The sequence below is a fragment of the Urocitellus parryii genome, chromosome 1 (assembly GCF_045843805.1).
Source record: "Urocitellus parryii isolate mUroPar1 chromosome 1, mUroPar1.hap1, whole genome shotgun sequence".
In the NCBI taxonomy this organism is placed as follows: domain Eukaryota; kingdom Metazoa; phylum Chordata; class Mammalia; order Rodentia; family Sciuridae; genus Urocitellus; species Urocitellus parryii.
Window position 1 is genome coordinate 40358013 of NC_135531.1, and position 72089 is coordinate 40430101.

The following is a 72089-nucleotide window of genomic DNA, read 5'->3' on the forward strand; positions in this document are numbered from 1 at the left end:
GAGTGGGACAGCTGGGTCAAATGGTGGTTCCATTCCAAGTTTTCTAAAGAATCTCCATATTGCTTTCCAGATTAACTGCACCAATTTGCAGTCCCACGAGCAATGTACGAGTCTGCCTCCCCCCACCCCATACTTGCTAACACTTATTGTTGTTTGTTTTCTTAATAAATGCCATTCTGATGGGAGTGGGATGAAATCTTAGAGTAGTTTTGATTCACATTTCTCTAATTAGTAGAGATGTTGAACATTTTTTTTTCATATATTTGTTGATAGATGTATATCTTCTAAGAACTGTCTGTTTAGCTCCTTAGCCTATTGATTGGGCTATTTATTTATTTTTTTTTTGGTGTTAAGTGTTCTTTATATATCCTTGAAATTACTGATATATCTGACCTGCATGTGGTAAACATTTGCTCCCAATATTAGGCTCTTTGTTCACCTAGTTGATTATTTCCTTCTCTGAGAAGAAGCTTTTTAAATCCATCCCATTTATTGATTCTTGGTTTTATTTCTTTAGCTTTAGGAGTCTTGTTAAGGAAGTTAGGGCCTAATCCCACATGGTAAAGATTAGGGCCTAATTTTTCTTCTATTAGGCATAAGGTCTCTTGTCTAATTTGTGCATGGTGAGAGATAGGTGTTTAGTTTCATTTTGCTGCATATGGATTTCCAGTTCTCCTAACACCATTTGTTGAAGAGGCTATCTTTTCTACAATGTATATTTTTTGGTGCCTTTGTCTAGTATGAGATAACTCTATTTATGTGGGTTTGTCTCTGTATTTTATACCATCAGTCTACATGTCTATTTTGGTGTCAATACCATGCCATTTTTGTTACTATAGCTTTGCAGTATAGTTTAAGGCCTGTTATTGTGATGCTTCCTGCTTTGTTCTTCTTGCTAAGGGTTAATTTGTCTATTCTGTGTCTCTTTTTTTCCCAAAATAATTCCATGATCGTTTTTTTCTGTATCTATATTGAATAATATTGGGACTTTAATCGGAATTGCATTGAATCTGTGTAGTGCTTTGGGTAGTATAGCCATTTTGCAGTATTAATTCTGTCTATTCAGGAGCAAGGGAGATATTTCCATATACTAAGGTCTTCTTCAATTTTTTTCTTTTCTTTTTTTTTTTACTGTTCTGTAGTTTATTGTAGTGGTCTTTAAACTCTCTTGTTAGATTTTTGAGAAATTATGAAATTTATCATTGATATCTAATTTCATTCCATTGTGGTCAGAGAGAGTGCAGAGTAATATCTATTATTTTGTATTTGCTAATACTTACTCTGTGGCATAACATATGATCTATTTTGGAGACGGATCCATGTACTACTGAGAAAAATGTGTATTCATTTGTTAATGGATGAAATATTGTATATATGTCTGTTAAGTCTAAATTATTGATTGTTTTACTGAGTTCTATAGTTTCTGTGTGTAATTTTTGTTTGAAAAATCTAACTGTTGGTGAGAGAAATATGTTAAAGTCACACAGTATTATTGTGTTGTGGTCTATTTGATTCTTGCAGTTGAGAAGGGTTTGTTTTATACACATAGATGCTCCAGTGCTTGGGACATAGATATTTATGATTGTCATGTCTTGTTGATGTATGATTCCCTTGAGTTGTATTAAATGTCCATCTTTACCCCTTTTCACTAACTTTGATTTGAAGTCCATTTTATCTGATATGAGGATAGAAAACCCTGCTTGTTTATGCGGTCCATGTGAGTGATAAATATATTTTTTTCCTATCCTTTCACCTTCAGTCTATGGATGTCTTTTCCTGTGAAATTAGGTAGCATATTGTTGGGTCTTTTTTTTTAATCCCCTCTGCCAGTTTATGTCTTTTAATTGATGAGTTAGGACACTCACATTCAGGGTTATTATTTAAATATGTTTTGTATTCCCAGTCATTTGGTTTATTTTTGTTTTTTAACTTGACTTGGTTTCTCCTTTGATTGGCCTTTCTTTTAGTGTTGTTCCTCCTTTTGCAGATTTTTATTTCCTCCTCATGGAATGTTGTACCAATAATGTAGTGCAAACTTTCTTTTTGCTTTAAATTATTTTAACTTTTGCTTATCATGGAAGGTTTTTATTCTGTCATCAAATCTGAAGCTTAATTTTCCTAGATTTATGGGAAGGGCTATGGTGGTGGCCACAATATCCCAAAATGGAAATGTTTTGGATACAGTCACATGTTGGTGGATAAGGAACCATAGCATGGTGTTTTCCTCTCCTCACAGGTGTGTGGTGTTCCTGGCTCTTGGCAAGGCAGCCTGTGGCTCAATTTTTTTTAGGTTTCACCTGTGAAAGAAATAATTCAGCATTTGTCTTACTATGTTATCTTATCTCCTTGAGCATTATGATCTCCGTTCCATCACATGACAGGATTTTATTCTTTTTATGAATGAATAGCATCCCACCTCATAGATATACCATATTCTCTTTTCCTTTCCCCAATACTTATGTGGAGTAAGAGTGAATATAATTAACAATAGTGTATCATATAATTTAAAATTGATGAAAAGATCATGAATATTCTTATCACAGATAAATGATAAATATTTGAGATGACAGGTAACCTAATTGATAAATAAACAATGCATATTTTATCAAGATAACACACCTTTACTTCATAAAGATATTCAATTATTATCTGTCAACTTCCATGGTTAAAAATAAAATGATTTCATTAGAAAATACATGAGTAAACATGCAGTATTTATAACAGTATAAAGAAAATAGAACTAAAAATGATTTCTTCCTTAAATGTATGAAAAACATATATGTCTGAGAAACTATGAAATTATAGAGAGATACTGTCAGAAAAATAAGTAAATCTCTACCATTTAAGTTTGTAAGACGTTAGATGTGGAGAAAAATAGAAAAATACCAAAAAACTCACATAAAAAATAAATTAAATACCAGAAAAGTAACACAAAAATAAATGAAATACTGTGATGTCACAGGAGTGTTACTTTCATAGAATGGACTCCTATGTTGAAAACAGTCAAAGGATTTTTGCATCTGATTGAAAATTAGAAAGGAATTAGGCTAGTATCTCACAGATTGGGTACAAAGATGATGTGGTCTAGGAATAGCAACTTTATAGTATCATATATATATATATATATATATATATATATATATATGATACTTTCAGCATAATACACACTGACATCAATCACATTAATTTTAATTTGAAAAACATCATCTTTAACTTTCACCAGGGAACTCCACATGCCTAGAGAATGAGGAGGACTTTAAGGGTTACATGTAAAACTAAAATCTAAAATAATCATGAAAATAGGAGTGCATTTTCTATCACAGTGTTTCACCTTCAAGAGGTAAGTTCTTGAGGACAGATTCCTCCTGAATTAAAAAAAAAAAAAGCTATAACTTGACTTATCAAGTCAAAGACCAAAACAGGTGTTAATGAACTTCAAAGCAATAAGTAATTTGCATATGCATGTCAAGAATTTCTAGAGAAATTTAGAGAGATTAGTCTAAACTAATGGATATAGTAAGAAAATGCATTAACTATTTGAAAAATACATTATTTATAAAGCATGCCATATATATCACAATAGTTTCTATGTATCAGTTTTACCAAACAATGAAACTCAGAATTTTCCATTTTTTCCTTGTTCAGCCATTTTTTAAATGTTTTTTAAACTGTGGATGAACACAATACCTATTTATTTATTTTTATCACCCATCTCATCTCTAGCAGTTTATCTCTGATAGATATTGCCAAATAATGAGATAACTTCACAGGTCTGATATGTGTAATATTCTGCATTATGTACAGTTTTCTTGGCTTTTCCCATTTGTATAAGCACAAGAACAACTCCACTATCATTTCAATATCAATGGCATATTTGAAAACTTGTCCCGTCTTTAAGCTACTTCACATTTCTGTAATGGCAATGGTATATGATTAAACCTGGAATGCCAAAAGGTATGATCATTCTAGTAGTGTGTATGTGGGTGTTTAAATCATTTTTTGTTTACAGTTGAATTTTTGCTTGTGGTTCATGTGATAATTAATGTTAAACTATAAACATTTAATCATAATAAGTTTCTTTGTGAAACATCTGTATGTTTGATAAAGGCTTGTACTAGTGATACAACTTATTTGAAGAACCTCAATGAGATCCAATAGAGCCATATCCACCTTTTTAAAGAATCAGTTAATTATGTGTTTTCCTCTATATAAAAACATTCAAAATCAGTTCTGGACTTGTTATGGTTTTGAGATATACTAACAAATTTAAAACTTGTAAACATGGGAGGTAAACAAGCTTAACACAGGACTCTAAAGAAAGGGCAATATTAGTTCTTAAATGATCATTTGGAAAAAGGGTAAATAATTTTTCTGGCAAGAACTGAGTAACTTCTAATTCAAAAGGGTCACAAAATGATGGGGATTTTGTGGACAGAGCACCATTAAAGTCGTCTATGTTAGAATAATGAGTATAAGACAGAAGGGTAACTCATATGACATTTGATTCAGTTTGAAAAGTTCAAAGACTTCAAATCATTATAGTGAAGAATTGATGTATTTTTGTCCCTTAGCACTAAAAGATAATTTATATAGAATAATATCTTTGTTGTAGTAAAAATATTAAGGTCTTACTAATGGTCCAAATTATTTGAGCTTAACAAGAGCTGTAGGAGTATGTATATAAAAAAAATATTTGCTTCTGATATTTCTCCTTATTTCCAATCCACCCCAACATAACATTATGTTTTTTCTTAAAATTTCATTAAGTCATCCAAAAATGATATTTTGAGAATAAAAGCTATGTAATTTGGGGTGATTATTTTCAAAAGAATTATAAAAGCATTTTCCATGACTTTTTGGAAATGTTCTCCTTATGCACTTGGATCTTGTATCTATCAATTCTTATGATTGCCCAGCTAATTTAGTTCTAGAATAATATTTTTTGAATGCTATCCTGTGTATTTTCATTTTTACTTGCCCCTTATTTTACTCATTGATAATTTATACAAAATAATATCTTCATTTTGTCTGTATTTCTCAGAGCTCTGATTTAACAATGCATATGAATGCAAGAGGAGAAATAACTGAAGGATATCACAATGCAGTTGAGGTTGCAATAGTGATGTTGTCCTTTATTACTCTGGTGTGTGCAATGATTGGAATTCTGAGTTTCTTGCATGGCCAAGAAGGGTGAGGAAGTTTGGTGCCTCAATTGCCAGTTCTCAGGAGGATCACCATGAAGGGAGGTGAGGTTTGCTGTCTCATCTGTTGATTAAGTAGGAGTTGGATTATTGCTAATAACCTCTGGTGCCATCGGAAGCTAAGGCAAGAAAGAAGAAAGTATATGAAACTTGGGGATATGCTGACAGTACAACACAAGGTAAATGAGCTGAAGACATTTAACTACTGGACGTTGTAGAACAATGAACAGCTCAAAAGAAGTCATTTATTTTCTTTTTCATGAGGCAGGTAAGCTACATGCAGCTTTTTGAGACCTCAGGGCAAAAGTAAAAGGAGAGATAGGGAAAGAAAAAATCTTGAAGAAATTGAATTGGAGTTAAAAAGGAAAAAAAAATGTTTCGCTTTTGGAAAATACCAGTTTGTTTTTTAAATATCAGGATTTAAGTTATAGATTGTGTTTCTGTGTGCTTGTGTGTGTTTCTGCTATCAATGTCAATGAGAGGGTGGTTATCCAGGCTATCCAGCAAGGTGAGACCATAAACAGAAAGAAGAGATAAAAGCAAGATCATTTATATAGTTTTTTTAATTAAAAAATAAAATCTTGATGAGGGAAGATACAAACCCTTAATATGCCCATCTGTGGGTATTACACGTCGGATAAATATCACATTTATATCCTAATACACTTTCAATATAGGTTTTATAGTTTACTTTTCAAAACAAATGATAACCAAAGTAACTTATGATGAAAAATGTTTATAATGCTTATGATGAAAAATGTTTATAATGCTTTGGAAATTAGAGGTGAGATCCTATAACTGTGCTGCCCAATATGGTATACACTAGCTTCATGTACCTTTAAGCACCTGAAATGTGGACAGTCCAAATTAAGATGTGTTCTAAGTATAAAGATTGCATTGGACTCTAAAGCCTCAGTATAAAAAATATGAATGTAAAATATCCCCAAAAGCATTTTAATGATGATTAGATGATTAAATGACAACATTTTAAAAATATTGCAATGAAATAAATTATATTTCACAAATTGATTTAATTTCTTCTTTTATGTAAGCATTGGCATCTATTTTTAAGATGAAATCATTGGACGCTTACTATGTATCACTGGGAATGCCATGTACTAACTTTCTTGATAAGTTTAAAAGGTAATTCACTCAACTGCACAAGATATGACATATGAAATTAAGAAGAAATTTTTAGCAATTTTGTTTAGAGTCATCATTTTTTGTCATTTTGTACTGTTCATCATTTTTGAGAAATTTAATGTAGATAATTTTTCTTCCAATCTATATCCCTTCTAAAAGGAAGGTAATACAATATCATGTAATATCACAGTTATTTGATAAATATATTTGAATAATAAGCATAATTACAACTCTAAATTATGTCAGGATCATTGTGGTCTGGTTTAAAAAATGTTATGGTCCAAACCTAGAGTATTAGTTGTTGATTCAGAATAGGACCAAGGAAGGTACTTACTCTTCAGCAATATTCCAGAAGGTTAATGCAAATGTTGGAAAAGAAGGATAATACCCATCTGTCAACTAAATTAGTGATTACATTGAGTCCATTGGATAGAGATAACTGGAAGAGTGGAGGAAATTAGACAATTCCTATGTATTATAAAGGAAATAGAAGGATAATACATACGAGGAAAGGAACTACACACACACACACACACACAGGCACACACACACACACACAAACAGAGGGGAGGGGAACTGTCTAGGTAGGATGTACAGAGAAGGATGGGGTTTTAGTTGGAAACTCAAATAACATTGGTGGACAGTTTAGAAGTGCTCAAGAGACATGAAAAAGCCATATGACCAGAACATACAATTAGAAGCTAGACTTGCAAGAGGAAAATCTTGCCAAGGATGTAAAATCTAGTTTATTATGGGTTTCTAGGCCATTGATAAGGCGAACTAATTCTGTTTGTGGCAAAATTGAAAGCTGTAATATATACTTCAAGTACTTGCCCACCCAGCTTCCAAGCTTCTTTCAGGGACAGAACTTTGATATTTCTTTTAGAAAAATTTCATTGAAGACTGTCCAGGAAGACCAAAGTACTCTAATTTCTACTGGCAATCATGCAACTTTTTACAAATGTGAAAACTGAGCCAAACAATCTAAGGAGAGCAACCAGTTTGATTGAATGTCCTCTTTATTGTACTCTTTGCAGGCATCATTCATATACCCATCTATTCACAGCTGAGGAGACTGCAGTTCTTGTATTGAAATCTTAGATTTTACTGGGCCTTGCTTGTATACTATATTGCTCCCTACTGCCACTACCTTTAACATCTGATGTGACTAACCTCTTCTCTTTTTATGTACTATACCAGGTGCTATCGCTTAATTTCTTGGTATATATATATTCTCCTGTATTCAATTTCCCATATTTTGATTTGGATATCTAGTAAGTATCTTAAACCTAACATGTGTAAAACAAACTTCTGATTCCCATATCTAGACTATCTGGTCCTTCAGTAGTCTCTCCAGATTCTAGAAAAGGTGATATCAGACATCAAGATGATCTGACTAAATATTTTGAGAAATTACTTAAATTACTTGATTCTTCTCTTTCTTTGATTTTCAATAACAAAACTATCACAAATCCTGTGGTTCTACTTTTAGGTATATCCATATTCCAATTATTTTACTTTTGAGTTTTTTGTTTTGAGGATTTAACCTAGGGTCTCTTGAGCCCTGTTACCATAGAATTACATACTGAGCCCCCACCACACACACTTTAAAAAAAAAAACAGGGTCTCATTAGTTTGCTTAGGGGTTGCTAAGTTCCAGAGGCAGACCTTGAATTTTAGATCCTCCTGTCTCAACCTCGTGAGCCTCTGGAATTATGCTAGGGTTATATCATTATGCCTGGCTCTAACCACTTCTTAATGTTACCATTAATAATGCTATCCATTATTGGAGTTTTGGATTAAAATTATAAATAATACCCCTTTTGACCAATTTATTTATTTGTTTATTTATTTTTACCAGCATTTTTCAATATAACAGAAAAAAAAAAACCAGTGGCCCTAACGGTAAATTAGTTTATCTCAATTTCCAACTTAAAATTTATATGATTCCAATTGCTTGCAGAATACCCTTCACTCTTGCAAAGTTTAACAGAGATCTTTTCTTCCACCCTCTTACCTCCTCATACCTCATCTTATACACATCTTCTTCAGTGTAATCCATTTGTCTGTGTCCATACACACAAGTATACTACTTTAGTGGAGCCTTTCCCCTTTTCTTGCTCCATGTAGACTGTCTTTCCACATGATGTCACACACTTGCTTCATTCATGCCTATCGTTTAAGTTAAAAAATATAAATTTGGTGAGAAGTAATTTGTCTAGTTGTTTTTCACAGCTTTATCATACTTAGGAATTGCACTTAATGCATGTATAAATGAATAGATGAAGTAAGGAATGAATAAAAAGGTGAATGAAGAAATACTATAAGTAGGTAACTTAACAACTAAAATTGAAGCCCTTTTTCAATCTTTATGCAAAATCTTTACAAATACATCCAAAATTCATAAATTTATAAAGCATGTAGGCTCTGGATTAAGATGAGCCAAATTTTTAATGATCACAGTAAAAATAGCCTTTCTAAGAAACACATAATATAAAAATCCATAGTATAAAAGATTAATATTATTCAATACATAAAATGTTAGTAGGTATTTTTTGAGAAATTAGAGAAAGAAAATCTCATTTTTTTTATTAAGAATAAAATTGCAGAAAAGATATGTAGATCCAGTCAACAATGACATTTCATTCATTTTGACAAAAAATTAGATTAAATTCATGATATTCTTACTAAAAAAAAAAGGTTGTTCACATACTTTTATAGAAAAAGTGTAAAGTTCACCACTTTTTGAAGAAAATATTGATATAGTATTCACCAAAATTAAAAGTATCTGGTAATTTTATCTAGTAATTTTACTGTTATGAATTTAACACAAGTACATTCTCATAGTTCATTAATTTATATTCACAAGGAAGCTTGCTGCATCATAGCATATGGAATCAACAGTATAAATAATTTGGATACTGTTTAAGTATGATACATTCAGTAACCCTAATAAAACTCAGTTTAATATAAAGTGAGAGTTGTACATATGTGGACAGACAGACAAATGAGCAAAAAGCAAAAACCTAGTTCTTGTGGTGAAATGCAAGGAACTGCATACTTTATATTTCTCTTTTTGTAGTTTTTTAAAAGAAAAAAAGAGGAGCATTCATATAATTTATGTAATATAATTACATGTTTTTTCTTTTCTGTTAAGAAATACATAACAAATGTATTTTTAAAAAATATCTTTAGTTGTAGATAGACACAATACCTTTATTTAATTTATTTATATGTTGTGCTGAGGCTCGAACCCCGTGCCTCACACATGCTAGGTAAGCATTCTACCACTGAGCCACAACCCAAGCCCAACATTTATATTTATGGTGTTTGGGAGGATGGAAGATTTTCCTCTATTTAAAATAATTAATATTAACTATCCCATATAATTATTTAATTTTAAAATTTTCTTTATTCTATAAAAACTCATAAATCCTCATAATTGGACAATAAATTGAAGCTTTTCAACCCATCACTTAGTTTAACATTATCAAAATCTCACCAATCTTTCCAATGGTACAGAATAGAGATCGTAGACAATAACTCACATAATTACAGTTATCTCTTATTAAACAAATGTGCCAAAAACATTCACTGGAGAAAAGTTAGCCTCTTCAACAAATTGTGCTGAAAAACTGGAAATCCATATGCAATAAAGTGAAAACCTCTATATCACATGATGCACAAAACTCAACTCAAAGTGGAGCAAGGACCTAGGAATTAGACCAGAGACCCTGCATCTAATAGAGGAGAAAGTAGGCCCAAATCTTCATCATGTTGAATTAAGCCTTGAATTCCTTAATTAGAATCCTATAGTGAAAGAATTAAAATCAAGAATCAATAAATGGGGTGGATTCAAACTAAAAAGCATCTTCTCAGCAAAAGAAACAGTCAGTGAGGTGAATAGAGAGCCTACATCTTGGGAGGAAATTGTTACCACTGGCACATCAGATAGAGCACTAATCTCTAGGGTATATAAAGAACTTAAACAAGCTAAACACCAAAAAATTTTAAAAATTAAAAAAAAATCAATTAATACATGAGCCAAGGAACTGAACAGACACTTCTCAGAAGATGATATACAATCAATCAAAAAATGTATGAAAAAATGTTCAACATTTGTAGCAATTAGAGAAATGCAAATCAAAGCTACTCTAAGATTTCATCTCACTCTAGTCAGAATGACAGCTATTAAGAATACAAACAACAATAAGTGTTGGCAAGGATGTGGGGGGAAAGGCACACTCATACATTTCTGGTGGGACTGTAAATTGGTGCAGCTAATCTGGAAAGCAGTATGGAGATTCTTTGGAAAACTGGGAATGGAACCAACATTTGACCTGACTATCCCACTTCTTGGTCTTAAAAACAGCATACAATAGGTATTCAGCCACATCAATTTTTATAGCAGCACAATTCACAGTAGCAAAACTGTGGAACCAACCTTGATGCCCTTCAGTAGATGAATGGATAAAGAAACTGTGGTATATATACAGAATGTAATACTACTCAGCAATAAAAGAGAATAAAATCACAGCACTTGCTGGTAAATGAATGGAGTTGGGGAATATAATGCTAAGTGAATTCAGACAATCCCAAAAAACCAAATGTGGAATTTTTATTTAATATAAAGAGGCTGAATCATAGTGGGGTAGGGAGAAGGAACATGGGAGGATTAGAGGAACTCTAGATAAAGCAAAGGGGTGGGAGGAAATGGGATGGGCTATGGGGGTAAAAATGATGGTGGAATAACATGGACATAATGACCCTAAGTACATGTATGAAGACATGAATGGTGTGACTATACTTTATATACAGCCAGAGATATGAAAAAAAATGTGTTCTATATGTGTAATACGAATTTTAATGCATTCTGCTGTCATATGTAACAAGTTACAATAAAAAATAAATAAAATAATGGTTCAAGCCAATCTTTTTTGCATTGAAGTTTTTTTTTCCTCACTACATAGCTTTATTGGAGCAAGATGATACAAGTATATGTTTCAATTTTCTTCCTTTCATTGCAATGCATTTTTAAAATACAGGTGAATCTATGGAAATGTATTATATAAATGAGGGGGTAATTATGAGAGATTAATAATGAAAGCAAGTGTTCAACAAGGAAGGGGAGTGATTGTTAGTGGCTGTCATGTAATGCTACATAGTCCTATGTATTACTTCCTAAACCTTCCAATAATCTTTTGATTCTTCCATTGTTTCAACAAATGTTATCCTTACTTCACCATGTAATTAAGAAAAAAATCCCCATAAACTAAGTGCACATTTTAACTCATTTTTATTATTTCAATAGAAATGCTATTAAGATAGTTATAGAGCCAAATGTGGTGGCACACACTTGTAATCTCAAAGCCTTGGTAGGCTGAGGCAAGATGACCTCAAGTTCAAAGCCAACCTTATCAATTTAGGGAGGCCCTGAGCAACTGGGTTGTACACTGTGTCTAAATAAAGTATAAACAAGGGCTGGGAACATAAATATAGTTATTTCATACTAGCCAAAGGTGTCAAAATATACATTGGAGAAAACATAGCCTCTTAAACAAATGGTGTTGGGAAAACTGGAAATCCATATGTAGCAAAAGGAAATTCAACCTCTATTTCTCACTTAATACAAAAATCAGCTCAAAGTGGATCAAGGATTTAGGCACTAAAACAGAGACCTTGGGCCTAATAGAAGAAAAAGTAAGCCCAAATCTTCACCATGTCAGCTTAGGATCTGACTCCTTAACAAGACTCCTAAACCACAAGAAGTAAAATCAGGAATCAATAAATGGGCGGGATTCAAACTAGAAAGTTTCTTCTCAGCAAAGGAACAGTCAATAATGTAAAGAGAGCCTACAGAATGGGAGAAAATCTTTATCACATGCACCTCAAATACAGCATTCATCTCCTGGATACATAAAGAACACAAAAAATTTAACACCACAAATACAACCCAATCAATAAATGGGCAAGGAACTGAACAGGCACTTCACAAAAGAAGAAATAGAATCACTTAACAAATATATGAAAAAATGTTCAACATCTCTAGCATTTAGAGAAATGCAAATGAAATATGCACTGAGATTCCATCTCACTTCATTCAGAATAGCTATTATCAAGAATACAAGGGCTGGTGTTGTGGCTTAGTGGTAGAGCTCTTGCTTTGCATGTGCAAGGCCCAGGCTTCTATCCTCAGCACCACATTAAATAAATAAATAAATAAATAAATAAATAAGCAGACAAACAAATAAATACATAAATAAAACAAACATTAAGAAAATGAATAGAAGCAACAATAAATGTTGGCAAGGATGTGGGGAAGGAGGGAAGTTACACTTATACATTGCTGGTGGGACTGCAAATTGGTGCAACCACTATGGATAGCAGTATGGAGATTCCTCAGAAAACTTGGAATGGAACCATCATTTGACCCAACTATCTCAGTCCTTAATTTATACCCAAAGGATTCAAAATCAGCATACTACAGGAACATAGCTACATCAATGTTTATAGCAGCTCAATTCACAATAGCTAAACTATAGAACCAGTCTAGGTACCCTTAAACAGATGAATAGGTAAAGAAAATGTGCTATATACACACTACAAAATTTGTTATATTACTCAGCCTTAAAGAAGAATACAATTATGGCATTTGGAAGTAGGTAGATGTAACTGGAGAATATCATGCTAAGCAAAATAAGCCTGTCCTAAAGAACCATAACCTGAATGTTTTCTCTGGTATGCAGATGTTAATTCACCATAAGGGAGAGGGGAAGAATAGATGTACTTTGGATTAGACAGAGGAGAGTGAAGAGAGGCAAGGAGGTGTGGGCCTAGGAATGATAGTAGAATGAATCAGGCTTTGTTATTACATGATCTGTATAACTCTATATCATGTATAACCAGAAGAACCAGATGTTATACTCCATTTATGTATAATGTGTCAAAATGTCTTCTCCTGTCTTGTATAACTAATTAGAACAAATTTTAAACATTTTTTTAAAATAAGGGCTGGGATGTGACTCAGTGGTTAAAAACACCCTGGGTTCAATTCCCCACACAAAAAAAAATTAAAAAAAGAAAAAGAAAAAAAAAGAAAGTTGCAGAATTTTAAGCTTCTTTTTCTAAAGAAAATGAGAAACAAGTTATGCTTATATGATGATTACTTTTCTTTTAATTAAATCTTAGTATTTTACCAGAAAGAAAAACAAACCAACAAACAACAACAAAAAATGTCAATGCAAAATAAGCAGGACACTCTATAACATGCTTTTTATTGTCACCATCTCCTGGGAATTTGAAATATGTTCTATTGAACTATTCAAAGAATTCTGAAAACTTTTCCTGCAACGTTAAGGTTAAACTATAAATATGAACTTAAAGGCATATGTACAAAGAGAGATATAGAAACAGATTAGATAGTATATTATTTTGCTACTACTGTATAGAAAGTACCAATATCTGGGAGTTTTACAAAACAGAAACTTATTTTCTCACAATTCTGGAGGCTAGTAGTCCATGACCAAAATATGCACAGATTTGATACCTTCCTAGGAGTTTCTCTTTGACTTGAAGATGGCCACCTTCTTCTCATGTCTTCACATTATAATCTCTATGTGTTGTAAGTAGCTAAAGGTCCCTTTTTATAATGACAAGGTCAATTTGGATGAGGACGCACCCACATGAACTCATCTTACCTCAGTTGCCCCCTTAAGGCCTCATCTAAATATACAGTCACTTTCTGAGGTAGTGGGCGTTAGGACTTCAACAAATGAACTTCAAGACATATTTAGATCCCCCAGAAGATACATTAATATACTATAGATAGAAAGTGAATGAAGTCTCTTGATATTTCTGATTCAGTTTAACTAAATTTTAAGATCCATACGAACAATGACTGTGAGTACTCATGCTGTTGCCAGTGTTTATTCCTGAGCTTGTACTCAATACTTAATCAATACTAGTTGAGTAAATAAACAGCTGATAAAAATAATAGTGAATTTTTTCTGTAAAATATATTTTTTCTGTATAAGATGTAATATTTACACATATTATATTCAGCTAGTATAATAACTTACTTCAGATATCTGAGATAAATTTTTAGCTGCTACTCTTTATCTAATTTAATCAACATATTGTAGGCTTGTCATGTTTTAGCCATTCCAGTCAACAGTGGATTCCATACATTCCCCATGTAAATTCTATTTTTATCTTTTCAGTTAGAAAAGATGAAGATAATAAAGAACAGACATAAATCTATTTTTTATTAAAAATGTTGTCTTTAATGAATATTTCTGATTTGCAAAAATAAAACAGTTCTTTGGAGTCAATATTAAAAATGAACCACAATAGAACACTTGCCTACCACATGTGAGGCACTAGGTTTAATCTTTAGCACCACATAAAAGTAAATGAATAAAATAAAGGTATTGTGTCCATCTACAACTAAGAAAACTTTATTTAAAAAATAAACCACAATCTACAGTAAGCATTATATTAACATTTATTAAACATTGTACATGCAGATGTAACAAAATAAAAGTACTAAATATTGAAAATATTGTGTAGTAAATATATTCCATGTTTACATGGATGAATATTTAACTGATCTGCATTTCCTAAGTGATATTGGTCAGATATTCCAGAAGACATTTCTCCTTTTATGAAAGCCTCTGGTCAATGGGATCATGAAAGCAGCTGAACTTGACAAAATCCATGCTTTGGCTAACCAAAGAAGGGTGAGGCCAACCTGTCAAACAAACATAAGTAAAATCTCACATCAGAGTTGAATTTTCAGTTACACTTTAGTGAAGTAAGAAAAACAGAGGCAATCAGACTGATTGTGAAATAAGTCACTCTTTTTTTTATAAAAAGTAAACAATCTTTCAAATGGGATGCAAAACAATTGTTTTATATCAAACTGTAAGTTTAAGAATTGACTGTGCCAAAAGCTCGCTCAAAGTGTATGTAATGTTTCATCTTTATAGAGTTGATTAACTAAAGCAATAACACCCACATTTCACACGAATAAAATTGTATAGTGATGTTTAAGTACTTAGTTATAAGCATTTCTCTAAAATGTTTTGTATACCATAATGAAAATTTCAAAAACTTGTACTTACTCTACACTTAAAGGGAGTTTATTGCCTGTATTTCCATATAGCATAATGAAATATGCATATTCAAAATCAATAAAAGTGCAGATTTTTTCACTAAATGGTTTTGAACTACCCAGAATTGGATTCTTTCCCTTATAAATCTGCTTAGATGCAAGCAGTAACTATGGAATTTATACGAAATGGTTCTGCATGTCTCAGCCTAGAAACAATCATAGAATATAAAATAATCTTTACACCATTAGAAACTTATTTCTAACTGCTGGATATTATATACTGCTATAGAGACCCATCATGCTGTATGTCTGTCACTATTTTTTGTGTGGATGCAGGACTTTCAATACCTAAACCAGGACAGTCCCAGGGAAACTGAGATGCTGGTCACTTAGTGCAACATACAGGGAGGGGATTTTTATTACCATAAAAAAAGCGAAACCCATCAACCAACAACCAAGAACAACATTAACAACAAATATCATGTTCCAGAACAAGTATTTACCCTGTCTTATCTTCATCATTCTAGAAAAAGCCTTTGAATGAAAGAAATATAATGCCATCTTGGCTAAACTGCTGACCATACTCACCAAAGGTAATAAAGGTTGGTAATGACATTAGTAATGCTATTTGTTCTCCAAGTCCAATCAATTCTATTAACCATTCCTTGAATCTCTTCAATGTGTCCTGTCTTCCACATTTCTACTACCATTGCCTTTATATGTATAGCTTCCTTATTTTTCACATACTTTTGGAATTACTTCATGTTTTATATTATTACTGTCCAATTAATCTACATTAAATGTGGAATGATTCTCATACTAATTTAAAATTAATCTGATAATGTTATTATTGCATGTATTGCTATCAAATTTCCTCTATTTCATCTGAGACTGTGGATTGGGTGACATTTTTACTCAGTTGTCTCCAGTGTTAATACCTTGTGAAACCATATTTTGGTTTTTTGATATTCTTTTAAAAAATAGAATGAAATGCCTTAATCTATATTTCTTCACCTTCTTCATCAGCTGAATTGCTGTAATTACAGGTGTTGCATGAGTTTTATCTCATAATTTGTCTCCAAAGACAATAGAGTGTGTCAGCAGAAACTATTAGCATGTGGAAGAGGACAATAATCCATTGTTTATTGAGTGTCCATGTAGAAACCTCATTTCCAGAACACCAAAGTTTTATGGCATATCCAATTATGAAAGCAAAACAAAAAATACTACCAAATATTTTCAAACACATCGTGGGTGGAGGGAAACAACAAGATTTAAAAATCACGAGCTAAAATAAAGGATAGAAATATTTGAAGTTTTAGTACAACTCATCCTATTATGCTCAGATGTTGACAAGACTGACCAACTTTTTTAATCACCATATTTCCTGGGTGTATATGTATTACTATGCAGTATATGAAATATGGAAATTTTATATGAAATATATATTGTATATATTTGCACATCTAAAATATTTCTGCATTTATGTACAAATATTTTCTTGATTTATGATGAGTGCTTCTTGATTTATGATTTTGTTTCTTGACAAAACCATAATAAGTTGAAAATATTGTCTGTAAGTCTATTTGACATATCTGACCTATTGAGCATTATAGCTCAGCAACACAAACACAGAGTATGGGCTGTCTACCCTAGTGATTGTGTGGCTGCCTAGGAGCTCTGATTCACTGCCCAGCATCAGAAGAGGATATCATGCCACACTCTATATTTATAGGATAAGTATTTCAATTTCATTTTTATTTTGACCTAACTGGAAACTCACATTCAGTAGTGAAAAACAGCTTGTGTAATTTTTACTCAGTTTTCTCCAGTGGTAATACCTTGTGAAACCATATTACAATATCAGAATCAGGATGCTGACATTGATACAGTCAAAAGAGATGGTATTTTTTATACTGCAAAGATTGCACACGTTGCTGACACATCCATTTCACTCCTTAATTCCTGGTGAGCACTATGAAATTCTGTGCCATCCATAACTATAGTTTATTATTGTGAGAGTGTTATGTAAATAAAATTATAGAATATGCAAATTTGGGGAACTGGCCTTTTCACTCAACATGATTTGCCAGAGATTTCACCCAGACCATTGTATCAATAGTGCCCTCTTTTAATGATAAGTGGCATTTCATGCCATGTATGTATGTGCCACAGTTTGCTTACCTATTTGTTTGAGTGAGCTTTTATGTTGCTGTCACCAAAAGACATGAAAAGAACAACTTAGAGGTAGAAAAGTTTATTTTGGCTCACCATTTCAGAGATTCAGTTAACAGTTGAACTACTCCATAGCTCTGGGCCTGAGATGAACCAGAACAGGATGGTGGAAGGAAATGGCAGATGAAAGCACCTAAAGAACATAGCAGCCAAGAAACTGAGAGAGCTACTCTCACCAAGGACAAAATACAACCCCATAAGGTATACCCCCAGGGACTGACTGTCTCCAGTCACACTCTACTTGCTTATAGATACCACCCAATTAATCTGTATCAGTGGATTAATCCACTGATTACATTACACCTCTCATAATGTAATTGTTTGACCTCTGAAACTTCTTGCATTGTCTCACACAGAAGCTTTTGGGGAACACCTCATATAAACCATAACATTATCCATTCACTAAAAGACTTATCTGTTGTTTCCATTGTTAGAATATTTTGAATAAAGCTTCTATGAGCATTCATAAATAGGTTTTGATTTGTACAAAGCTTTTATTTCTATGGCATAAATGTTTAGGAGTGAAATAGATGAGCCATATGGTAGTTGTATATTTAGTACTTTTTAAAGAAAATTTTAGTCTTCCAGAGTATCTATACAGTTTTAAGAAGCCCACAAGCAATGTGTAAGTGATATGAGCTCCCTATATTCTTGACACATTATGATGGTGTCACAATTCTTTATTTTGGACACTCCAGTAGGTGTATAGAGATATTTGATTTAATTTGCATCATCCTAATAGCTAAGGTTTAACACCTTTTGATATGCCTATTTACCATTTGTATACCCTCATATATCTTCAAGTGTCTCTTTCATGCTTTTTACACATTCTGGTACTTTTCTTTTATTATTGAATTTGGTAATTTATTATATACTCTAAAAACCACTCTTTTGATGCATGAATACTTTGAAAATATTTTCTCCCAGTCTATAGCTATAGCTATAGCCTTTTCTTTTTCTTTCTTTCTTTTCTTTTTTTCTTTTTTTTGATTTTGATGAACTTGGAATTATAAATTTTTCCTTTTATGAATTTGCTTTTTGATTTCAAGTCTAACATAACTTGCCTAGTTCTGGATTATAAATATATTTTGTGTTTTTTTTTCCTAAGAATGCTATAGCTTTATGTTCCACATTTAAACCTATGATTTATTTTAGGATAATTTTCATTTAAGTTGTGAGATGTAATTCAAAATTTTCTTTTCTTTCTCTTCTTTTCATTAATTGAATTTCTCCTACACTATTGTCAAAAAATAATTTGGGCTTATTCATGTGATCTCTTTCTGGGTTCTTTATTCATTTCCAATGACCTATGTGTTTACTCTTTGATCAATACCACAGTCTTGATTATTGAAGCTGAATAAGATGTTTTGAAATTGGGTAGCTGGTTCATCAATTTTATTCTTTCTTTACAAAATAGTTTTGCTATTTGAATTCTTCTAATTTTCCATATACATTTTAGAATAACCTTGACTATGTTACAAGAAATAAGTTTGCTGGGCGTGGTTTTTATTATGCTTCTGTGCTTGTCTCATTCATAGGACTTAGGTTCCTTAAATACTGTGAATTTGTCTCTTGTTGATGTTGCCAGTGCCTGGCATATTACTTGGCAAAAGATGGTCTTGAATCCAATATTGGTTGAATAAATTGGATGATTTATCTTTATGTTAAAAAAATGAACTTGCTGAGATATTAATAAGGAACTTACTAAACTTACATATAAATCAGTAGGGAAGGATTGACATCTTTACTATTTTGTCTTCTAAACCATGGATACAACATATCTCTGCATTTATTTGTAATTTATTTATTTTTTTTTAGTGGGGGAAGGGTACCAAAGATTGAACTCAGGGGAACTTGACCACTGAACCACATCTCCAGTCCTATTTTGTATTTTATTTAGAGACAGTGTCTCATGGAGTTGCTTAGCACCTCACTTTTGCTGGGGTTGGCTTTGAATTCATCATCCTCCTGTCTCATCCCACTGAGCCACTGGGATTACAGGTGTGTACCACAGCACCCAGCTATTTGAAATTTCTTTTATGAATATTTTGTAGACTTTAATATACAAGTCTGTACATGTTTGCTTTAATTTATATTTCAGATTTCTGAATGACTATACATGTTTTTATTGTCCATGTTCATTGCTAGTGTGTAGAAGCACAATTGATTTTTATGGTTGTCTTGTGTCTTGTGACTTGTTGAATTCATTTATTAGTCCTAAGAAATTGTGTTTCTTTTTGTTTTGTTTTGTTTTTATAGAGTTGTTGGAATTTCCTACACAAAATTTGTGTCATTTGCAAATAAAATTTTATTTCTACCTTTCTTACTTGCAAGTCTTTTATTTCTTTTTTTAAAAAAAAAAATTTTTAGTTATTGATAGACCTTTATTTCACTAATTTATATGCGGTGTCCAGAATCAAATCCAGTGCCTCACACATGCCAGGCAAATGAGCTACCACTGAGCCATAGCCCCAGCCCCTTTTATTTCTTTTTTTATGATAACTATTTCAACAATACATTGAATAAGTAGAGGGGGAAATTTTGCTGACTTTTCTTATCTTAGAGATACAGTATACAGTCTTTCACCATAAAGTGTAAATTATATTTAGGTTTTTTTATTGAGACACTCTGTCAAGTTGAGGAAATTCTGTATTCTTATTTTTTAATCTATTTTAAAAATCATAAATTGTCATTGACTTTGTCAAATGATTTTCTGTGTTAAGTGATATGACCATGTAATTTTTTTGAACTGTTAATAGAGTGGATTACAGTAATTAATTTTTGTGTGTTGACCCAGTTCTTTCTGCATTCCTGGAATATACCCCACTTATCCATTATATATATATATATATATATATATATATATATATATATATATATATATATAATTTTATTTATATATATTATTTATATTTTATATATAGATATAGATATATGGGTATATATATATATAGAGAGAGAGAGAGAATTTAGATATTGCTGAATTTTATCTGCTAATATTTTATTAAGATTTTTTTCATTTATATTCATCAAAGATATTTTATTCTGTCTTTGACTGAATTTGAAATCAGGGTTATTCTTGTTACTCTAAATTTATTTAGAAAATGCTACTCACCTTACTGCTTTCTGGATTGGATTAATAGAATTGGTTTAATTCTTTAAACACTTAGTTGAATTCTCCAGTGGAACTATCTGGACATTATGTTTGTGTGTGTTTGCGTTTTAGTGGGGAGTGGGGAGAGATTATAATTTTAAATCCACTTTTCTTTTAAGTTATAGGGCTAATAAAATTATCTATTTTTCTTGCTTAATTTGTGGTAGTTTGGGTTTTTGGTAGAATTGGTCTATTTTATCAATTTGACAAAATTATGTGTGTAGAATTGTTCATTGTACTCTATTCCTACCACTTGTGTCTGTAGCATGTAACCTCCGCCCATTGCCTGATATTGGCTATTTATTGCTTTTCTCTTTGTCTACATTTTCAAATTTATTGATCTTTTATAGAACAGGGGGTTTTGCTTCATTTATTGTATTTTTTGTTTTTCTGTTTTCAGTTTTGCTTTTGCTGATTTCTGCTCTTTATTATTTCCTTAATACTTACTATTTTGCTTTTACTTTCATTTTCTTTATTCTTGACATCAATTATATTATTGATATGAGACCCAATTTTTATCATGTATAAATATAGTATTGTCAATTTCTCTCTCAACATTATTTTAGTTAAGCCCTATGAATTTTGATATGCTCAATTTTTATTTTTCACCAGTTTAATTTTAAAAATTTATTTTGAGACTTCCTCTTTGACCCAACAATTTTATAGAACTGAGCTGCTCAGATTTCATGAGCTTAGACATTTTCCTCTTTTCTTTGTTATGCATTTTTAGCATGATTCCATTATAATCAGACAACATAATTGTGACTTAATATTAGGTCAAATTAAAGGAATTAAAAATAAGAAACCAGAGAAAAACAAGTAATAGCACAATGCATTGTTTTGAATGCCTCACATAGCTATGTGAAAAACTGAAATGCTGTGTTTAGGTAAGAGATCTCAATGAAATAATTTCCAAAAAAAACCATTGAGGCCAAGCATGTGGTGAAGAGCTGTAACACCAGCAGGAGGCTGAGGCAGGAAGATTGTGAGTTCAAAGCCAGTCTCAGCAATGGTGAGGCATTAAGCAACTCAGTGAGACCCAGTCTGTAAATAAAATACAAAATAGGGCTGGGATATTGCTCAGTGATCGAGTATCCCTCAGTTCAATCCCCAGTACCCACCCACTCCCCACAAAAGCATTTAGTTTAAAAATGCATAGTTTGAGGCAAGCATGATATTCTAATTTTTGAATAATATTAGCTCATTTCATATAAGTATATGATTCAAATATACCTTTCATTTATCCAATTCTATGACTCATTAGTTTTTACTTCTGATATATTTTTTCTTAATTATTGTAATTTGTATTTCTCCAAACAGAATGCTTTAATTTTTTTCTATAAGGCCAGTGCCATTTGTTTATAATTTTTGAAAATTCACATGTATAATTAACTTTTTAAAATTAAGTACAGAAAAACACTGTATGTGTGTTTGTGTGTCTATGTAATATCTATTTTATGTATATGTGTCTATGCAATATCTATTTTATGTATGAAGAATTTTGCATTTGGAGGGCAAACACCATAATATTTTTATTTTGATTCTAAAAATTACATTTAAATATTTTAATTAATCTCTACTTATAATCTTTAATTTTATACTTCAGTTTTATGTATTTTCTTTACAATGTTAAAAGATGAATCTTGATAATAAAGTGTCAGGAAATCTATGGTTCCTTTCCAATCTATTTTAACCAGTATTTACGCTCAGTTGTGATGAAGTAGAAAGTCTTCCACTAAGTACAGGAATAAAGAATGAGAATTTGCCTCATTCCTATATAAAAAAAGGCCTTCGTTATAATCCTCCCTCCGTAATTCTGTTAAACTCTTAAATATTATGTTGGTCAGTTTTTGTTGTTGTTGTTGTTGTTGCGGTGACTAAAATATCTGACAAGAACAACTTATAGGAGGGGAAGTTTATTTCAGTTCATGGCTTCTGAGGTTTAGTCCATAATGGGCAAAGTCTAAAGCTCTGGCCCAAGGAGAGCCACATTGTTAAGGAAGTGCATGGTGATGGAGTGCTGCTCTGTTCCTGGCAGTCAGGGAGCCAAGAGGTGGGGGCCAGAAGGCAGGGAAGATCCACCCCTGTGATGCATCACTACCAGTGACCTGCCTCCTCCAGTCATGCCCTACCTGCCTAGTTACCACTCAGTCAGAACATCTAAACTAGGAAGCACTGATCAGGTTACAGCTCTCACAATCCAACCATTTTTTCTTCCTTTCTTTTTTTTTTTTTTGTATTTTATTTTATTTATTTTTAGGTGATGCTGAAGATGAAACCTAGTGCCTCACATATGCTAGGCAAACGCTCCTCAACTGAGCTTCAAGAGCAGCCCACAATCCAACCGTATCACCTCCAAACATTCCTGCATTAGCTCAGGAGCTTTGTGGAGACACCTCACACCCTAACCCTAATATATATATATATCTTCAATTTATCATTCATATATAAAATAAACACAGAGAAAATTGATGGGTCCTATCTATTTGGGGGAAGATCTTTCCTTTACCTATTTATAGTGTCCCTTTCTATATCTCTGTCAACTCCAAAAATCCACCATCCTTCCTCATCAAGCACCAAGTTTGCTATGAGGTCCTCTTCTGTTTTGTAAATACCATTCCTTCCATTTATACCTAGGCTGTCTCCAATTAATAGTTTGTGAGAGGAAGCACTTAGTTAGAAATTCAGTTTCATTTAACTTTCAGAAGGTCATAATGAGACATAATATGCTCATTTAATAGTAACACGTCTTCATTAAATGTCTTGGCATATGCTTTCAATATACTTACAGTGGTAGAAATTTCAATTTGGTAATCATAGTTGGTAATAATTCTGTAAACACAGTTTTATACAGGTTTTATATTTAACTGTGTGTGTGTGTTTGTTTTCTTTTTAGAGTATTCCAGGATTTTTTTGTCAGTGCCTGGTCTACTAATAAAGGGCAAAATTCCATGTCCTTACATATAAACTACATTAAAGAATATGTCAACCATCTTGCCCTAAGCAGTTTTTTTTCCAATCTTGATCCTCTAAACACAATGGTGTTAACTAAGATAACTCATATACTGTAGTTTTGTTTTATTCCTTCTTGTTCCAAACTGTAGGCTTCATAATTCTGATTCATTCTATTTCTGATTAATTTCAATATTCCCTTTTAAAGCTTAACCTATAGGAAAATCTTTTCTATATTATTAGCTTTATTATTAGCACTATTCATGACTTTCAGAGCACCCACTGTGCCCTTAGAACAGCGAAAGATATAAAGATACAGTGACAATTGGAGACAGAAAAGCAGAAACTAAAATGCCAAATGAGAGGGTGATTATATCTCCAAGAGGTAAATTTACCAGCATGCATGTACTTGCTTTTTATATTTCAATATTATGATTCTTGTTTCACCCCATTATCTTTGAAAAGCACTTTGCAAAATAAGGTAGAAATACTTTGGGTTTATCCATGAATAAAATTATTTCTTCTAGAATGATTTCAAAGCAGTACTTTGAAGAAGTTTTGTCACAGGTGTTTGCATCTTTCTTTTAACCCCAAAATATACACTCTCTACAATATTTCTGAATGTAGAAAAAAACTTAAACTTTTCAAGTAGTCTGTTCTCAATTTTCTATAATTACACTTAAAATACATCTATGTTATCTTAATTTCAATAACAAAATAATCATAGTATTCAAGGATATTTTTGAAAATGATAAAAATAGCATAATGATTAAATAATTCCATTTTCCAAAATTGAATCATCTTTTCAATACTCTGGTTCTTCATATTAGAATTTTATGTTGAATATTAGATTTTAATATATATGGATCATAGATCATTATATCTTTTAAACTAAATATTTAACAAAAACATAATATATGACATTATTAATAAATTTTGAATTCTGATTAATTTATGATTTTCTCTGACAGAAGCATTTTAGAATAAATGTTAAACAAATACTCTGTTATACTCATGAAGAAAATTTGTTTATATAGAAATTAGTATTGCTAAATATATGTGAATATGCAGAAATTATTCTTGAAAAGGAAAAAAGGTGAGGAAGATATATCAGTCTTTTTGTTGTTGTTGTTGTTGTTCCTGTGCTTGTTTTTATTTAGTTTCAGTATCTTCCTTAACATTTCTTCCTACATTATTCAAGCAATACTTACCTGGAAGAGTTTGAAAAAAGAAACTTAGGCCCTCAGACATGTTTGTAAAATAGTCTATCTACTTTCCCCTCAAGAAAGTCTCAATGTTGTAGTAAAATTACAAATATTATTGCCATGAAAAGATACTTTTTCAATTTGCATTTACCCTGGGTTTACTACATTTGACTAGAGACTACTTTTCCTTGGACACACAATATCTAACACCCATCATAAATTGTCATCATACAAAGTATATTATGAAATATTATTATGGACAATATTTTTATCTACAATAGTTATAAAACCACTTTTGACATTTTGCTAATGTTGCCCACTTGAAAACAAATATCCTTTTGCTCCCTAAAACTATATTTTCTGCTTTGTTTTGGTGACTAATCATTATGATTATTTTAATAATAAATAAAACCACCAAAATTCATATAACATTTATTGTCTCTGTTTAAGATGATATTCTCCTCAAAATAATTATCTAAGACATTATGTAAAACAGACTTAAATTCCCAAATATTTCCTTATTTAATAATAATTATTTCTGAATATTCACATATTTTAAACTGTGCCAGTTTCTGCACACATACAAAAATCTCATTTTCTTTTCTTTTCTTTTCTTTTTCCTCAAATATTGTCAACCATTCATATAAATATTACTAACACAAAAGTGGTAGTTGTATAATTTCTTATGAGAAATTATGCAGCTTAAATATTAGTGATCATGCCTTTCAAACTTAAAAAAAATAACCTGAATAATAATAATAAAAGGGCAATTACTTTTGAGATCAAATGTTGTGTGTTCTTGGAACCAACCAGTTAACTGCCTCAAATTCTGTGGCTACTTTAAAGGAAAGGGGAAAAAAAGCACTATTTATAACACTAGAATTTAAATTATTTCTCTTTTTATCTCTCATGGAAGCAAAATAAGAGACTAATTTGTTAATAATTGCTTCTGGTTTTTTTGTTTAAAATATTTACCTATGAATGTTCCAGAATTCTGACACTTGTTAGCTAAGAGATTGCCAAAGGAGTCACATCCAAAGGAATCTCAATGTTGAATTTGACAAATGTCAGAAAATGTATATTCTTTCAGCATAGATTTCTAGGTGACTAATCCCATGAACCAATGCTAATATTACCTTTAAAAACATAACTAAGCAAATTCATAAGGAAGAAAAAAGAGACATTTGCAAAATATTTAAGTATTTAAAGTAAATATATTTTGCATCTGTTTGAACTACTTGACTCTGGAGAATTTATTTTAATTTAAAAAAATAAGCTCAATCCTCCCAAAACAAAGGCCAAATGTTTTCTCTAATATGCAGATGCTAATTCATAGTAAGGCTGGTGGGGGCACTAGAGAAGAATAGCCTTGCCTTAGATTAGGTAGAGAGAAGTGAAGGTAGGAAGTGGGAGGGCATGTGGGGATAGGAAAGATAGTAAAACAAAACTGACATTATTACTTTATGTATATATGTGACTACATGACTAAAGTGATTCTACAACATGTACACTCAGAAAAATGAGAAATTATATCCCATCTATGTATGATATATCAAAGTGCATTAATTCTTTCTATTGTCATGTATAACTAATTAAAACAAATTTAAAAACTAAGATAAAAAGTATCTATAGCTCCACAAAAATTTTTATAAGTTCTGTCTGTGTGATCATATTATACATATTTTTGCATTTCTGATATTTTGTACTTGTCATCCAAAACAATATCTTTCTTCATCCTGTGTTAAAAATTCAGTTTTTTCTTTGTAATCCTTTTTAAAAGTATTTTAACTCTCACTTATTTTTATTTATTTTTAATTATATATAACAGTGGAATGCATTACAATTCTTATTACATATATAAACCACAATTTTTCATATCTCTGGTTGTATACATAGTATATTCACACCAATTTGTGTCTTCATACATGTACTTTGGATAATAATGATCATCACATTCAACCATCATTAATTATCCCGTGCCCCCTCCCTTCCCCTCCCACCCCTCTGCCCTATCTAGAGTTCCTCTATTCCTCCCATACCCTCTCTCCCTATCCCACTATGAATCAGCCTCCATTGAGGAAGATATACACACACAAATGCTATTCTGTTTTTGTCGTTTTTTTAATAGGACCTTGTTTAAGATTTTTTTAAGTTTTCCCTCATTTAGCTTTATCTGATAAAAAATATTTCAATATTTCCAAATTAACTGGCATCTTTGCAATTCATTTTTTAATGATAGCATTGTATTTTATATTGTGAATGTTCTACCTATTTCCTAAATCACTTACTTTATTTATATGTGTGTTCTACATTTGCTCTGGTAAATAATGTTACCATACATACTCCTGCATAATTGTCCTGAATTCTGAATGCTGTTGTTCCTAAGACATAGATTCCCAGGAATAAGATAGGGAGATTGCTATGGGTCTGATATGAGGTGTCCTCCTAAAGTCCCTGCTTATATAAAAATATTCAGAGATAAAATAAATAGAATATGACAGCTGTGTCCTAACCAGTCCATCCAAGTTTGAGTGAACCGACTGGGTGATAACCATAAGCAGGTGGGGCATGGCAGAAGAGATGGATCAGTGGCCCTGAAAGCGTTGTTATTTCTGTGGCCCCTCCTCCCATTTCTTTCTGCTTCCTGGATGTCTTGAGCTGAGCAGCTTTTCTGGGCCCCAACTTTCAGCCATGGTATTAGGCCTCACCTCCATTCCAGAGCAACGAAGTTGTTTGACCATGGCTTAAACCTCTAAAGGCATGAGTCAAACTTTTAGTCCTTTATGTTGTTCTTGTCAGGTCTTTTGGTCACAGCAATAAAAAGCTGACTAAAACAAAGGTCAAATTTGTTTACATGTTTAATTACAATAAACTATTTCTCATCTCTAACAATTCACATATCTTATAGCAATCTATGAAAATACCCATTTTCCTCATGTCTGTAATGGTAACATTCTTTGATTTTTTTTTAATTATGCAAAAGTCAGTCCCTATTCTTTCTTTGTGTTTTTCTGACTGCTATTGTATTCAAATAGTTTATAAATTTTGATTAGCTGTTAGGATTTCTTTTGTAAAATCTTTCTTTATTCCTTTGTTCATGTTTTATTGAATATTTTTGTCTTTTCTTTCCAATATATGAATTCTTTACCTTCAAAGTATTGGTGTTTCCAAAACTGGTTATCAACATCTCTTTTACCTTTAAAATACTAAATTTTCCCATTTTACTAACTATCAGTTACATTCTTACTTATAAAGAAATGTATTCCTCTGTTATTGTTTCTAAAACTTATAAGAATATCAAATTGAATTATTTTAGTAGTATGATACTATTGTACATTATACTATCTAGTAGGGAAAAGACAGCATTGCTATGCTTTCTCAATTGAATTGGAAATTATTAGAAAATTATTTTAATTTGATCTGGAAACACATGTGCCCAATTAAAAATGTTGTAGCACAAATTTGAATTGAAATGAATTTACAGAAAAATATTTGGAGAACAGTCATATGTATGTCTTTCCTCCCAAGAACATGACCTCTGGTTCTGTTTTGAGGGAGATGTAGAAGGGCATAGGCAGCCAGGGCAAGATGGTGAGTGGGGAGGTCCCGGGCAAAACAAAGGAGCATGGAAAGGGTCTTCTAAGGAAGTCATTTCCTGCTTGATAAAAGTGCTCTTGCCCACAAGTGAGGAACCCAATCAGACAGACACTTCCATACTCATGTTCCTATGCAGGGAATCCAATGGAAAAACTATAACAGATATACGGACAGAGGGGGATCAATCAATAATAGTAAGGAGCACATGGACAGGGGAGGAGATAAGGAAAGGAGGAAATTCCAGAGACAATAAAAAGAATTAGACCAAAACTCAGTGGATTGAAAGCTCTGGGGCTCCTTCTCTTCTGATAATTCTATGTCTGTGTCTGTTGCCTTTGCAATAAACCTACTGTTTGCTTGCTGTCTCCATGTCCTGTTCTTCAATTCTTTACTGAATGGAGACAATGAACCCAGAACCCCTATAGTTAACAGTTTATTAGATGAATTTTAGCTTTCTAAAATTTTACCCTACCTACTATGGTTTTAAGTTATAGTTTTTTCTATATACTTATAAATTTTAAAAAATGACTGAATAAAATTATTCACATTTATATTTGCAAATTTTACTTGCTAGAATGTAGATACTTATTTTTTACTTGTATCTTGCATCAAAGAAACTTCCCGTATTGTTAATTTTTTAAAGATGTTTACTAGGACATTTGGGTTCTCCAGGTATTCGATTATCTCATAAGATAAATAAATACATATGTTCTTCCCCAATATTTTGCTAGTTATTTCATTTTCTTTTCTTATTATATTTACTAAAACTGAAAGCCAATATTAACTGCCAATGCTCAGAAAAGGCAAGTTGATTTTATTTCTGATTTTTAATTATAGTAATTTAGAATTTCACTGTTGGAGTAATTACTTGGTTTGGATTTCTTTGCTTTTCATTGATAAAGACAGCTCCATTGTCTTGAAGTATTTATCTATAATACTTGTTACCTGTTCAGTCTTGAACTAAGTAAAATTAAAATTTTCCCAGAATACAACATTACCAAAATTATTTTTGCCCAAGCAACCATGGCAGCCCACTGGTAAATCTAAAGGTCACCAGCCATTCTTCCTCTCTACTTATGAATATTTAGGTGAGTTGATGATCCCTTTGTCCTTGATATATTTTCTTCATTTCTAGAACATATTCTTTCTTTCCTTTTCTTTCTTCCTTCTCAGTATTCTTTTCCTCATTCATTTTATTTTCCCCAAACTTTCTGTGTTTTAGTGACCAACACTCATTCCTGAGTTCTAGTCTCACCCTCTTGGTAATCCTATACAATTTCATCATTCTAGAAGCCATTGATATTTAAAGCACTAACAAATTCCAACTCAGACCCCTTTCCCCTAAGCTCTAGAAATATGTATTCAATTGACTACTTCAATTATTATTGGAATTATGGAAATCTTAATTTTACCATATTCTATAGCTACTAAGTAGTTCACTTACTCCTAAGTTTATATACCTAGCCACTTAATATATTCTCTTCTTTCATACTGCATATACACAGACTCATATGTAAAGTTAATGGTACAATTATAATATTAACCAGAGACTATAATGATAAATGAACAAATTGAAGAAATAATTTCTTGATAAAATCTTCCCTAAACTACATATATTATTATTTCTTTAAAATTATAGATTAGTGTATGAATAGAAATAAGTTCAATTCTTAGTAGAAAATAACAGGACCTAAAAAATATTTGGCAGTGTTTCACCATAAATAGTATAACTACAAAATACTTCTAACATCAGTAGCCTAAAGTATGATAGAAATCAAAGAAACCACAGTGTACTCTGTGTGTGTGTGTGTGTGTGTGTGTGTGTGTGTGTGTGTATGTGTGTTCCCTGAGAGAGTCATGAGAGTTCCACATAATGTAAAAATATGCAACATTTCTAAGAAAGAGTGTAATTGTATTACATATTTCTACTGAAAGAATAGCACAAATGTATTCTGGGCATGTAAAGCATAAGACCTTCAAAAGCAGCACCTGAGTGTCCCAATAGAATAATAGAGAAAGGCTTCTACCTCCTCTCTCAAGCTTGTTCGTTGTCCCAAATTATACCCAAGTCACAAATTCACTCAAGTTACCTGCCTCCCACAGTTCCTACTCATTATTCTGTGGCCTACTTTTTCTGCTAAAGAAACTTTATTTGGCTCTATTACCTGAAAGCTTTACATATAATTTTGCACTTTGCCAGATTTGTAAGACATAATATGTTTTATATCAATTTTATCACAGGCACATTAGTTTCATCACCTGAAACAGAAAGTAACCTTCCTGAGGAAGGGCATTTTCTATTTTTAGTCATTTCCTACAGAAACTCACACAGATTACAACAAACACAGATTATACTCAAGTAACTACAATTTTTAATAAGTGGAATAATCACAAAAATAAGCAGGAAAATGAGGTGTATGATCTCACTCATCATTTCAAACTCATTCATCATATCAAGTGCAAACTAACATTTAATAATCCAAGTGATAACTTAGAAGCCTGGTGAAAGACCTTTAGCTGGTGGCATGTTCATCCATGTATATTATAAGTACAAAATTTGTTTTGAATGGTTCCTCGTTGATGTTGAAATACATCAAAATATTAAATAAATTCCATTCTTTTATGTGTGTCTTGAAGGAGTTAAAACTATTTTTAGAAAGCTTAGTCTTCCATCCAAAGAAAATCTGGCATAATTCATTGTAGAGTATGCAAATATTTGCAGCATAAATAACTTTCATTTTAGAAATAAACCAGAAAAGTGAAAAGACAACACCACAATTAAAAATCCTGTGTCAATTTACTCAAGCTGAAACGAATTATTAATAGTTTGCAAGAAGTTTATGAAGAGGAGTCTGTGAAGAACAAGGGAACAGAATGAGGGCTCTACATGATTATTGGAAACTGGGGACAAGCAGGTTGACACTGGAAGTGGTATAACTTCGCTCGCAATGGCAGGAGCCAATAGGGAAAAGAGAAAAATAAATAATATAATAAATTCTGACGGAATTTGGGCTGAAAGTTTTTAACCAAAAAGCTATTGAGTAATAAATTGTGAAAATATCTATTGCTGCTCTATAACTATTTAAAAAATTGAGAGGTTAAAGCAGTGTGTGTGTGTATAGTACAGGAAAGGGAATGCCAGGTTATGTGGAAATCAAGAGAAATAGAAATAGACTAAATTCTCTGTCTGCCTCCACATAGAGAAGAAGAAAAAACAAGAACAAAATGTGAGAGAGATCAAAAAAGTTAAAGGAGTGTCTCAACTGTTTCCAGAAGTGACTCCAAGAATCTGCGACCCTCACTTTCACAGATGTCTTGGGAAGGGTTGCCTAAGAATCAAAGGTGTATAAAAACCTGTGGGTGAATTCTTTTCTATCTTGAAAGAAATGCTGACCTCATCTGATATTCAGGTTACAAAAAAAAAAAAAATGCTCGTTAGGATGAATGTAGGGCAAGGAAATAGAAAGGAAATATTTGGCAATGTATAATTCAGTTCACGATGGACCATGAACTTCTAGTCTAGAAAGAAATACCACATATATGCCATACCCATGGGGCTGGTAATAAAAATAACCATCATAGAAATTAGGAAAATGTAGAACTCTTTTATTACTTCTAATAATATTTTCATTTAAATTTTACTTATTTGAACAGTGGTGAATATATTGCAATTAAAGGGAAAAAAGAATAAAAGTTAGAATTAGTGGTAAAAAAAAGGAAAGAACTAATGTTTTACAACTATTTGTTTTCTAGCTAGACATTTTTTAAAATTTGGATCTCCCAACGTAATTTATGAAATAAATTGCATACAAGAAGAATTAAGATTTTGAAAAATCATGCTATTATCAACAAAAAGTATATTTTGTTAAGATAGTCTGATATTGACCATATTTTCTAATCTTTGATGTAATAATAACAATATTTACTTGGGATGTTTACACATTTCATCCTGCTTAATAATTAACCATAACATTGTATGTTAATAACAATATTTTATTATATTAGAATAATATTGTAAATAACATAATTCCTATGAGGAAATTGAGATACACAGATATTAAATAATTTGGTCACATTCCACCCCAGATTTACTGATTTGAAAGCTTTTTTTTTTTTTTTTTTTTTTAAACCAGATGTTGGTACAAGTCAGTGATTCAGGAGGCTAAGACAGGGGTATCACAATTTTGAGGTGAATCTGGCAACTTAGTGAGACACTGTCTCAAAATAAAAAAAAATAAAAAGGATGGGGGATATAGCTCAGTGATAAGGTACCCCACCCCTTAGATCAATCCTTAGAACATCAACAACAGAAAAACTACAGACTTTTTTTTACTCCTTTGTAACAGTTAACATTTTATTATTTTTGTACAATGTCTAACATGATACATTTAGGCATAAAATTAAATTTATATTTTCTTATATTTTTATTATTTCTGATGATTATGATAATATTATCTAATAAAAATTTTCCAAACTAGAGTAAGTATTAAACAAATTACTATGTTTAGAGTAAACTAAATTGACTAAAAATGATAAATATCATTCATAGTCTGTATGCCAGTCTTAAAGCAGTCATAATTTTATATATTTATAATACTGTTTTAAAAGGTGCCATCATAAATCTGACGCATAAATTTATTTTTAATATAGTGTCCACTGAATAGTAGCCATATAATATTTGCTTAAATAATTTTGAATGAGTAAACATTTGATGGGGTGATTCAATTTTGTCTAGTTCTCATATAACAGAGGATCTTTATTAATAATTTAAATCTAAGCTCCAAGTTAATTATTACATTTTACAAAATCAAATTGAATCACTCAGTATTATGAGTCAAAAGGCTTAAACTACTTGTGGTTGTATTTAAATTTAAATGCAATATGGGGAAAATGCTTAATACTTGCCAAGTTACAGGTGAGTCCACTCCGCTTTTTAATTTTCAGCAACTCAAGGTATGGTAGAGGGAAGAAGGTAATCTTGCACTGGGAAAAAGTGACTAATTTGATTAAATTAAAAAATTAAAAATTTGTTCTAATTAGTTATACATGACAGTATAATATATTTTGTAAATGAAAAGTTTATACAAATTGATACAGGCTCATTCAGTGGTTGAGAGAGGGCTAAGGAAGCTGCTGGTTCCCACAGCATAATCTAGAAGTTTAGTTTTGTCTTGTTCTGTACATGTGCCTCAATATTGTATGTGTGTTGTTTGACTCTTAACTTTTATAGAAGAGAGTGCTTAAGGGCATTACTTAAGGGCACCTAAAAAGGCATGCTATTAGTCTCTTCTACCCTCCCCCATTTTTGATGACTTCAAATTAATTAATGTGTGTGTATATATATATATATATATATATATATATATATATATATATATTTAAATATATATATTTAAATATACAAAGTTATAACACATTAGAAATCATTAGAGACATTATTGAACTTATGAAATGAAGATGTATTGCTGGTAAATATTGTTTTCAATTACTTTATTAATAGAGATTCCCATAAAATTTTATTTGAATAAAATAGGTACTACTGGTGAATTATTTATTAAAACAACAATAATTATACATATATAGGAGAGGAAATACCATTTTCATTTGAAGAATTAATGAAAACAGAAGAAAACCTGAAATTCCTCATATCTACTATAAATGGAATAATATGAAAGAATGAATACTTTAATCACTATACTGTGATGTTTTCTTCTTTAAAATGAATTTTTAAGTGCAGCTAGTGTTTATAGTGAGACATTGACTGCCTCAGCCTGGCTGGGCAAAATAGCCTGGGGGTGACAAACAACTTGTGCAACTTGTGTACATTGATACAGCAGGAGTGGGAGCCCTTTATTGTAGGACAGGAGGGATACTTATACATTCCACACAGCTTATCTTAATTAGCATAAACTAGATACAGCAGTCAACCAATAAGGAATCTCCACACTTAATGGCTCCCTGGCGTTACTTCACAAACCACTCCCTCTGGCATTTTGCCAGGTGCTATCTTGACTTGTTTACAGACCCAAACATTTCTCTGGCAAAATGCCAGGTGCCATTCTGACTTGTTTACAGACCCTAACAATTCCCCCTTTTGTTTAATTTAAATAACGACCATAGTCGTTTTTTACACAAATACCATAAATAATCTGCTACAAGCAGCAGGGGAGGATACAAAATGCCACAATACCAAGCCAATTGATGGCTCCCTGCAAGAAGCCCTTGGAAAAATTATACCAGCAATGACACCGTTAGCAAAGATACCGAGTTACAATTTGTTCTCTCAGTCCAGGTAAAGCAGTGTCTCAATAGATTAACTCACAGTCCAGGTAAATCACAGTCCAGGTAACTTCTGCAGGCAGCTAGCTTAATCCGAAGTCTCGTCCTTTTTTCAGCAACACTAGAAATTCTTCCATCCTTGTCCTCACCGGCACTGGGACGAAGGCAGGAACTCCGGATGGCTAAAGAAAATCCTGTAGTATTCCAGCAGGCACTAAGAAAACAACCTTCTGAACAATTTAGTACATTATCTCAAGGTTTTTTACATGTGAAATAAGCCTTAATGGTGCTCATTACTCATTAGCTTCCAGGTGTGGGAGAACCTTTGTAGTTACTGGCCTTGGAAATGATCAAACTTCAGGGATGCCACGTTCATCCTCCGCCCAGCTGCAGCATCCTCAGGCAGCCCCAGACGGGGAGCATCCGGGACTCAAACTGCCACCGGGCACAGGGAGCAAGAGCCTGTGAGACTGTGCCTCCAGGTCAGGTCTAGATTTGGGCTCACAGCAGTGAAAGACCCGGCTGTGGCTGCTGCCGTTTGGAAAGTCCTTGCTGCACCACAACCGGCTGGAGCACGTGGCAGCCGCGGCCCTGATTCCGATTCACGCACCCTTCGGTAACAAAAAGTATTCAGTAATAGCCTTTTGCTGCAACTTTTTTCCAGATAATCCTTCTTCTTTTGAGCTTTCTTTTTCTTTCTGACTAGAGTTCCTGGGCTCTTATCAACACATGCCCTAACTATTCTTGGTTCCATTGGGGTGCCTTCTTCCCTTAGTAATTTACTTAACACCCTTTCCATATTTTCATCACAAAGACATTTCAAGACAAAACAAGACACAAACATACTGTATCAATCTTCTCCATTTTCTCAAAATGGCCATTTTTCCTCTCGCCCTATCTGCCTAGGGACTAGCAGATTTGCCCCCGTCCTATCTATGTACGGGCAGCTTTTTTTTTTTGTCACTTACCCCCCAGTGTCCCGGGGCTCCCCGAAATGGGCCACCATCTGCTGCATTCTTGCCGGCTGGGCAAAATAACCGGGGGGTGATGAACTACGTGTGTAGATTGATACAGCAGGAGTGGGAGCCTTTTATTGTAGGACAGGAGGGATACTTATCCATTCCACACAGCTTATCTTAATTAGCATAAACTAGATACAGCAGTCAACCAATAAGGAATCTCCACACTTAATGGCTCCCTGGCGTTACTTCACAAACCACTCCCTCTGGCATTTTGCCAGGCGCCATCTTGACTTGTTTACAGACTCTAACAATTGACAACAAAGATTTGGTCTTGATTTATATGTCTGAAAATGCAAGTTATTTGTTATTGTGAAAACACCTGTATTTTTTAACCATTTTTAAATTTACATACCAAGATACAGAAGCATTTCATTCACCATGTTTATTATTGCAATTGAAATTGGAATACTGGGGCTGGGGTTGTAGTTCAGTAGTAGAGCACTTGCCTAGCATTTGTGAGGCACTGGGTGCGATTCTCGGCACCACATATAAATAAATTAATAAAATAAGGGTCCATAAAGAACTAAATAAATATGTATATTTAAAAAAATTAGGATACTGGACTTAAAGTGATTTGACTAAAAGTTGCTTCTTTAATCTAACAATTGTTAACTTCTTTTCACACATAGGAAATAATTTGGCAGTACTAAGATTTCTCATGTTTTTATGAAAGTCTATATATTTTGTCCAATAATTTAATAATGGATTAATAATTTAGTAGTAATATATAATAATTTTAGTTCAATATTATGTTCAATAATGTATACATGGTGGTTTTACCTGTAAGTGCAGGTATTTAAGAACTTTATAATATCTGAATTAATTTTGATTGATCACACTAATTGCTTTGTTTTTTTTAGATAATATAAAATAATATAATTTTTTTTCAGATAATGCAATGGACAGGCTTTGTGCTGACTTAGGAGACTCCTCATGGTAGATTTTTTTTTTCTTGTGCACAGCAAGGGATTGAATTATAAAATCATGCCAAAGATGAAGGTTCAATGCACAAAGAGACCCCAATCTCTTCAGGACTAAAAGAATTTTCTGAATGCTACATTTCAAAATCAAATAGCTGAAAGAGAACAGCATCAATTAAAGTTGCTTCCAAGATCAGTGGAAGTGCATTTTTTCTTTTCCATTTCTGTCTTTCAAGAGCAGAAGACAGAGTTATTTTTCAGAAAATTGGGTGGGGGGATGGATAATTAAAGAATAAACACACTTTTCCCTTTGGAAGTCTAAGTTACTTACATGTAACCTCTGAGTTGTTCATTTTCCAATAAAGCAGTGCCCTCAGAGTGCTGACGTGGTGGTGCACGGAGAGAGGGCCTCTTGAGGGTGAATTCACTGCTGCATCTGTTGAGATCCCATGGCCTTGAAGTCTCTAGAGTCTCCATGTACCTTTATTTCTTTTTGGTGTTTGGATCTCTGCCTGTTTACTACAGCACTCATGATGCATGAAAAGAAGCAGGCTGGGATGTTTTATCTCTTGTCTGAGCTTGCTTCAATTAAATTAATGGACCCATTCAGCTCACTCATTCCCCTTTTAGATGCACTCCTGATGAATACATTAAAAAAGATCTTAAGTCTTAAGATGGTACATCATGGTATTAGCCAGGCACTCACTTCTCTTGGCCTTCTTTTTTTCTGAAATCAGATAATTAATGAGATCTTCCCCTCAATAATGCACTTCATCAATATTTTGTGCAAAGGAAAAAAAATGCCTTTTTTGCTTGTCGTAGAGCTTTTATCTCCATCTGTGGAGGATTTTGTGGGCAAACGTAATAATATTGAAATGACAAAATATTGACTTGACTTCTCACAGTTTGTTCTTCAGTGCTGAGAGGGATTATATAAAGGCAGTAGGTGCTGTTCAGCAGAGAAGCAAGTGGCAACCTTGTCAATATGCTGGGGATGTTTGGTACTTGGTATTTAAGTAGTAATCATCAAAGGATAGAGTAGTTTTACCAGAGTTTGATGTCACTGGAGGGGTGCATAGTTTTGCTATGATTTGAAATAAAAAAGCGAGCAGTTATCTGTTTTCTTAATTCATTTATTTTACTTTTTAGGGTATTTTGTCTTTTAACAACATTCTTACCTTAAATCTCCAATTCAAAATATAATGCTAAATGTGTAAGAGACTATAGTATATGCAGTTTCTCTTTGTAAGAACGCCCTGTATTTGTAGACTGTAGATGGTATACATTAAATTAGAGGAAGGAAGAAAGTTCTATTTACTTTGTGCATTGTACCCCAATTGAGTTGGCAGCCATTTATTATTTCTGTAAACAGGGCAACACCATGAAATTATGAATAGTTCTTCTTGTCATTTATTTATGTGGATGGAATCTTAACTGAAGAGAAAAGTTTACCTTCCTAAAGTGTTTAGATTCACTCTTGGATGAAAATCAATAAACTATATATATATTTAATATTTCTTTGAACACATTCTGCCTGCCAGTATGAGGTAGAATCTGAATGGAAATTGAGTTCAGAGAAAAAGAAAAGAGAGAGAAAAGATGGAGCAGAGAATTTTCATCTGATTCATACTGCCAGGTATTAAGTATCCATCCAAATTACTATCACCCAAAACACAATTTGGTAAACTTTTAAAGACTGGGGAAGATGTAGTGCTTACCTTGTGGACTGCTGATTAGAACAACCAGTTACAGGGCAATAGGAGACCTAAACAATAATTAGAGCACATAGATGGCATTAAAAATTAGAAAATCTAGGTTTGTTGTGGTAGAGAAAGTAATGCTTGTAGGGAAGGCTAGGAAGATAAGTGCTGTATTTAGGGAAATTGAAGCTTGAAAAATAAATAATTCATACTTTTATTCTTGTCCCTCATGATACAATAGAAATCAGAATCCCAAGTTACTGTTATAACATTAAAAAAAGTACTTTCTCTGATAAAAGAAAACAACAGGCTTATATTAGACTCCTGATACATATAAAAATAAAGTTCTATTAAGGTACTGCCTAGGAATTCCAGTCAAAGTAATGTTTAATTACCTTTGCTGAGATTTTTTTTAAAGTGCCTGTTCACATTAGGTTTGCCCTTTCCAAAAATAAATGAAAATAAATGATTGTATTTAAGTATTATTAAGATTCCCTTTCCCATAGTGATGCCAGTTACATGATTCCTTATATTTTGTATTTTCAAAACTACATACCCCTATATGCCTGATGTGTTCCTTTAACATTGTGTTCCAAGATAACAACTTCATCCTATTTAGAAAAAAAAAAAATTCAAGAAAAAAAATATTGGAGGCTATCAAAACCCCACATATGTTAAGGCATGCAAAATGCTATATACATAAATATCTGATTTATTCCATTATTGGCTCTCTATAAAGGGAAGCTACCTTACTTTCTATACTTATCATGATTAGGAAGTAATTGTTTCTCAGGTTATCAAAACCTTGGGCAAACTACACATACCAGTTTTTCCATGTCAATTGTGGTTTACTTATACCTGACAATTATATCTATATGCATTTTAAAGTTAGAAAACTTCATTTTTTAAAAGTTGATTTTAATGCTTTGGCAAATCTCAAAGGCAAATTACATTTGCCTTAATCTTAGTGAGGTCATTTGTGCTCTCAGTAAAACTTGTCCTCAAACTTGGTTAAATTTACAAAGCAAATATTTTTACTACCTAGGTCAGCTCAGAGTCTGTAATATTTATGATGTAGGAAGTTAAATTATTTATTTTTAAAATCAAAGCAAAAATATTATTTCTATTAGAGGTCAAAATGAAGCTTATGTGATATATTAATAAACAATGCCAAATGGTCCTTTGCTGTATATTTATTCATCTAAGTATAACTCTTAATTGAACCTATTATACAAGGTAGGTCTTACTTAAGAAGACATTTAATTATGAATAATTATTATAATGTTTCCTTAGAAGACATATGAATTATGTCTCCCATAAATATTGGCATAACTATGGACAATTATAGCAGAAAAGAAAAAAACATACTAACACAGTACTCAGTAGTTAAATGTTTAATATATTTTTCTATTTAAAAATATCTTTATTCTAATTTGTCATGTATGACAGCAGAATGTATTACAATTCATATTACACATATGAGAACAATTTTTCTTATCTCTGGTTATACACAAAGTTGAGAGATACCATTCATATCTTCATACATGTACTTAGGATAATGATGTCCACCTCAATCCACCTTCTTTCCTACCCCTATTCCCCCTCTCATTTCCTCCCTCCCCAATATTCAGCATCTCTAACAAAAGAAATACAAATCAAAGCTGCTCAAGATAATACAAATGGAAGAAATGATTTACAGTAGAAGGGGTAGAGAGAGAAAAGGGGAGGGGAGGAGAGGGGAGGGGGGATAGTAGAGAATAGGACAGACAGCAGAATACATCAGACACTAGAAAGGTAATATGTCAATCAATGGAAGGGTAACTGATGTGATACAGCAATCTGTATATGGGGTAAAATTGGGAGTTCATAACCCACTTGAATCAAACAGTGAAATATGATGTATTAAGAACTATGTAATGTTATGAACGACCAACAATAAAAAAAAAAGATTTCATATCACTCCAGTCAGAATGGTAGCTATCAAGAATACAAACAACAATAAGTGTTAGCAAGGATGTGGGGGGAGTGGGGAAAGGCACACTCATACATTGCTGGTGGGACTGCAAATTGATGCAACCAATATGGAAAGCAGTATGAAGACTCTTCAGAAAACTGGGAATGGAACCACATTTTGAACCAGCTATCCCACTCCTTGATCTATACCCAAAGGACTTAAAAATAGCATACTAAAGGGATATGTTTAATATTTAAATGAACAAAACATTCTGAAGAATTAACTTTGAAAAAATGAGTAAATATTAGCAACATCCAGGTTTAAAAAATACCAGAGTCCTAGGAATTGCTTGACAGGTAGCCAATAGCTGAATCTTATTAAATTGCTGGTTCTGAGTTCCCTGGGTCTTCTTTCCATGTGTAGAAAATGGGTACAAGAGAGGCTTGCTAGCTGAATCCTTGCCCAGGGTCCAAGTGTGCCATAGCAGCCGTAACAATAGCTGCTGTAGCAGAACCATGACATGAAACCATCACTTACCTGGAAGCTGGGCCAGAGACAGACTGCTCCAATGCAGCAGCAGCAGTAGAAATAGAATAGGAACCCAGTCCCCTCCCACAACTAGAACACTGCCACCAAATCCACCATAGCACAGAATGCTAGTAGAGATACAGCCCCGGCCAGCCCTGAAGCCCCAGCAGATCAGATCTCCAGAAACTCCCACCAACAGTCTGGGCCTTTCCTCATCCTCCTCCTTTGACTTTATGTCAAAAAAGTTCTTGTTTTTATTTTTTATTTTTTTCTTTGTTTTTAAAATACTTTTAAAACTATTTTTTTTAAATGAAATTAGCCATGGTTAGTTAGGCGCTATTTTGTTCTGACAAAAAGAAAGCTCTCAGTCCTCTAAGATAGAAGAGGAAGACTAAAACATTTACATAGAAAAATTATTTCAATGCAAGACAATGAAATTTAATCTAGTTAAATCCTAGTCCTTATTTCTAATTCTGTTAGACTCAAAACATATTGATTTAAGTTAGATGTTATGTTAGGAAAAAGTAATATGTAAGAGAGTCCCTGATAGAATAGTCTTAATAAATCTGAGGGAAGGAGAGAGGCTGTGATCTTTGATTCTTAAAGTACAAACAACTACTGTAAATCTGTAAAGGGGAAGTAAAAAAGATAAACATCCATTTGGTCCTTGAATAAGAATTTCATTTAGCCCTAAGGAAATCAATTAGTGGAAAGGACACATGCACATATATTTTTTTAAACTAACAGCAACAGCCAGTACTTTGAACAAATAGAAATGATCTATTTAAGGTTAAATACTGGGGGGCTGGGGATGTGGCTCAAGCGGTAGCGCGCTCGCCTCGCATGCGTGCGGCCCGGGTTCGATCCTCAGCACCACATACCAACAAAGATGTTGTGTCCGCCGAGAACTAAAAAAAAATAAAATATTAAAAATTCTCTCTCTCTCTCTCTCTCTCTCTCTCTCTCTCTCTCTCCTCTCTCACTCTCTCTTAAAAAAAATTAAAAAAAAAGAAAAAAAAAAAGGTTAAATACTGGGATAGAAAGAAAAGGACATGGTGCCGAAAATGAAAGGCAGAGTTTATTTGAATGTCTGCCTGTGCACTGAAGGAAGATTTTTTTTCTCTCTCTCTTTTTAAATTTTAATTAGGTATATATGACATCAGAATGCATTTTGATTCATTGTGCACAATTGCAGCACACCTTTACATTTCTATGGCTGTACACAATGTAGCATCGAACCGTATGTGCAGTCATACATCTACCTAGGTTAATGATGTCCATCTCATTCCACTATCTTTCCTGCCATGTCATTTCCCTACATTTTCCTCCCCTTTACCCAAAGTCCCTCCATTTTTCCCATGTGCTCCCCATTATGAATCAGCATCCAATTATCAGAGAGAACATTTGGGCTTTGTTTTGGGGGATTGGCTTACTTAGCATGATATTTTCCAACTTTGTCCATTTACCTGCAAATGCCATAATTTTATTCTCTTTTCACTCCGAGTAATACTCCATTGTGCATATATGCCACAATTTCTTTATCAGGTCATCTATTGAAGGGCATCTATGTTGCTTCCACAGTTTAGCTATGTGAATTGAGCTGCTATAAACATTGATGTGGCTGTGTTACTATAGAATGCTGATTTTAAGTCCTTTGGGTGTATACCCAGGAGTGGGATAGCTGGGTCAAATGTGGTTCCATTCCAAGTTTTCTAAGAAATATCCATACTGCTTTCCAGATTGGTTGCACCAATTTGCAGTCCCACCAGCAATGTATGAGTGTCCCTTCCCCCCCTCCCCACATCCTCGCCAACCTTTTTTTGTTATCTGTATATTTGAGAGCTGCCATTCTGACTGGCATGAGTGTAGTTTCGACTTGTATTTCTCTAATTACTAGAGATGTTGAACATTTTTTCATCTATTTGTTGACCAGTTGTATATCTTCTTCTGAGAAGTGTCTGTTCATCTCCTTAGCCCATTTATTGATTGGGTTATTTTTTTTTTTTTTTAGTATTTAGTTGTTGTGCTTTTTTTTTGAGTTCTTTATATATCTTGGCGATTAGTGCTCTATCTGACATGCATGTGGAAAAAATTTGCTCAAAAAATGAAGGCTCTCTCTTCATCTCATTGATTGTTTCTTTTGCTGAGAAGAAGCTTTGTAGTTTGAGTCCATCCCATTTATTAATTCTTAATTTTATTTCTGTGTTTTTTGGAGTCTTGTTAAGGAAATTGGAATCTAATCCAACATGATGAAGATTTGGGTCTACGTTTTTCTCTATTAGGCACAGGGTCTCTGGTCTAATTCCTAGGTCCTTGTCCACTTTGAGTTGAGCTTTGTGCATGGTAAAAGTTAGGGATTAATTGTCATTTTGCTGCATATGGATTTCTAGTTCTCCCAGCACTAAAGTCTTGATAGAGAGTGCATGACTACTGCCCTGGGGCACAACTGCCTCTGCCAAAAAGAATGTGGATTCCTACATGCTGCAATGCCACTGTTCACCAAACCATACCCTGAATAATGCTGAACCTACTAGAGAGAAGCATTCTATCAAAGGCAATGTGTACCTGGGTAAAATGATACAGAATAAGCTCAGACTATGACAGAAAATATCAGTCCCCAACAAGATGTGTCAGGAATGGCATTGGTTGAAAAAAATGAGTTACACATGCAAAAAAATTAGTGACACCCTTATCTTATCTACATCTGTTGAGAAAGCTTTGACTACCAAATTTGGCAAATCTTTTTGATCTCCTTGGCAAAACTCTAAGGATGGTTTCAGTGTAATGACATTCAGTTAACTTCAGTTTATTGACTGTCTTAATTCTAACCAAATGTTTCACAAACTCAATTTTGATGTCTTTTTATTATCTGTGCTTAAATAGAACATTCACAGCCACTTTTCTGGTTCGACTTTCCATGGAGGAAAAAAAAAATTCTTGGCTAACTGAACAAAAGCATAGATTTTGTTGTGCTAAGAAATAATATTTTAAAATGAAGACTAAGAGAAAGATAAATTAAACATGAGAAAAATTACAGACACACCAGTGGATGTCTAAGAGACCCAGAGTTTTCCTTCACTTTCATCAAAGCTTGGATTTGCCAATCTTCTGTATTTTAATCATTTTAGAAATATATAATGATATTTTAATGTCATATTCATTTGCACTTCCCTGATGACAAATGATGATGAGATCACTAATATATATTATTTTGTGAAGTAGCCTTTTAAACTTTGTCCAATTTTATATTGAGACAGTGATTTTTATTATAGATTTATAGTATTTATGAAATCTATTTCGTACAAAATTCTTGTCACATGTAATTTTTCTCAGTCTGCTAGTTTTACTTTCTATTTTCATAATGATATTTCTATGAGCAGAAATTTTTAATTTTGAGTAAGTCCAATGAATCAATTATTACTTTTCAACTTTTCTTATTTTTTATGTCCTTTATAATATATATTTGCTTGCAATAATTAGCAAAAACACTATTCTATCTAAAAAGTATATTTGTACCTTTTAGGTTTAGGTCAATGTTTTATTTCAAATTTCTTTTTGCATATGGCCTAAGGTAGAGAAATAGATTTATTTTTTTTCCAAACTTTCAATTATTTCAGCATATTTTGATATAAATAATTTTTTCCACCTTGAATACCGGGGTGCATTTTAAATAATTAACTGTATATACATGCTGAGGTCTATTGTTGGGATATGTATTCTTTTCCATTGATCTATTTTCTATCCTGATATCAATGTCAGACCATTTTTATTACTACAGTTTGATTAATCCTGCCTTCTGACTTTGTTCCTGTTAGATGTTTTGTGTATTGTTGATCATTGAAGTTTTTATATAAATCTGTGAAAATTATAGATTTAGCTTACCAGGTTCTGCAAAACGAAGAGCACTAGAAATTTAACTTGGATTATTCCAAATGTATAAATCAATTTGGTGACTATTAACATCATAGTAATTAAATCTTCTAATACATTAATATTACAAGTTTCTACATTGATTTAGGATCTATTGAAATTCTTTCTACAACACAATTGTTCTCAATGTAAAATGTCTACATATAATTTTTGCATCATTTCTTAATTATTGTATTTTTTAATGCTATTGTAACTGATACTTTAAATTCATTTTCTAAATCCATATTGCTAATGTTATAGAAATGCAGTTGGTATTTCTATATTAATCAAGACCTCTACCTTCCCTAGATAATTTCATTACTGGTTGTTTATTGATAGATTTATTAGGATTTTTTAAGTGAATGAAAAGACTTTAACTACCTCCTTTTCATTTTTAAGGAGTTTTCTTCTCCTTGCTTTGGAGATTTGTCTAATACTTCCATATACTTCATCAAATAAAAATGATAAGATCAGAAATCCTTGCCTATATTTTGACCTCAGTACAATGTTAGGTAAAGGGTTTTAATACATGCACTATAGTAAATTAGGGAAATTCTCTTTTATTCCCTAATTTGCTGAAAATAATTTAATTATTATTATAACTGTTATTGTTAATAGGGAAATTTGACAAAAGCTTTTCTACTGATTAATTTTCCTCATGTTAAACCAAATTTTCATTTCTGATATAAACTCATTTGTGTTATCAGATTTGATTTTCAAATGCTTTGTTAAATATTTTTTGTTTTTATATTAATGAAATATGTTATCCTTAATTTTCTCTTCTTGTCAATTCCCTTTCAAGTTTTTCTAGCAGAAACTGGCTGATCTCAAATATTAGAGAATGCTCTCTTACTTACAATTTTATTAAAGAGTTTGTATAAGTTTGGTATAAATTTTAAATAAATATTTAATAAACATCTTCAATGAAACAGTTGGAAGATTTTCTCATACTTCTGATTAACATGAATCAATTGTATATTTTAATGGGGTTCAGTGTGCCACTTCAATACAAGTTTACATTAATTTTGTAGGAAATTTTTATTACAAACACTATTTTAATCATAGATAAAGAACAATTCAAATTTTGTTTGTGATTTCAAGGGAGTTTCAGTTATTTTGTCCTTGAAAAAATTTGTTAACATTTTCCTTATCCATTCATCTGTTGATGAACACTTAGGCTAGTTTTACAACTTGCAGATTGTGAACCATATTGACATAAAAATAGGAATGCAGGTATCACTATATTATAGTGATTTCAGCTGTTTTGAAAATAAATGCTAAGGAATACAAATAGATGGTGATTCCATTCCTAATCTTTTGAGTAATCTCCATGCTGCTTTCCAAATAGTTTGACACAATGGAATTCTACTTACCTAGCCATAAAGAAGAATGAAATCATGCCATTTATTGGTAAACAGATGTAACTGGAGAACATCATGCTAAGTGAAATAAAACAGACTCAAAAAGTCAAGGGTCAAATATATTGTGCATATATGAAATTTGGGGAGAAATAGGAAAGAGAAAGGGGACATTATGAAAGTAGAATGAAGAACAGGAGGGTAAAGGAAGAAGACCCAGCGGGCAGGGGAATAGGTGAAAAGGGGACGACGATCTATGGAATGAAACTGACTAAATTATTCTTTGCATGTATATCACAATAAATTCCAAGTTCATGTATTATATGCTAATTAAAAACAATAAATAAATAAAAGAAAGGCCAGGTATAGGAAGAAGAAGAGAGAAAGACAAGTACTTGGGATCAAAATGGAGTAATCATGTTATATGTTTTTATGAATATGTCAAAATGAATCCCACTATTTTGTATAGCTCTAATGTATTATTTAACACAGAATTTAGATGTGTATATTTAATCTTTTGTCAAATTGATAACCCGATGTTGTTCATAATATTCTTTATAATCCATTCAATCTTGCTAAAAATAATTAAGGTTATCTATTTCCAATATGGATATTGGTGTCTTTTCACTATTTTTCTGTAAGTCTAGACAAAGAGGTACCAATTTTGTTGATCTAGTAAGAATGAACATTAACCTTACTGGTTTTCTCCATGACTTGTTTCGTATTATTCTTTTATACTTTTATTATTTTCTTCAATTTAATTTGTTTTTCATTTATTTTTTATTTATTTGTAGCAATCTAAGAGAAATGGTCACAAGATTCATTTCATTTATTTAAAGCATTTACTCTTTAAGAAGATGTTGCTATATCCCACATAGTCTACAATGTTGATTTTTCACTATCATTCATTTTGAAATATTATTTTACTACCTTTGTGATTTCTAGCATCCCATATTTGTTATCCAGGAGTATGTTGTTTGTCAAATGTTTAAGGTTTTCCAGATATTTTTGTTAAAATTTTCTAATTTAATTCCATGTGGTCTAAGAAAAATCTGTATAGATATAAAGATATAAGTACACTTATGTTTATTGCCATGATATTTTACCCATAATTATATTATTCACATGTGTTTTATATATTATAAACATACATATTATAAATCATATATACTGTATTCTTCACTTAATCATGACATAGTATACAGTCTATTTTTAGTCATCTGGGATATTGCTTCAAGTATTTTTAAATTTGTTATTTTTACTTGCATATTGGTTTTATTTTATCATTTTTGGATTAACTTATTATTCTTTTATCATTATGAAATGCTTCTCTTAAATTGTTTGCTATAATTATGCCAATGTTTACACTTAGTCTTAGTATTTCTTTTAGTCCACTTTGATAATTTGTGCTCTTTTTTGGGGGGGATTGTTTCTTTCATGTACATTTAATGTGACTGTATAATACAGTTGAATTTAAGCTTACCACCTTGTTACTTATTTAGGTTTCCTTTTTGGCATATTTGTTTGCTTCTTCTCTGTTTTCTTTAAGTAGAATGAACTATTTTCCTAGCCCATTATATCACATTTGTTGAATTCTTTGCCTTTATAATTTAATGATTGTTCTTGCAATTATATGATACATCATTTACATATGACAGTCTACAGTGAATTCATTTTATGCTACCATGTTCGAACCTTAAAACTCCATAATAGTTTTTATATTCTTTTAATTTTTTGCTGCATTAGGAATACATTTTACAAACTCCACAATGCATTTTTAATTTTGTTTTAAGCAATGAATGGAACTTTTGATAATTTAGGGAAAGAAAGGAGCACCTTATATTTATTCAAGGGTTTATCATTTCTGGTCCTTCTCATCTTTTCTTCTGGATATGAATTCCCAACTACATCAGTTTTTTTTTCCCAGTCTGAAGATTCCTTTTTTCACATTTCTTTTTTTCTTTGTTCTTTTTAGTTATACACATAATAGAGTCAATTTTGATATAATCATACATGCATGGAATATATCATTTTCTCATTAGGGTCCCCATCTTGCGGATGTATATCATGGTGGAATTCACTGTAGTGGGATTCATATATGTATGTAGGAAAGTTGGGTCAGAGTCTTTCCAATATGTAGACTCTTCGTGATACATTTTCTCAGCTTTTGTTTTCTGAACATATGTTAATATCACCTTCATTTTTGAAGGATATTTTCTCTGTATCCAGATGTATATATTGACAGTTTTCTTCTCAACATTTTAAAGATAACAAGATGTAGTCTCACTTTTTTCTACCCTTCCTGTGTCTGATGTGAAGATAATATTTTATTGTTTATTTCTGGGTACTTTTAAAGCCCATTGACTTTCATTATTTTAGAAATTTACTCTAGTCAATTATTAAATTTTTCTTGAATTTTATTTTCTGGAGATTTGAAAAATTTCTTAAATTTGTGGGTTCACATTGTTATTGCTAGTATGTCTTCTTGACTGCTAGATCTCTCTTCTTTTTACTTTCTTCCTTTTATTCTTTTTTTAGAATTCCCATTTCTCTACATTATACCCAAATATGCATAAACACATATTTGACTATTTTATGATGCTCTGCAGATTTTATTCTTTCAGGGATTTTTGTGAGTGTGTGTGGTGGGGGGGGCAGGTATGCTATTTTTAACTTGTATTCTTCAGTTTGGATTATTTCTTTGGAAGTTTTTTCAAATTCTCATCATTTTATTGTATATCATCTAAACTGATGTTAATTGCATTTCTTTAAATTTTTAGCTTTATTTTATTTAGTTATTTATTTTTATGTGGTGCTGAGAATCAATACAATGCCTCACACTTGCTAGGCAAGAGCTCTACTACTAAGTCACAACCCAGCAGCATGAATTATTTTCATTTCAAACATAAATTTCTGAGTTTAACTTTTCCTTTACATTATTCTTAAGAGTTTTTAATGTATTTTGAATTTTATTATCCCTTCAAATATTATATCAATTTCTTGTACATTTATTGACATATCTAAAAGGGATTTTTTTCTGCTAAATCAAACATATTACTTCTAGATCTGTTTCTAGTAACAATTTTTTCTTGTGACAATGACCATATTTATCATGCTTATTTTTGATATATTACTATCTATGTATATATCTATTAATAGATTTGGTTATATATTGAATAGGATTCAGTTTTATTTTACTTTGCAGTTAAATTGCTGTTGATGACTTTGATCTCATAGGAAGCTTGTGTTTGGGTTTGTTTAGGCATGTCTTCTCTTATTCTCTTCAAATACTAGGTCATAACTATTATTCCTGGGCATTAGGGTTCTTAATCTGAAAATACTATCCTTTTGGAAATTCAATGAATAGGTTGAGATATTTAGCAAATATCTACAAAGACATCAATTGAACCCCAAACTCAAATTCCCAAGTGCTGTTCAAATCTGTGTTCTGTCTGCCATCCTCCCTACTGTTATTTTCACCTATGAATCTCGCTTCCAATATACATAATTCAGGATTCAACAAAAAGTTATAGGTGTGTGTTTGAAGTCTGAGATCCTTCTTTCTTTTTGGCTCTCTCATTTTCAGGATTTCTTCCCTCAACTAACTATAATTCTGGAAGTGCCAAAATATGACCTAATAAATATCAACCATACATGTTATGTTTGTGTTAAATTCAACAATGCAAGGGAGAACTGATGAATGACCCCATTAATTAAGCTGAACAAATATGAAATTCATTCATCATGTTTATCTTCTCTCTAGAACTTAATGGCTTCCTGTTCTGTTCTTCCACTGGTTCTTCTCCAGTACCTTAAAAGAGGGATTTTTGAAAGCAATATTGTCAAGACTTTATCATTGTTATCAGTGGGAGAGCTGGCTTAGTACAAGAAAATTCACTATCTCCATACTTGGAAGATTAATTAATTAATTAAATTTCTAAAGTAATTTCATAGTTTTTAAAAAATAAATTGGTGCATTTTTAATGCAAATTAATGCACAAAGTTATGTTTTCAGTCTACTTTTATGTAGGATGCATTTTGGAATTTATTGTTTTGATCCATGACATATATAATATTTAGCTGGTCTGTAGAGATTTTTTTTAAATTATAACATCGAGATAAGAGCACATTTTCTCATAACCAAATGAAAGCTATATTTGTTATGGAATAGAGTTACAGTTGAGAAAACATAGGCATTATAGTTCTGAGACCAGCCTTTCAAATTCAAAGGTAAAGAATGGAGATTTTTTTGTGCTTATGGTCATAATTTTTTTGAAAATACTTTTTTTAGAATAGAATATATCATATAAAATATGAAAAATTTTAGGTATATGAATTCACATAAGTAGGCAGGTTTCTAAGACTCTCATATAGAAGTTTCTATTTGCAATTGAATTTTAGCCTTGCCTCCATTAACATAAGTGGATAAGTCACACTCATTATATTCAATGCATTTTACTTATTGTTCCCAGATGATTTTTGAAATTACTGGAAAATAAACCATCACAGAGAAACAAGAGATTTATCAGCTTTTATAATCATAGTAAGATAAAAGATATATTGTTTGGACAGAGCTAAGCTCATGAATTTATGAAGAATTCATTTCCATGGATGAAAGGGGAGGACTTTGTATCCAGGACAAAATGCTATTGAAATGTATAAAGGAGCAGGTCTCAGAGTTTAGAATATTTGGGAGAAAAGTGATATTCTGTACTTCTAGCATGCTATGTCCTCAAATCCCCAAGAGCTTCTTTTTCTTTGGCAGAAAACTTGCCCCTTCTTCATGATGGTGAGTATCTAAACATCTCAGATAAATTCACAATTATTTTTCGAGTTGAAAAAATATCCTAAGATATCCATGCTTCAAGGATTTTTTATTTATTTGTTTTGTTAGTGTTAAATTTTTTGAGATCTTTATATACCCTGGAGATAAATGTTCTGAGATGTAGGTGGCAAAGATTTTCTCCCATTATGTAGGCTCTCTCTTCGCATTCTTGATTGTTTCCTTTGCTTTGAAGAAGCTTTTTAGTTTGATTCCATCCCATTTGTTGATTCTTGATTTTACTTTTTGTGTTTTAGGAGTTTTGTTAATAAAGTCATTTTCTAAATTGACAAGATATAGATTTGGATCTAGATTTTATTCTATTAGGTGCAAGGTCTCTGGTCTGCTGCCTAAGTCTTTGATCCACTTTGAGTTGATTTTTGTGCAGGGTGAGAGATACAGGTTTAATTTAATTTTGCTACATATGGATTTCCAGTTTTCTCAGAACTATTTGTTAAAGAGGCTATAATTACTCCAATGTGTGTGTGTGTGTTTTTCTTGGGTGGGGAGGGAACCTTTGTCTACTATGAGACAACTGCATTTATGTGGGTTTGCCTCTGTGTCTTCTATTCTGTACCATAGGTCTATGTTTCTCTTTCGGTACCAATACCATGCCATTTTTGTTATGATAGCTCTGAAGGACAATTTAAGTTCTGGTATTGTGATGCCTCATGATACAGTCTTCTTGGTAATAATTGCTTTGGCTATTCACATTTTTTTTCCAAATGAATTTTATGACTCCTTTTTCTATTTCTATGAAAAGTGACATGCAATTTGAACAGATCTGTTTCAAGCAATGAAATAGAAGATACCATCAAAAGCCTACCAACTAAGAAAAGCTCAGGACCAGATGGATTCTCAGTCAAGTTGTATGAAAACTTCATAAAACAATTAACACCAATACACCTCAAATTATTCCACAAAAAGGAACTAAATGGTAATCCTCTCAAACTCATTCTATATAGCTAGTATCACTCTGACAACAAAACCAGACAAAGACATATCAAGGAAAGAAAACTTCAGATCAACATCCCTGATAAAGATAGAGACAAAACTTCTCAGTCACATTCTGACATATCACATACAAAAACACATTTAAAAGATAATGTGTTCATCCAAGTGATGCTAGATTGGTTCAACACAGAGATATCAATCAACCTAATTCATCACATTGATACACTTGAAAATAAGAAAATCACATGATTATATCAAAAGATGAAGAAAAAGCATTGGCAAACTACAGCACCACTTCATTTCCAAAACACTAGAAAAAAATAGTAATGATAGAAATATATCTCAACATCATATTTGCTAAACCCAAGGAAAACATCATTCTAAATGGAAAAAAATTGAAACCACCCCTCTAAAAACTAGAACAAAAGAAGGACACCCTCTTTAACTATTTTTATTTGTTGTTGTTCCTTGAAACTCTATCCAAAGAATTTAGAGAGAAGAAAGAAATTTATGAACAGGAAAAGAAGAACTCAAATTATCCCTATTTGCTGGTGACATGATTCTATATTTAGAAGACCTAAAAAATTCTATATAAAATGTCTAGACTTCCCTCTGATGGTTTTGGTTATTGTTTTTCATTTCTTCCTCGTGTAGTGTTTTGCTCAAAATGCTTTGCAATGCTGGTTTTCTGGCTGCAAATTCTTTTAACTTTTGTTTATCATGAAAGATTTTTATTTCGTTGTCATACCTGAAGCTTAATTTTGCTGGATACAGAATTCATATAAGAGGTTATGAGGGGAATGGGAAAATAAACAAGGAGAGAAATGAATTACAGTAGATGGGGTAGAGAGAGAAGATGGGAGGGGAGGGGAGGGGGGATAGTAGGGGATAGGAAAGGTAGCAGAATACAACAATTACTAATTGGGCATTATGTAAAATTGTGGATGTGTAACTGACGTGATTCTGCAATCTGCATTTGGGGTAAAATTGGGAGTTCATAACCCACTTCAATCTAATGTACGAAATATGATATGTCAATAGCTTTGTAATGTTGTGAACAACCAATAAAAAAAATAAAATTAAAAAAATGTCTAGAATACATAAACAAATTCAGCAAAGTAGCAAGATATAATATTAACACCCATAAATCAACTTCATTTCTACATATCAGTGATGAATCCACTAAAAGAGAAATTATGAAAGCTACCCTATTTACAATAGCATAAAAATGGGAATCAATTTAAGAAAAGAGGTAAAAGACCTCTACAATGAAAACTATAGAATACTAAAGAAAGAAATTAAAGAAGACTTTAGAAGATGAAAAGATTTTCCATGCTCTTGAATAGGCAGAATTTATATTGTCAAAATGGCCATACTACCAAAATGCTATTCATATATAATGCAACTCTTGTTCCTTTTTTAACTGTTATTTTGTTTGTTAGACAAAACAACAAACAAAACTTCATAGGATCCAGTCAAGTAGGGGGGGGGGGTTGGATAGCCAATAATTTTTATGCAGCTTAGAATTGACCAATACTAGAAGGAACCCCTATATTTCAAGGACTATAGCAGTTAATTAGAATGGAAAAAGGAGATATACCTTTGCAGAGATTCTCAGACAATGAGATTTCAGAGTGAATGATATAATCAAATTGTTTGAATACACCTAGAATGAAAGCAGACCAAACTCATTCTCTTTATATTAGATACCAAAAAATCAAGTTTGGAATGGAAAAGAATAAGTACATTAATTAAAGTAAAACTGAAGATAAGTTCAGAACTAAACTCAGTTAGGAATTGTACCTCAACTGCGCTCTTCCTCAGGCTCTGGCAAATCTTCCTGTCTTCTTGTTGTTGTTGTTTGCTTGTTTCTATATGATTAACTTTGTTTCACATTCCACCTGTAAAATCAATACTATATATCTTTCTATGCCTGTTTTATTTTGTTTCACATAAAGTCCTCCAGTTTCACCCATATTGTCTTGAATAACATATTTCTTTTTTTAAGGCTGTTTATTATTCCATCTCTATGTGTGTGAGAAAAAGAGAGAGAAAAAAATTCTTTATCAGTTCGTCCATTGATGGACATGTAAGCTGTTTCCATATCTTGCCTATTATGAACAATGCTGAAATGACCCCAGGGATGCTGATATCTCTTTGACATTACTATTTCAATTCCACAGTATATAACCCAGAAATAAGATGTTACAACCAATCAATTCTCAACAAAGATGCCAAGAATGCACAATGAATAAAGAAAGTCTCTTTAGTAAATGGTGTTGGGAAAACTAAATAGCCACATGCAGAGGAATGAAACTGAACTCTTCATATATACAAAAATGAACTAAAAATGAGCAAAATGTTTAAACATTAGACCAGAAACTGTAAAGTTACTAGAAGAAAACAGAAAGGAAAAACTTCACTACACCTATCTGGGAAGTTACTTCTTGGATTTGAACTCCAAAATCATAGGCACAAACATTTTTCTGAAGTTCTTTAAGAGTATGTCAGTGTTATGCTCATCTTGGATGCTGTTGATCCAAGGAGGAATGAATATCCAGTAAGCAATTACTTGTAGACTTTCTTGACTACAATAGCTAGGACTAGTTACTCATTCCAAATTCGTATGTCATTTTTACACAAGATTTTTGCACTTAATGAAAACTTATTTTTACTATAACTATTGTGTACTTGTTTTGATTTACCCTAAACATTGTGAATTTCCTACATGCATTGATAGACTGGAACATTTCAAAAATTGAGGGCATAGAGTAACTACTAGGTAAAGATATTCTTTTAAAATAACTCTAGTAATTGTGTTACTGTAATTAGTTATCCTTATCCTTTGCTGCAGGGGGTTAATGTATTTCCCTCTGTACATAACAAAGTGTCTAACTATAAAAATTATATTACAGGCTGAACATTCTGAATGTTAAAATAACAAAGACATATGAACTATTTTCTTAAATGTACTCATTAATTATTACTTAGAAAATGTGAACTTCAGCAAATTCCTGTGGGAACTTGAATATGGTGGACTTAAGAGAAGTGAGGCAATAAAAAGGTTCAAAAATCACCTCAGCTGGAAAATCACATAACATTAACTTCATGCATAATCATATGTGAGCAATGAATTTCAATTTATGGAATCAAAATCATGACTGGAGGTCATCTGTCTAATCCTTGAGAATAGCAGCTTTAAAATGAGAGATGTCTGGGTAATAAAATGCCCATTATCTGCTTCTATCCATAGGTAACCTGCTTTTACCCTCCGACCCATGAATCTGCCATGCTGAAATATCTGTGAGAGTGAACGCTTCTGAAAATGACAAATTAGTGCCAGTGAATCAGCACATCCAGCAGTGAGATGTCATTTCTGCATGTCCTGCATTCAAAGGCAATGTTCCCAGAAATGGTAATCAGCAGAGTGAAGGACGTGAAGTTTTCTCATTCAGTAACTTTGGGGCAAAAGGTAGAACAGAATGGGAAGAGAGAAGTATATTTTTAAATGTTATAAGTCTCGAGACACTTCTCTGAGCATTTCAATTTCTTTGAAATATGTCAAATTTCAAAATATATTATCCAAAAGAACATATAGCTTGTCTCTCCCTTGTTTAGAGTATAGGAATCTCATCTTCTGTTTCAAGAAAATATCTTATTTCTTCTTCAAAACTATCTCCTTTTGTTTATAATCATGTTCTTACCAGTAACTCTTATATTAATAACTTCCCTAAATGTCCTAATATTTGATTTTAAAATATTAATTAATTCCCCAATTCCATCCTGAGTCCTTTACTGAATTGTTGTGTAAAATATTGATATATTAGACAAGATATTGTCTTCCAGAAAGTAGCAAAATATCAAATTCAAACCAAGTTCTTAATCGCATGGGATGCATGTGATTATTTCTTCAATGAGACACTCAAAACTCCTCTTTCAGCCCAGCTTGGACTGGGTGTTGGATTACATTTGCCAAGTAATTAGCAGATCTGCACTTGGCTATATACTATATTGGCAGACCATCAAATAAAAGTAGAATCCTCTAAAATAATCCCATGATACCCTTTATCAATAATGATAATACTCTCCCAAACTTCTGAACACCTGAAGACAGAAATTGTATTAATTTTTCCTTTTGTTTTATAACCCAATATTTTATTAACTTTGAAATAATATTATGAAAGTTTTCAATTATAAAACTAGATGAAAAAAGGAAAATAAGCTCAAAATTCTATGTTATTTAACCTTAAACACATATTTAACTTGATTATCTAGAAAAAATGTTTTTAGGATTTAGGAAGCAAAATTTATTTATTAAGTAAATTGTAATACAGGGAACACTTACCAAGTACTGTACACAATTTCCTGATCCCCTACAATTATAGAGAGAATCATAAAATATAAATCAATGGCTATCTATGTGTGCGAGTGCATTTTATATTTAGAATGATCATGCATATACCAAGTTTATGCCAACAGTCCTGGATTAGTTATCAATATCATCTCATTTTGTTGTCAAAAGTGTCCCTCTTTGGTGGTCAATTATGTAGTTACTGCAGGTAAGAAAAAGACTATCAGAGCTGGGGTCTGATTTAATTAAATTTTGCCTCTGTCTTTTACCTGTTTCTTGACATATGCCTCCTTATTTTCATTCAGTAGAAGCCATAATTGAACTTAAATTACAAGATTATTGTGAAGACAAAGTGAAAGGTTTGCAAAATGACACAACTCCAGTGTTTGGCACTACTGTGGGTACATTGTAAGATCTCACTCCCTAATTTCCTTTATTTGGAAACCCAGGACCTGTTCCATAACTTTGAATGAGATACTAAAATTCAAGGTTATTGTTAAAAAATTTGAACAAATATTATTAAAGTATTAAAACATTTTTTCTCCTATAGATACTTTAACTTCCAGCGTAATTTACTACTGTTATTGTAAGTAAAGAGAAATTAAAAGTTAAAATTATTAGTATGGATTTTTGTCATTAGTCTTTACACTGTGCAATGCCAGTTTTACCTGAGAAGATAAGCATGCTTAATTAATGTTCAGAATCACTGGAATTCTATAATTTGTACTCCTTAATTTGTGCTTGCATATACATTTCACTCTTACCTGAACAGTGAAAGAGTCATATAGAACTAACTCAATACCACTTTATACCCAAACATCCTATCAATGGGTAGGAAAAGAACTGAAAGGATTAGGATTGCCCTATTGCCTTTCTTTTTCCTTCTGTCATCATTTTCAAGTTAAGTAGTTGATTCATATAGGGATGTGACACAGGAAATGAAGTGATAGAGTTCCTTGGACATTTCAGTTTTCTGCTATTCCCTTCTTATGCCTTCAAAGAAATTTCTGACTCAACAGCAGAAAAGATGATCTTTTATTAGTGCTCTCATCTTTTCCATGGAAATGTAACACAACTTAATTTGAACCCTGAGCCTCCCTATGTTCCCACAGTGATGAGACCCCTGGAATTGTCTGTTCAAAACAAACGCTTTGGAAAATTAACCCTAAAAGAACTGCACATGGTGTGCATTTATGCTGATCTGCAGTACTGCATCCCTTTACGATTCACTCATAAAATATTAGCTTAAAATTTTTATTATCAAGAATTCAGGTAGTAACATCATTAAAGCATGCACAAAGTCCTTCCAAATGGCAAGCCATGTTCTGCATCACAGGTCACAAACCTATGGAGCTGACCTTGTGAAAGCATAAATACATAAGGGAAAACTTTCCTGTGGCTATCAGAAGAACCATGCAATAAAAATAAGACCATTAAAGAAAGAGAGAACTTTGAACGTAAGTAACCAGGGTAAAAAGAGAAACATAAAATGTCAAAAAGAACACTATAAAATTAACCGGGAGTTTACCAATTATATCCTCACCTACCAGTTTCACTTCAGAAGTAAGAACTCTTCTCTTTCTGTATGTAAATTACTACTCTTAATGTTTTACTTCTTGCCAAAATTTGATAATTATACCTCTCCCTGAATTGGTGTAGGTAGGACAAGTCCTATTATGACATTTTTTTCAAGAGGTCAATTGGGTTAATTTGGTCTTTTTTATGAATAAAAGAGAGACTTTTAAATTACTGAGATCAAGTTCAGTTTTCTATTCAAACTCAGATGGTCATATTGAAACTAGGACCATATTATAGTTGTGGACTTTTTCACCTATGTAGATGTATCTGTTATTGAAATAGTGAGGAAAATAGTGATTATTTTCAGTACTAAACTTCTGGTTCACAATTTGAGGCAAGTGAAGCACAGGGGTACTAGTGTACTGTTCTTTAAAAAAGAACAAATGCTCCCATCTCCTTTATATTAACATCTTATAATGAAAAAATAAGTTCAACCTAGATGTTCAATTATAGTTTTACTTTATTTTTTCTAGTACTTTCTGCTTGAGGTTGTTCATATTTCTTAGAAAAAGAGACCAAACTCATTATTTGTCAGTTGAAAAAAAAATTGTCTACCTTATGAAAATAACATTCCTGAATTCACTTTACTACAAAGAACATCATAGTAAATCAACCTTACAGTTTGATGTCATGAATAAACATTACTTTAAGTGAACATTTCCAAGCACCCCAAAATTCTTTAGGAAATTCTAGAATTAACGAAGTTGTGAAGGCCAAAATAAGCTTCAAAACAAACATGCCTGGCATTCATATTTTAAAAAGCCCTTAAAACTAAACAGTAAAGAAGATAATTTTGGGGATACATCGCTTATATGTATGTGCATGTGGGATTTGTATTGTAAATATAAAGGAATAAATCTAGATGAAGCTCTGTCTGCTTCAATGCTTCAGGCTACAACTTTACCCCATTTGAAATAAATTGTACCTTAAATTTGAAGGCAATTTTCTGTAGTTTGGTGTGCAGTACAGATTTCATCTTTGATATTTAGTAAGCCTGAAATCTTTCTAACTTGTGAAGTCTGCATGTCTGCAAACTAGGATGTCTGTGTTTGTGTTTATTACCTTTTTCATGCATGCCTTGAAATGACTAAATTACAGGTATTTTACATGTGTTTTGTGGTCCAAGACAGATACAGTCCACTGGTATAATTTATCTTGAAACACCCTGTTTTACAAAATTACAGAAAAGCACTGCAATTTGCTCAATTTTTTATTTCTAAGACTATGGTAAAATCTTCAAAGCCAGAAGATGCCTTCCAGATAAGAACTTAGCCATGCAATAAACAATTTTCATCAAAGCTCTGGGTTTGGGGAAATAGAGTACAATTGTGGATTTTAAAATCTTGATAATGTTTCTTATTTATTAGCTATTTTGTCTTTTGTATTTTGACCTAATTCAGTCACCAAAGGCATCAACTCTTATATAAGATTAGATACACACACACACACACACACACACACGCACACACACGCACACACGCACACGTACACACACAGACTCACAGAGCAGTCCAAATCAGATTATCTACAATCAAGGTAATTGTGGAGAACAAAATTGTTCATCTGTGCTGTACAGCTGCCTTTTGGATTTTACGTTTGATCCCAAGTGACTGCTGAAGTTACAACTATACAAGTGTTCTTCTCTAACACGTGAAACTTTTGCATTTTAAAAATTTTCTTTAAAAAACACATTTTGATTTCTCCATTCTTCCCAGCAGAATAATCATTAAGGAGCCAAAATCTCAGCAGAAAACCTGCACTTAGATATGATGCAAGATACTGTGGTACTGAAAACAATTTCTGCTAATTTTCAGTGGGTATTTTATTTATATTGTGACTCCATCTTAGATTTAATTATTCTACCTTCTTAACAGCTTAGTGGGTCTGAATATTATTAAAATATCATAATTTTATAGATTAATTCATTGTAAATTTTTGGCATGGAATTTGACACTTAGAAATATTGCTATCAATTATAAAACGTAAATATTTGAGTTTCTTATTAGTGTAGTTCAAGTTTTAAGAATCTTAAAGGATTTTTTTTCCTCTTTTGTCTGCCTATTTAATATTCTGGATAATCTGTCAGAATATATACTGAATATTTGTAGGGATTAATTATTTAAATTCTGCATTTTAAGTAATTATTTCAAGCTATTCTTGATGCAAAATGTTGCCATTATTATCAAAGAGAATTTTCAATTATTTTTAGAATAGCAACTCTTTGAGATGTGATATATTAATCTATAGATATTTTAAAATGTCATTTTACATAGGTTTTGTGCTTTATTTTGATATCTTTCCTTCAGGGGTAAAATTGTCTTTTGCAGATTATTCATAAAGTACAGATTCTTATTAGTGAATAATACTTGAGAAATTTATATATTTTCTCAATCCATAGTTTCAAATTTATATTTTATAATATATATATATACTACATATATTTTGCACTTATTTCACTTAATAATATCATATATCTTAGAATTTACAAGTAATAAAGACATGTCGTTATTTTTGCAGAAAATGCAAAATATTTCACTAAGACAAAACTTCTGCATTTTATAGTTTGCACTTCAAGTCACCTTCCTGTTTGTTCCCTATGCTATGACTGAACTTAGCACTGTATTGGCCCACAATGAACCAAAGGGGTTGGCCTCTCCGAAGTAGTGATAACAGTAGTGTCGTAGCTGCCTAGAGATATCAATCCTTTTATAAAGTTGTAATGATTCATTTAAAATATAAGAACTCAAAAGATGCTGATTCAATCCAAACAACAACAGCAGAAGTCTAGATTGAGGGGAAAAAAAAAGATTGTTTCAAAGCAAACATGAAAACTGTTAATCAGTATCAAAGTTATGAAAACTGATGCTAATTACTAACATTTACTTTGAGTTCATTGTATGGTATATGTTGTCCTGAATATTTTATAGGTGGCATCACTGAATCTTCAAAATTTTATGTAAAGGATTATTGATATTCTAATCTAGGTTTGTCTAACTTCAAAGCCAGTCCAGTGTAATAGTAACACATGCTGGAAACACATTATTTATGTACCACCTATATGAAATATATACATTATAATGTGATCCTCAGAAAGCAATATTACATTAATAGATAAATATAATTAAGAAGAAAAATTCCAAAATTGTAATAAAGGCTCAGTTTTAATATAGAGAACAACACTGAACTAGATCTCAGGAAAGCAAACATTTTGCCTCATACCTTCAAATCACTCAGTGAGCCTGGTCTATATAGATGTAAAAATTCTATACGTCAGATAATATTTGTCTTACTAAGTGCCAATTTAGAGAAAAACAGGATAAACAGTAAAATTCCTCTTTCTAAATATATACATTTTACCTATTAAGTAGTCTTTTAAATACAATTTGCAAACTTTATAAAAACATCAATAATTTATTGGTAAAAATATTATTGGAATAAATCATTGAATATAGAATGATAAATAAAAATGTCATTTACAGGAGAAATTAGGAAGAAGAAATATGTTGATTAACCTTTGCCTTTAAGAATCTATTAATGTAATAAAGATATAAAAATATTTTAATAATGAATATTAAATAAACTAATACAAGACTCAGAAATTTTGCTGAAAATGGGAAAGAAATTAACAAATGAAATACTACTATCAAGCCTTCATGGTCATGGTCATTTGGGAGCTGGAATTTTGGGAAAGAAAAAGATTTGAGTAACTAGCAACATATATTTTTTTCTGTTTTTTTTTTTTTTCATGTGGATCTGGGATATTCAGGAAGGAATGTTTCCACCTGCCTTTGCTTACAGAATTATAAGCATATTGGACCAAATGGATGGGCATTTGCCTGTTTTAGTCCATTCCTCACCACTTACTATGTCCTTGCCATTGTTGACATTTGGCTACTTACTCAACCTCTCTGAAATTCATCTTTAAATTAGTTATAATGTTAACTGGTTCATTCACTGTGGAATTAATAACAATTATAGCTAAGTTACATTGAAAGCTAAATAAATGACTGGCATTGTGTTGTTTTAAAGCATATCACAAAAGTATATCTAAATAGTATGCACTATTATCCTTATTACATATTGCAAACCAGAAATTCAAAGGAGTTAAATACTAGCTATTTTGTGTCATGTAAATCTGGGTTTGAATTTAGGTGCTGGATACATTAGCTACATATTTTATTATTATATTACCCTCAGATCCTGAGATACTGTTTAAAATGTGGTACATAAAGAAAATAACAACTGTTGGCAAGGATATGGAGAAATTGTAATCTTTATGCACTAGTGGTAGAAATGTAAAATGGTTTGTTTTTTTGTGGAAAACTGTGTAATAGGTGGCATCTCAAAAAATTAAATGGAGTACTATAGGACACAGCAATTCCACTTCTGGATAAACACCCCCCAAAAGTGCAAGCAGGAAGTTGTAATAGGTGTGTTCACAGCAGCATAATTCTCAATAGACAAGAGGTGGAAGCATACAATTATTCATCAGTGGATGAGCAGACAAATATAATGTGTTATATACGTAGAATGATGTATGATTCAGTCTTAGAAAAGGAGAAGATTCTGACTCACACTAAAGCATGCATGAATATTGAGGACATTATGATAACTGAAATAAGCCTTCGGCCAATAGCAAAGATGCCTACAGTAGTCGGCATAGAGACAAAAAGTTGAGTGGTGGTTACTAGAGGCTGAGAAAAGAGAATTATGAGGAGCTATTCAGCTGGTATGGGGTTTATGTTTTGCAAAATAAAAAGACTATCCAAGGGTAGAATATAGTGATGGGGGCACAACAATATGAATGCATGTACTGTCACCAAACAATATACTTAAAAATGGTAAAACCAAAACAGTTCAACTAGATATTTTCTAAAAGTGTGATGTGTGTGTGTGTGTGTGTGTGTGTGTGTGTGTGTGTTGGTGGAGTTGAAGGAGTTGAAGAAGCTAGTGGTCACTCTTTTACTCTTTTTTTTTTTTTAGATAAAAGAAGAAGAAAAAATAGGAGTCTGACAAAATTAACTAAATTTTACTAACCACAACCTTTTTCATTTTTATGTAGATTGTATAGGAAAGACATCAAAATTACCACATATTGTAATTTTAGTCACTTCCTTGAAAAATACGTTTGGTCCAAGCTCAATGCTGACATCTTCTAATTAACTGATCATGATTTGGGGACACCAGTCCATGCTGCTTTTTAAATCAAACACCAAGCTGAAAGGCAGGTCATAGGAAGTCAGTTTAAAGACTCTATAATATACACTTTAATTGCTGAGCTATCTTTTTCTTTAAAGTTGTAATTCCCCAATTTTGGATATCACAGTAAATTTGACACAAAAGATAGCATCTTAACATAGTATTACTTAACAAAGATGGCTGTCATTTCTGTCACATGAAAACCCTGTCAGAAACCACACTTCTACTTTTCTGTTGCCATAGATACCATTTTTCCTCTTGTGATCAAAAGTAAAAAACACAGCTCGGTGTCATGATTCGACTATAAAGAATTGAAACCACTTCAGAAATGTATACAAAGACTCAGGAGCAAGTCACTTCTCATTGGGATTTCAGTTACACAAAGTGAAATTCTAGACATCAATAGTTTCTTGGGCAGTGCAGAACCTGAATAATGGAACACTAATAATGCAAAAGTAAATTGCTACATGAAACCAAAATGCATGTTAGAATCAACATATTGTTTCTAGATTCATTTCTCATCCCTTAGATATTTTGCATTTTATATATAAAACTTAAGCCAGACAAATCTAGTTTGAATTCAACACACTGGGTTCCATTTAACACAATGATAAAAGAGAGAAAACCTCCATTGTTCTTGTGGGTGTTTTTATCCTGAAATGTATGTAATTTTGTTTTGAAGAATGGTAGTCACAGACTATCTATTGTTTAAGGGCATATTAATAAAGGGTGTATGTTTGTAAATCTGGGAAGACTGAAGAGCAAAATAGTTCAAATTAAAATGAAAACACTGATGAAAGTACTTATATGGCTAAAAATCACATTATTTATTTATTTATTTATTTTTGCATTATGATTGTTAATGCACCATTATACCATAATTTATCATATCTCTTATTGTATATAAGGTATGTTGACACCAAATTCACATCTTCATACATGTATTTTGTATAATGATGAGGGTCTCCTTCCACCATCCTTGCTATTCCCCTTTTCCCTCCCTTTCCCTTCCACCCCATTCCCTATCTAGAGGTAATCTTCCTCCCTTGCTCTCCCTCCCAACCCCAATTTGAGTCACCCCCCTTATATCAGAGAAGACATTCAGCATTTGTTTTTTGGGGGGATTGGCTAACTTCACTTAGCATAATCTTCTTTAATGCCATCAGTTTCCCTGCAAATGCCATGATCTTATTTTTTTTTATTGCTGAGCTATATTCCATTGCGTATAAATGCCACATTCTTTTTTTATCCATTAATCCACTGAAGGACATCTAAGTTGGCTAGCAGCACAATTCACAATAGCTAAAAATCACCTTTACAGAAATAAAAAACACGCAAGCAAACAATCACCTTCATATGCCACTAGTAACCTACCCACTGTGGGATTCTGCCAGGCCTTTGCTGGAAAATAGTTTAACTTTCTCTGGTCTTTCGAAAAGTATCCTGGGTGTGAATAATGACAGAAGACCTGAGAATTTATGCTGGAGTGCCTTGGAAGTCTATAGTGATTAAAAAGGCAGGTTTGTTCCACTTTCTTCCTGTTGAAGATGAATAGTCCTAGCCAAAAAATAACCCCAAATTAAAACGAACCCCCCAAAAAGGAAAAAAAAGCTGATCAATACAACTGTTAGGAAATCGCTCATTTTTTTTTTTTTGTGGAACAGTAATGTGGGAACAGACTGTTAAGTTGTCACACTTCCTAAATGCAATCAGCATTATTTCATATTGAATAACATTTGCAGAGTCAAATACTTATCATTAGTTATTTCCTACAATTACTGAGAGTCAACAGGTAAGATTATTGACCTAGATGTAAACTGGAGTCCAACACTTGCTAATATGGGACATTGAATAAAGTTAATATAAGCCTGAATTTTCTCATCAACATAACAGTTATGATGATAATATCTACCTTGTGGGATTACTACAGAGTTTAAAAGATAAAATAAAAAAAATTATCGAAAGTCCAATCACATGGGAAGTGAATATTAATTAAAACTATATTCAGTAACATAAAAATGGCTGTACATCAACATGAGACTACCATGTTATTTAATGGAAAGTATAAATCTGTTGTGGAAGTTTGCTTTTTGTTTTTTTCCTAAATTACATTTGATTTTAGCACAGTTCCATACAAAAACACCAACTGAATTTATTTGGGTGAGAACAGAAGAATTTGGAAAAATGAAACCCAGTAACTGAAAATAATTTTAGAAAGAATATGAATAATCCAATAGTTTTTAAGATGTAACAAAAAAAATCTAAATACTATGGTTATATTGGAAGAATTACTAAGGGGTATGTTAGAAGATTGAAGTCCAAAATCTACTCCAGCATATATAACACTTTGCTATGACAAAAATATCATAGGAATCAGTGAAATGAATGCTTACTCATTAAATAATCTTAGAAAGATTGTTCGAGAACAAAAGCCAGGCTTTATTACTTGTCTTACTTAGAAATAACACACAGGTGAGAGAAAACATTAGTTATAAAAATTTTAATCATTCAAATATCTAAATGAAAAACCAAGTGAATAACAATATATTTAAGATTGGAACATGGATCTGTGGGTACACAAAGCCATTGTAGAATTTCCAGAGGGAAAGGTATAGAGATATAAATAAAATGTTAAATATTACATATTAATATTTTCAAATCTATTGTGTAGAGTTAATGACAAAATGAGATATGATGTTTGTATTAATAATATTACACCAAGAACATTTTCAAGTCATTTAAGTAACTAACTCCACATTGGAAAATACGTCCCAAATCATTCAGGCATTTTTCAGAGGAAGAAAATCAAATGGCTACTAAAATACATGAATGTTTTATGCCATCAAAATTAAGTACTGCTAAATATTAAAGAGGATCCTAAAATTGGCAAATATGAAAAAATTCTAAATACTCAGTTTGATATGGTTGGACCAGGAATCTGCTAAGGTACCTTTAGAATACTAATTTGGTCTGGTCTTTCAGGAAAGCAATTTGGACAAATATATCTTTTATTTTGTATATTGTCTTTTTCTAACAACTGTTGCTCACAATCTTTCCTAAAGAGACAGGAAACAAAGATCTATGTAGAAACTTTTTATTACATTGTTTTTATTATGCTAATAGTAAGCAATCTAATGAGCAATAATTATGGAAAAGTTAAGTAAATAATATATCCATTATTTGAATTTTATTCATTATAATATTTGTAAAAGCCATTTAATGGCATTAAAATATCTTTACCAAATAGAGCAGAGCAGTTGTCTAATTGGATAATTTGAATGGGGTATAAACAACTATGAGCAATCTATATTTATATGAGTACTTTAGAAATAAATCCAATGAGCATATTAATAACAGTATCTTGTTGGAATGGTGGTGAAAATACATCTCAACCTTTTCTCTATACATGTTTGTATTTGCTTGATTTCCCAAAAAGTATAATTTAAGAAAATCCCATGTGTCATGAACCTTGAGTATTTCATATTCTTTCAAACAGTGTAAACCTAAAACCACCTTCATGTGGTAGATTTTCTTTTCTCCATCATTCAGTTAGAAAAACAGAGATAGTGTATGATTTGCTTGAGATCGTAGCACAGAAATGTGACAGAATGACACTCTGATTCCACGGTTGGTTTTGTTATTAGGAATTTATCGTAAATTGTAACAGTCATTGTTTATATATACTTCTTATAATGATTGTAAATAAATTAATATATCACTTAAAATATCACTCTAATAAATGATTTAATAAGTGCTTATATCAAAATGAATTATGATTTTTGGTCTCAGTTGATCCTAAAACATTGGAATTCATTAATTTAAGGTTTATGGACACTTCTCAGTTTTTAATACCTGTGTTGCACTTCTTCTTTAGAGGAAAATAACAAGCTGTATTGCTACTATTGATATTTTAAAATTAACCTGGAAACAAATAACAGTAAAGAAATCAAGTCTAGTGATTAGTTGGTGAAGCACTCCCTATTGCCTTCTCAAAAAAAGCTTTTCTGCTTCAATAATGGCATGTCATATAAAGGAAACATCTAGTCTCCTCAGCTTACAACTGCCATGCCAGCAATTAAAATGAGTGGTTTGGAATTTCTTTTAATATTATGAAAAATTCTTGGTACTAACAGTATTTTTAAATGAAAAGAACATGTTAAGGGGTAAAATATTCCTATTAGTTATCTTAACATAGATTTGTTATGCTCTACTTCCAAGCAGTATAGCTAATAGTGTTTTTATTTTGTAATATGGTGCATTTCAGAATATATATTTATCAGTGAGCTGTAATACGATGATTAAAATTTTAAGAAATTATCTTTGCATCCAAAATTCCATATTTTTACAAAACACAGTATTTTATAATTTTATATATATATTAAAAATCTGATTTGGGGATTTTTAAAACAGTAAATTTGTATCAATTATCAATGTGAGATTTACAAACATAGTATTTTATATATATATATATATATATATATATATATATATATATATATATATTTGGTAAAAATCTGATTTGGAGATTTTTTAAACAGTAAATTTGTATCAATTATCAATGTTAAGAGTTGACTATAGGCAGGTAAAATTCTATCTGATGACCTGAAAAAGTGTAGTGAGCTCATAGATCCCTGAAACACCCCAGAGCAGCCCCTGAAAAGGTATTTCAGTAACAAATGCAGAATTTCTTTCTATATCTCATTTCCTCTATTTCATCATTTCTTCCTAAACAAATATTTCTCTAGTAGACAATAATTTGTCACTTTAGACCAAAGAGAAACAGAAATGCATACTCCAAAATAAATAATGGTACATTTTAGCACAAGTTGTTCTATAATCAGTTTTATAATTCTAATATAATTCTAAAGACTTCTCACTTAATCTGTATGAATATATATGCATATGTATACAAATCAATGTAGTAAATACTTTTAGAAACAATAACAGCCACTAAAAATACATTTTTTATCCTCAATTTTAGAAAAGATGACTAAAGTTATCACTTAGTAAATACAAGCAGATGCCCTTAACTGTTGGTGGACAACAAAAGTCAGACTGCAGGAACTTTTGATTTTTCTTATGGATCCCTCAATGAGTGAATCAGATATCTAAAAATACTTTACAATTAATATAACCTCTATAATTTAAAATATAAGCACAATACCTACGCTCATTTTGAAGTATTTTTTGGTGTTTTAATTTGATTAAATAATTTTAAGTTTAAATGTCAAAATTTTTATAAAAAAAATTAATGTTAGAGGGAATTGTAACTACTCTAAAAATCTGCTGCAAACTAAAATAACCAAAATGATATCAAAATGTATTTCCTTCAAATACAAAGTGGAATGCATACTATGAATGCATTTAAACATGGTTGTCTATATGTGTATGAGATGCATATAATCTTATAAAGCATGTTAATAAGAATATAATTTTCCAATGATTTAACTTATAACTGTTTTATACAATTCAGAAAATAAAATAAATTTTATATTTAATTCCACTCCAAGTTTTAAGAGCATCACAGATTAAATGAAAAAGATGTGTCAAGAAATATTTAGCATTGTTCAAACTTTATGAAATATAAGATTTAAAATATTCCAATCATTTAATTTTGAGGCTGTATTTGCTAAAGTAACCAAATAAATGAAAGAAGCCTTTTTCTCAGAGTATTGAGCTTTCTAAGAGAAAAATGTGCTATTGGTTAATACATATTTATGCTAACACATTTGGAAAAATGAAAACATATTGTGAATCAGAAAAGGAAACATGACATATGTGAATAATAGGGAAAAAATAATAGTTTGCACAAAGCATATATAACAAAAGTTCTAAAAGAATGGCAAGTGTAACCCAAATAAACAGCAATTCTATAAAATATATTTTTCTTTGGAAAGTCATAGTAGCAGAGAACTTCACATGATGTTAATTCACATCATCACAGTTACCAAAGTAATCATGATTTAAATTTTCTTTGCTATCAGCCAGTATTTGTCTCTTTTTTAATATTTGAATTGATCTATATTTATTCAGTATAAAACACTGTACAGTTGGTAGAATTGTTTTAACAAAAAATAGCAAAATCCAAGCATAAAAAATACTGGTTATGTAATATCCTACTTAATTTTTTTAATGGAGCCTCATTTTAGTCAAAAGACAGAGTAGTTAATTATATGCATTCTCTTGAGTTACTTCTTTATGATTTGACAACTAGCTCGGCAGCTGTTCCTGTAAATATGACAATAAATTTTTAAATCTCCAGAGAACTGGTAAATACGAGCAGATGCACTTAACTGCTGGTGGGCAACAAAAGTCAGACTGCAGGAAACTGTGGCACTAATGTAGCTCTTGATTAATCTCTAATTACAGTTTTGTCATCTTAGCAGGGAGACAAAACTATATCACTTCCTAAATAGGCAAGCAGCATTTTGGCACCTAGCAACCAGCAGTTTGTTCCTATTAGCTGCAGTGGACTCAATGCTGTTACATGGGAGGTGGTTATGGATCACTGCCCTATTATTTATGGAGCAGCATTTCCAGAGGCCTTCACAACAGTAGATAAATTAGCAGCTTAATAGGCCAGCACTAACTAAAAACATAGCATAAGCTGAAGCACCAAGTATGAAATTAAAATGTTACTTGCCCATAATGTTAATGTTTGCATCATCCACAAAAAGAAACACTCATTTTTTTCTGTTAATTATTCAGAAAAGATAATGAATATGAGAATGTTGCTGAAAATCATATGAACATTTTTTAATAATTTCATATTCTTTTATAAAATACCTATATTAAGTCGCTCATAATATTTTTTCATTTCTTTTTTTTTAAATTCATTTTCCTCCTCATGAGGGGATTCTCTTGGTTTCATTCTTAAGCCCAGAGATGTTAGGTGGCAAGCATTAATTAGGACTAGTGCAGCTACAAGAGAGCCCTAAGTATCTGTATAAAAGTGCCTTATTAAGCTCAAAATGGGCAAATGAGGCTGATTCTTATCATGCTTCCATTTCCCTTTCACTTTAGGTGCGATGAAAACGTCTAAGGAATGACCTCACACCTCTTTCTGGTGTCAGTAATTTGAAGGGAGATATAAAATTCTTAAGTATTTTTTTTTCAAAAGGCAATCCACAGGGAGGTTTGCTTAATTAAAATTAATGGAACATCTTCTTTATTCTCAATGGGGGAGATTATGCTATAAATATGATCCTAATCAGGAGCTTCAAACTTATAAAAACTTTTCATTTGATATACTTTTACTAAAAATTAGTTCCATACAGAATGGCATAATACTACATAATAATAAGTATTTTAAAAATACTCCCTGTATTTTTCCATAACAATTCCTATTAAAATAATTTCATCCAAAATGAAAATGGCCTATGTATTATGTCATAGTAATAAGGTAAGCTTTTTAAATTAAAAACTGACACTGAAGTGGTACATAATTAACAAAATAAAATTCCTATTATTTATCTGTGTAGAACCACCTGCAGCAACAGTTGGGAAACCACTTTATTGAAATGTGACCACTGACAATAGAATCTGTTTATGTCTACTTATTATTTCTCTCTCAAAGAATTCTTTCTTTTTGGAGTTAGTTTTTTGAGGAACCTCTATTCTATTTTCCAAAATGAGCACACTAATTTATATTCTCTGTAACAGTGTACAAGGCTGCCCTTCACTCCACAGACTCACCAACACCTGTTATCCTTCTTCTTTTTGATAATTATCATCCTAACACATACAGGGTGATATCTCATTGTGGGCTTGATTTGCACTACTCTGATAATAAAGAGATGTTGAGGATTTTTTTTTAATTTATATATTGCCTATTCACAGCTCTTCTTTGGAAATGTCCATCCAGATCCTTAAATTTTAAATTGACTTTTTTTTTCATTGAGCTGTTTTAGTTCCTTCCACAGTTTGGATATTAGTTCTATACAAGATGTATGGTATGCAAATATTTTCCCCCTAATTCCTAAGGATTTGAAGTTGACATATCACAAAATATCTGTACTCCCTTATTCATTTCAGCTTCATTCCAAATAGTTAAGATATAGGAGCAAATTAAATGCCGGTCAGTGGATGAATGAATAGATGAAAGTATCTACATAATGAAATACAATGTATTCTTTAAAAGGATACAAATTCTCATTTGTGATAGCATGCTTGGAACTGGAAGTCATTTTGCTAAGTAAAATAAGCAAGGCACAGAAAAATAAATATTGTGTGATTTCACAAAGATGAGGAATCTAAAAATCAGTATAATAGAAACAGAAAGGTAATGACAGACAGGCAAAGGGAGACATGGGGACAGGGAATATGTTGACCAAATTATACAAATCTCATACTAGAGGAATACATTTTAGTGATATAATATACAGCATGATGACCAAGGCTAATAAGTATGCACTGTATATTTCAAAAATGACAAAAAAAATAGACATTTAGCATTCTTACCATGTAGAAAGATCAGGTGGTGAGGTGATGAATATTAGTTTGATTTATTTTTTCTACAATGTATACATAAAAGCATTGCATTGTACTCCATAAAATATACATAATAATTATGAGTTCATCAAAATGAATGTGAATATAATTATTTATTCATATTATATCAATTATCTTTTCAGAAATTTTCAGTCTAAGATTCCTTATGTTATTTTACACTAAAAATGTAACACTAGAGCTGCTTGGGAGGCTGAGGCAGGAGGATTGCAAATTCAAAGACAGCCTCGGCAATGTAGGGAGACCCTAAGCAACTTAGTGAAATCCTGTCTCAAAATAGTAAATTAATAAACAATCAAACAAACAAATAAATAAATAAAAATAGCTGAGGATGTGGCTCAGGTGAAGTACCACTGGGTTCAATCCATGGTACCAAAAAAAAAAAAAAAGTAACACTAGCAGATGACA